At 37.1% G+C, this 72089-nt stretch overlaps 1 protein-coding gene across 1 annotated transcript; it reads right to left on the bottom strand.

The window, feature by feature from the left end:
- Positions 1–15692: 15692 nt before the first annotated feature.
- On the bottom strand, positions 15693–53927 carry CRISPLD1 (cysteine rich secretory protein LCCL domain containing 1). Its single transcript, XM_036379278.2, has 15 exons — positions 53821–53927; positions 52601–52923; positions 34231–34349; positions 33960–34092; positions 32362–32477; positions 31364–31464; positions 30082–30261; positions 29929–29989; positions 29737–29803; positions 28986–29116; positions 26077–26120; positions 25918–25990; positions 23729–23804; positions 19197–19327; positions 15693–17281 (listed from the first exon to the last, which is right to left on the bottom strand). The coding sequence occupies exons 2-15, from the start codon at positions 52856–52858 to the stop codon at positions 17230–17232; spliced, it is 1542 nt and encodes a 513-aa protein (XP_036235171.2). The 5' UTR covers positions 52859–52923; positions 53821–53927; the 3' UTR covers positions 15693–17229.
- Positions 53928–72089: the final 18162 nt, after the last annotated feature.

Raw genomic sequence — 72089 nt, 5'->3', positions numbered from 1 at the left:
AAATAAAATAAAATAAACAAATAAAATAATTGACATAAACTATCGATTCTCTCTTTTCTCCCATACAAAAACAAGAAAAAAAGTTTTGAAATGAAAACCGGTTTTAGCTTTGGGTTTTTTGTTCATACAAAGGCATACAAACAGGCATGCAAGCAATCACTAGGTAAGGATTTATGCTGAGAGGTATGAAAAGTAATAAATGCAAGTCTCACAGAGGGCACTTAAGTTTTAAAAATATATTTCTTAGGACTTTTATTTCCTATCCTAGAATCTGTTTAGTTATAGTCAAAGAAAGACATAAAACAGTGTGAAAGACTGCTTTTGTGAAATTGTCCAGTGTCAGGTATTGAATAATAATTTTTGTTATGTCTTTTAACCTTAGCCACAGCACGTGAAGAGGCAAAGTAGAGTCATGGAGGGAGATTTTTATAACAGTCCATTTATTCCTCTTATGGAATGAATAAGATTCCAGTGATGTTTTAGTATATATTTCATTAATATAAAAAAGGCAAGAGGCAAAGTCAAAGTTTCACAGTTTGATTGTCCTCTCCAATCAAAATGTTCAATAACTGCAATGAAGTGAATTCTGCTAACACTGCTTACCTTTGTTCATGGGACAATGAAAGGACCACAGATGATTGTATTGCTTATTAAGAGCAGTATTGCAAGCAATGCAGTCTTTACGCTTGGTGTCTAAACAGGGTTGAATTCCACCTGCGGGCAACCTTGCCCTTTTGTACTAGCAATTACATTATTATAAAATATGAGCTTTATAGATGAACTAAATCCCATCTAGAATCTTCACCCAGAAAAACCAGCACTGCTGCGCCTTGTTCAGAATTTTTGTATCCAAAGCTGGCATCCAGGTGTGTACTTGAAAAATATCTTTGATTTTACATCTACAATAAGCATAACACAATTTAAAAGCATAGATGCCACAGAGCTTGATTTAGAAACTGCTGCTTTTATTAAATTTAGCTACTTTTCCCCTGCAGCTTTACATCAATATTGACTTCAAAGTGATAGTAGCTTTCATTAAATTGAATTACTTTCTCCTGTAATTTGAAAAGTAATGAGGCAGTTACTAAATGAAGCTGTTGACAAGAACAGAGGCTATTAAAATTACATGGCAAAGTATGAGTCATAAACAGTGATGGTTAGTGTTCAGGGGTGGTTTCTGGATAAAATTGCACAAAATCCACAAAATAAGGAATTTTTCAAAGTCATCTCCTCTGTGCAGCTAAGAAATGTGAATTCTACCTGATTAATTATGTTTCTGTTCTGTTTCAAACAGGTTCTAAAATGATGCCCTGCTCATTGTACCTTCCAGTTGAGCATTAACTGATACAATTAGTATCTGCTGTCAGAAATTTCTGGTTTGTGTCATTTGTTCTTTTATTAAGGGTTGGACTTGATGATCTTGGATGTCTTTTCCGACTTGAATGATTCTACAGTTCTGTGATTCTCCTTAGAGAGAGAAGTAGAGTTTGCTAGAGAAGTATTTTGTGTTTTGGTGTGCTTTCTAAGTGCCTTTCGCTTTCCAAGGGAAAGTTTCTCAGTTTACAGACAAACATGTAAATATGGTGTTCTATAAAACTGATTAAAAACACAACGAACAGTAAAGGAAGAGGATGAGTACAATGCACCTTCGGTATTCTTCAATGATTTACGCATAGCAGCATTCACAACAACGGGAGTTTTCCAAATCCTAAAGCCTTTATACCTGGAGTTCATTTTCCTGGATTCTGTATTACTTTTCAGAGCAACAGTAATGGGAAACTGTCCTGTTTTACAGGATGACAAAGAATTGGCTGTTCAAAAAGAAATAATCTGAGCATGTTCTCCTTTGATCTTGAATCTTGAGCATACTCTGCTCTGGTCTTCCTTCTGCCTTGCTTGTTGATTGGTAATTTAATGCTGAAATTGACTTTAACTTTGCAAGTGGTCACTTGATTTAGTATATCAGTCCAATATGATGGAACTTTGTACCAGTAGCTCATGATCAATTGAACAAAATGGAGATGTTCACCACTGGTACTCTTTGGATGTTTCCCTTTGCAAATGGTGCAGACAACAGTGATCTGTGGTCTGTGATCTGTGAACTGTGATCTGTTATAGTTTCAAATCAAATGTCTGTATCACATTTTTGCCTGTAGGGAAGTTTCTGCCAGTTCCCAATTCTATTTCTTACCATATATTAATAACGAGAAAATTGATGAAAAACTTTATGTACACATTGGAAACAGGGCATTCTAGATAGGTGGATGGTTTCAAGCTTGTTTCCATCAAAATGCGCATCTTCAGAGCTACAGTAACACACTTCAGAGTATACAGAAACACTCCAAGTGGAGCTATAGGGAAAATTCACACCAGAAATAACCCTTCTCTGCACTCTGTCACTAATATTATGGATTCAAATGCATAATTTTCAACATTTCTTTTAGAAAATGTGAGTTTCTGTATCTTACTTTAGAGTTTAAAGTGAAGTCAATGTCTTGCTCAAAAGCAAGGATCAGCTGGTGCTTTTCCATTTACTAGTGCTAACTAAAATCTAAGAGAGGCAACGCACCACAACTGCCCCCACCCCAAGTATTCACATTACTGTTTAAAAGCCCAATTTAGTAATGTGTCTGCCACCTCAGACCACTCAAAAATATTTGAGCTAAAGGCAGTAAATGTTGCACTATGAACTAACTCTGAACACCTTGTCTGTTAAACAAGAAATGTGCTCATGACTTCTAAATAAACTTATATCACAAATAGGCCTTACTAGAAGTGTTGCATGATTGGCATTTGTCTCTGAAAGATCTCTGAAACAGGCACTGAGCACAGTAGTCAGTAAGTATCCTTACTTGCTGGGCTGCAAGGAGACTTATGAAAAATGGTTCTTAATTACATGTTTCATGGGTGATAGCCAATTCTACTACGACTAAATGAATGTACATGGCAATATTATTGACTCTTCTTTCCCAAAGTCCATGTTAAATGCTTAGTGTACAGCCCCATATCTGTAAAGATCTATGGATCTGACAGGAATTTCAATGATTTTTCAGTAGCTGGCTTGTTCAGAAGTGCAGAGCAATAGAGCTGAACACAACTGAATGCCTGCTCAATGCACACTCTCCAACCTTATGGGTTAAAGTAACAAAGAGGGGAAAAGAAAAACTAGTAGTAGTGTCAAATCTGTCTCCCAGTTACTTCATCACTTCAGTGCAATTTGATGGTTTGCTTTATTTATTTACTGAAGTTCCATCAGTATTAGAGGGGTTTTAAGGACCAGAACATAATTTTTTTTGAGAAAATTTACATTCAGTGAGAACTCAACAAGCATTTTAAAAACTCCACCTCTTCTGCTAGCTGAACATGGCATTGAAAGTAACTGGTTCTCTTGAAGAAGGACCTGGTTGAATACTTAACATTTTTACATTCCAATAAGTAACTAATCAAAATGCATTCTGCAAAACCTGACTCTATGTCATATATATCCTCCCTTTTCTTTAATGTTTAAGTCACAGGAGGCTAGAGTGTAGATAGAATGAAGTAGAGAGAAAGGAAGGAAGTGTATTTATATATGGAACAAGTTTCCTAACTTGCATGAAGTACAAGAAGACAGTAGAAGGTAAATATTAATAACAGACTTGGTTCAGTTTCAGAATTAAAGCACTTTTCAAGGGATTCTCTTGGAAAATGATATCCTGTAGAAATTGTAGCAGTTAGAATGGAAAAATTCCAACACCAAAAGCTAAGCACTTTTACTGAGTTATCTTTACTAGGAAATTCCTTATGGCAGGAAAAAAAATATTTCAGTTTTAGAACTGATGCATTTTGAAACTTCTGCAGCTACCCATGAGCTTGTTGCCTTTTTGTGGGCCTCCGTCTTGTCACAGTCTCTAGCTGAGATCCTTTCATAGACAGCTTAAAGATCACTACACCTGTGGTCTGAGCATAGGGGATGAAATCCAGCATAGTGCAAGAAACTTTGCAGCCCCACTGTCACCATGCCCAGCCTGATAATGCCCTGATCCTGGATGGGTTTCCAGACCCTGCCCTGCCCCTCCAGGGAGCCCCTGCTGCCCTCAGCCCCCTGGATCAAGGGATCTTCTGGCTCACAGGTGGCCAACAGTCTGAGAGTCCAGAAGTGGATGATGTCCAGGTGGTTGGATCAAAGGGAATGGTGAACACCAGTGTCAGTCTTTTGACCCACCACCAGTGTGTGGTACCTTTTCTAACTGGAAGAGTTATGCTCATATAAGAGAAGGTGTGTCTTCAAATGACATACCTGATGGACATATTATCCCTGCCCAAGCTTCTTTAAAGGTATTGTTTCTGAAGTTATTGGAGGTAATTTTAATTATGCCAAATTCAGGAATCTCATTCTCAGATAAGGATGGGAGAAATACACTAAGATACTAGTAATTCAAATATATCAAGACAAATATTTTGTTGTAGCCCATAAAACTTTGCCCAGCCAAGTTCCAGTCAAATGTCAGTTTTAATTTCAGTAACCCTTCTTCTTCAATAACAAGTAGTAGTTTATGTGGGAACTGTAGATTTTTCTTCTGTATAAAATATAAGGGCTTTAAAAAGATTATTATAAAGGCTAGCACACTTTTTGCCCCTCAGACATTGTTAGTCTTATCTTACCCCATTGACAAATGATTTTGTCTTCATTCAAATTTGCCTGTTCACCTTTACCTCTCATATTAATACATCTCGTATTGCTGTGCATACACTTTGTAGCTCTGATTTTATTTTTACTGACCATGCAACAACAAAATCAAAATTATATTAGATTGCTTATACATTCAAATAGAAAGGAAACCCTGCCTGTGGGGATAGAAATAATCATCTGCAATTTAAACTTCCCCTTCAGGGCCCTCCAAATATAGAGGATGTTAAACAATAATATGTGGACAAAAGACTGTGTGAGTGATGACATTTTAGAAAAAGCAAATGTTGGCATGGGAGTATAGTCAGTAATGGAAAACGAAATAAGAAAATTTTATTTCAAAACTGATTATGAACTCCTACTTATTTCTCAAGCAGGACAATTTTTGGGTTTGCCCCTTGAAAGTGGTGGTGTGCAGCATACATTGTTTTCCATCGTATGTCTGCCTTATATGATGGAGCAGTGGCACAGGTTGCCCTCAGAGGCTGTGGAGCCTCCATCCTTGGAAATATTCAAAAGCTGTCATGGTCCTGGGCAACAGGTTCTAGATGGCCCTGCTTGAGCAGGGGACCAGAACCTGCAGAGATTCCTTCTCAGGTCAGCCTTCTGTGATTCTGTGAAATGTGACATTAATTGTGCTTATACAAATTATAGTATTCCATGTAAAAAGTTATTACTGAAATTTGACAACCATCTTGGCAGATGATAGTATAATATTTTTCCAGAGTTCAAATTGTTTGATTTCAAACAAGTAAATGCCAAGCCAATTGTTAGCACATTTTACTTACTATCTGGTTAGAAAATGGCTCTGCTTATCCATTCCAACAGAATGCAAATATTGTCACACCGATTTAACATAGAAATAATTCTCCCAATCTATAAAAGAGATATTTCCTTTTTTTTCTTTTCTCTTATTCTCTTCCTTTCCCTACTCCTTAATATTTTCTGCATATTTACATATATATATATATATACACACATACACTAGTTTTCTAAAAGGCTGATGGAAACAAACAAGAACAAATATTAATATCACATTGTTTCATAATGCAGTATAAATATGTTCATGATTTAGTAGCTATTTTTCCCCAAAATCATGTACTAAAATGCTTAGGTTTTCAAAATACCTCTGATCTTATCTACAAGTGCCTTCTACAGAGATAGATTTTTCAAAGGACTAGGTGAATTTCGTACTGTTTTACTCTGATTTTATGTACCTATTGTAGTTTCTAACCCTGTACTCCAGAAATCAGATTTTTTAGAAAATTTCTCCATAAATGTACAGGTTGTGTACCACTAAGCATATATGAGTACCCATATATGTACATATTAAATAAAAACCCACCATTGTTACTTCATTCAGGTTCAATTAGGACTGTTTGTATCATTAGATTTTTGCCCTGATTAATAGAAAACCAGAGGTGTGTGTATTTTTCCCTCTGAGTGTTCCTGAAGCAATGCCAAGGAACAGAGGTTTGGGTTCTGCAATACCATACATATTCACAGGATGTAATCTATATTCCACCAAATAACAGCAAAGACTAAATCCACAAAATTAATTTAGAGAGCTTCTTGTTTCCCCTAAATATTCACTAGATGTAGAGGAAAAAATCAGAGCACTCCCCTGGGATTTGGCACATTTTGGGGTCTGGCAAAATATCATCTAGAACTGGCTCACCAGGACACACCTATAAAAACAAATACCTTTTAGTTTGTATGAGACTGCTCCAAACACCTGGCTTTTTACATTACCCATTATTTTCACTGTGCTTAGCTTAAACTCTGGCTCTGAGTTCAGCTTGAAAAAATAGGTTGTGTGCTGGGGGCTCTGCAGGGGTTGCCAAAAGAGCCTCTCTCTCAGTCAAAGAAAATTAATGACAGTAAAATTACTTCATGGTGCAAGCTAGAGTTTCTGTCCCATCCATGCAACAAATCCAATTCTCTCCTGCTTTATTTCCTGAAACCTTCATGCTGAAAGAGATATACTCCACTGTATAACCATTTATTTATAAAACATTTATTTCAAAAGCAGTAATTTTTTAAGAACACCATCAATTTAAAGTGAGTTTTGTTTGTTTCCCTGCATTACCATTTTGTGTTGTTGACCAGGAAATGAGCCTGGGAACAGGAAATCGTGCATGCTCTGTTGTATACATTAATGGAGGTGACAGACTATGAAACCAATTTAGATGTCCTTTTAAAAAGCTTTGCCAACGTGTATTTTCTGTGAGTTTTTGAAGACTGTAGCTTTAGAATTCTAAACTATACCATCAGCTCATGTAAATTAGCAAATTTTCCTTGAAGTCAAGATCGCTGGCCTGATTGACACCAGCTGAAAATTTGGCTTGAGCTTTTAACAATCACTGTGAAAAAATGTTGGTGTTGTTTTTCTTGACTAAGATTGTTTGCCAAAGTGGAAAATGAAGCAAAAGCTTCAGGGCTAGAAGAGTTTCAGCTATGCAGCTCAAAGACAGCTGGGACAATGGGCCATTGCAGGCAGTTGCTTCTTCCACATGACAGTAAAGTTAGATGAATTTTTTTTTACTAAATCTGTGTCCTTTAAACCAATAAATCCTGTTCATTATGCCAGGGCATTTATGCCCTAGCAGAAAGAGATCAAGGGAGCTGTCAGCCGTGTCCAGCACAGAGATTGTCTGAAAGCCAAAAGAACTGTAACTTCATCTCCAAACTTGGCATACCAAGTTTGAGACCAGCCCACATAAGAGAAGAGAGGGAAAGTTCAACTCTTATCTGGGGCAGAAAGGCCTCTAGCAATGAGACCATTCCTGTTTCATTTCTTTGGTCAAAGTAAATTGTACCTTGCTTGGAAGAATATCTTCCTGTGTCTCTGTGCACTATTCTTGTTCACAGTAGCAGAGGGCAACAAGATTAGTCAGCTTGCAGTGCAAAAAAGCTGGCATACAGAGAGATCCACCCAACTGGATCATAGCACAGCACCCCAAAGAGACAGGCAAGGATAAGACTGCTGAAGAAATGTGCGTAGTGGAGAGAAAGGAGTGAGATCTAAGATTAAGCCTCCGCCTGGAATAATAAACACTTCAACTCAGGCTGCCTGAAGTAAAATCAGAGTCAGTCATTCTTATGTGATACAGAAGCAAAGCATTTCAAATAACTTGTACACTTCTTTGTTAGCATTTTTCTCCCTCTGAAATAATTTCCTACTGTTTTGAATGTTCTATAATTCATGCTATTTCCTCAAACATTTCTAAACCAAAGTGCTTCACTTCTTCTGTTCCCCATAGAGCTGTTCTGGTGAAATCAGACAAATAAAACATTTTTTAAATCAGTTCATTCATTACAATCAAATCTCTCTGCTTTGTTTATGGACATAATGTAGAAAAAAAACATTTACTTTTTACAGAGTTTTGTCATATCTCATGGTATTGCAACACTTGCCACTTTTACATTGTCTTCTGAATTGTGCCTATAGCTGATGCAGACACACATGAACAGACTGACACAATGCTTTAAGTTTGAATATGTCTGTCAGTGATTACAAGACTGGGTAAAAGCCACCTGAAACAGCAAAACTGGTCATCACTTTCAGCCTACTGCTCCATTTTGTAAAAGGCATGTTCTGAGGTGGGTATTTCAGGCTCCTGACAGTGGAAATTTGGGGCACTGTTTAGAACTCAATGAAGGCCACAGATGTACATCCAGCTTGAAGAGTCATATGATGAGACAGAAAAGAGTTTTTTTGGAAAATAATATGAAAATATGATTGCATATATATATATATATATATATATATAAAATTAAGAATAGTGTTTGCCAATGTCTGTAGACTGCCCCCACCTAAAGAATGAAAAGCATCAACTAATCCCTACTAATCCCTGCATTAAACTTCCTGATCCTGCAGCCACTGGTTGAGCAGATTAATCGCAGACTAGAAAAAAGCACAAGAGCCAAGGCATAAAGAGGATACTTCCTGTCAATAGATCAACACCACTGTTTCCCTTAAGACTCTTGCAGAGATGATTAATGAATTATGGCCTTGATGAGCAGAGAGTGAGGTAGATTAAAACCTGGATGAACAGCGGCACCCAGAGAGTCATGATCAGTGGCACAAAGTCTCATTGGAGGCCAGTGCTCTCCAAGAACCTGCACTGGGTCCAAGCCTGCTCAACATCTTTATTAACAGTCTAGATGAAAGGGGACAGCATGTTCACAGCCAGTTTGCTGATGACACAAACTGGGAGGAGTGGCTGAAGTGCCAGGTCATATGTCACAGTCTTACAACTGAAGTGGAACAACTCTGTGCACCAGTATATACATACTGGGGGACACCCAGTTGGAAAGCAGAACTGAAGAAGAGAACCTGGGGGCTCTGGAGGACACCAAGTGGGACACGAGCCAGCAGTGTGCCCTGCCAGCAAAGAAGGCCAATGGTGTTCTCCTAGGCTGCATTAGGAGGAGTGTTGGCAGCAGATGGAGGGAGATGATCCTGACCCTCCACTCAGCCATTGAGAAACCCCACCTGGAGCGATGGGTCCAGTTCTGGGCCACTCATCATAGGAGAGAGACACAGACACACTAAACAGAGTCCAACAAGAAGCCACACAGATGATTAAGGCACTGGAGCTTCTCTCCAATGAGGAAGGGCTGAGAGAACTGGGACTGTGCAGCCTGGAGAACAGAAGGCTCAGAAGGATCTTGTTGATGTCCATAAATACCTGAAGGGAGGATGAAAAGAGGACAGAGCCAGGCTATTTTCAGTGGTGCTTGTGACAGGATCAGAGTTAATGGGCACACACTGAAACACAAGAGGTTTCCTCTGAATACCAGTAAACAAATTTTTACTGTGAGGATGACTGAGAACTGGCACAGGGTGCCCAGGGAGGCTGTGGTGCCCTTAGGGACACTCAAAAACTGTCTGGACATTGTTGTGGGCAATCAGTTCTAGGTGCCCTGCTAGAGCAGGGGGGCTGAACTGGATGATCTCGAGGTACCTTCCCACCTCAGCCATTCTGTGATTCTGTAATCATGCTCCACTTGAATGTCCCAGTGAAGTGGATTAGCTACCTTTATAAAGGTCTCTTCATATTAAAGCACCTAGTACCAACATAAGACATCATTCAGAACAGGCAATGTTGACCCTTCTTCCACTAAAAACATTTGAAACACCAATATAAAAATCATGACATCATCATAAACTTTTGGCTAACAGCTAAAGTATTATTCTTATTAGGGAAAGAAAAGCTACCCTTATTCAGTTTTTGAGGATTCTCACAGATATTGGTGTGATTATTCTGTCAAATTACTTATACCAGTTTAACTAAGAAGAAAATCCAACCTCTCATTTATCAAATTTATACCATTTTATTGAGCAATAAAGAGCTTGATTGCTTCATAATGCTTTTTGCTAAATTTTCTAGTGCTCAAAAACTGTCTGTTGTCATTATTATTACAATGCTGAAGATGCCTTTGTTATCATGCTTCCTTGTACATGCTCCTGCTATGGCAGGACTCCTTCCCTCCCTCCCTCTCTCTCTTCCTCTCTCTGTGATTTCACATGAGCATTTCCAGTGACAGAGCCCTTCAAGGAGTCTGCCATCCCTCTAGCCCTGCTGTGCAGAGTGATAGCACCACAGACATCCTCTCAAGATTTTCTCTTCTTTTGAAACTCACACCTTTGACTAGGAAGGAAAAGAGGCATTTATGCTCTTGCTGAGACACAAAGCAGCTGGGTTAGGTGGGAGGAGAGACACTGCCTCTATTTCACAGTCACTTCTGTCACCAGGCATGAGTTATGAGAGTTGGGTAGCAACTTCAACTGTGCAGATACTTTTTGTAACTCCGGGGTCAACCCCAGAAGTTTTACTGAATAGCAAGTCCTTCACTAACACATATCAGTTAAGTAGTACGTTGAAAGATGCTATTTCCTTTACACTGGCTTTTGGGGGAAAAAAACTGCATTCCACACAAGCAGATTACTTTCCTAGCACTGTGAGGATAATCCACATATTATTACAACTTTTACAACCCTTTACCAATGCATATTCTCTGGATTTTCACTCCTAACCCACTGCTGCCTAAAAATATATGTATCAGGAGAGTATTACTGGCCAAACTGGCAGAGGTACATGGTGAACTAAAGATTGGAAACAACAAGCAGAGAGAAGAGTCTTGAGTTGAACAGACTACAGGAATATGAATTCAGTTTTAAGTTCTTGTAAATTATTTAAAATAAAATTACAGGTTGGTCCCTCTGTATCTACAAATTTAATTAAATATCCTACTCTAAAAATTAGGACATTGTTCAGTTTAGAAGACAGGAAGATGTACTTGCAAACTAATCTAAGCAATTTGAGAAACCTATTATGGCAAAATTATAAAACAAACAACTCCCCCACCCCATCTTCCACATCCATCACCTCCTGACTCTTAGAATATTTCTTAAAGATGGAAGATCCACAATAGTCTTTATTTCATCAGAGAACACTGAGAGCTGTAGCTCTGAATTATAAGCAGTTTCAAAGCATAAAGAAGTATTTCTGAAATACAATAAGAGATATTTCTTATCTCATCTTACAGCTATCACTAAATAACTTCAGACCCACATTTGTTAAAACTAATTGCAAATCAATTTCTTCTGCCAGTCCTACAAAACACAGGAATGTAACTCAAATAGATACCCATTTAAGTCTTTTGTTGGCAGAAAGAATAAAGCTCACAGGAAAACTGTTTTCTGAGAGTTTGAGTACTTGTGAGTGAACTAGAAAATTTGAAAATTTGCATAAGATTTTTGTGCATCAGTATACCTCCCCAAGTTCTTATCCCCCTACCAGTCAAACTCCAGAAAAATTCTCATTCTCAGCCTCCCTGATTTCAGTATTTGCCTAATTTTACCAACCAAAAAAAAAAAAAAACCCAAACAAACCCAAACCAAAAAAACCTAATGAGCTTTCAGATGTTGCTTAAAGGTTATTTGGTTTGGGATAGTAAACAGACAGTTTTAAAGTATTGAGATCACTCTTTATTAATATTTACTCTGCTTTATAATAGTATCTACCAGTTCTACTCATGGATCATGTGATACAAGCACATAGGTTCATCTCCTAATACATCAAAGCGCCCTGCTTTCCTTAAGAGGCATTTCTCATTTTCTCTGATATCTCAGCTATGCTAGCTTTTACTGCAAATTTGTCTCACATTTCCTGTTAAACATTTTTCCATGCCTTTGACTTATGTTAAATCAGAAGCTGGGTTGGAAACTCAGCCTTCTCAGTGGTCACAGACTGACATTTTTATAGGAGCGGTTCTGAGTTACTGTTTGGGTGATGTACTGATGTGAGAGAAATAAGAGCTTTATGTCTTCTGAGAGACTCTGGTAGAGATGATGATTGTCCTCAAGTATATTTAGGTGTTCTGATTGGACTGTATCCAGGACTTGTAATGAAAACTACAAATTGAATTGAAGCATTAGCAGAAAAGAAAGAATAATATTTTTATTGTTTAGTAGAAGCAACAGTGCATCTCAGTCAAGGTGTGACTTCCTTATTTCTAGGACAAATCTTTGCACATTACAAAACAGTAACAAATTAGAAACTAATTGCCTTATAACTTTAGAAAACAGCTTTAAAATGCTTTAAAAGCTACCAGAGAAGTATCCAAATTTAAATCCTTTTAATATTAGTGTCAAGTAAAAAAATCACAGCATCTGCACCATCTGCACATCACTGAATGTGTTTGCTATAACATGCATAAACCCTCAATCACTGGCAGAAGGGCATGTCTTTATTAATAAGCCACCTAACCCATCTGTCTAGCTATTCCTGTTATTTAAAAATGCAAACCGATCTACTTTACCCTGCAGCTCTTATTGGATAAGAGAGAAGGGCTCAGAGTATTTCATAAAATTATTCCTTGGCTCAGTTTTGTGGCTGTGCTGGAATAGGACTATCACCTCCTGTACAGCAAGCACTAAATCAACTCATACAATGCACTTCTTTGTGTACTGAACTGAGCTAAATCCAAAATCTGAGACTAAGTCCTTTTGCATAAAATGATTGCTCTGTTTCTGTGTTCAGTGCAGTCTACAGCCTCAAAGGTCTTGGAGTTGTTCTGACACAATGAAAGAAATACTTATTCAGAGGACATGATCTTCAGTAGGCAAACAACCACCAACAAGAAACAGATGGATTTCAACAGATAAATATGGAATAAAGATTGAACTGACTACAGGGAGATTTATTTAGCAACTGTTTCCAATTTATCTTTGAGATGTACAGTAGCAGCAATTTATAAGAAGTCAGAGCCAGCTTGCTATTTACATTGCATATAAACAAGCCTAAGTGAATAATTAGACCACTGAAGTACTTGTTTTTCAAACTGTGTAGGTTGTTTGGACACCCTACTACCTCATAGCACTTCTAATTTCTTGAGGATCCTAAAAATAATTAGTATTACTACAAAGTCTAATGAGTTTCTCAGCTTGCAGACACATAAGCAAATCTAAAGGCAAGTTCTTCTATTTATTTTAAGATCATACTCTTAATATGGATATTGTCATAGAACATCATTCATTCAGAAATAACTGCAAATGCATCAAATAAAGTTTTTCAACTGCATAACCAGACTTCATATTACATTTCAATATTATTGTTAATATTGTCATAAATGCTTATGCTTTAAATTAAATTTGGAGATTTAAAAGCCCAAGAGTTACTGATATTGGCAACTGAAGTCTTTTTTGTGCCTACTAAGACAAAGCGTTGAGGGTTGTTTGGCCAGTATATCTCAGTTTTTAACCAACAGCTTTGCTGCCAACCCTCAGAGACTAACCCCATTGTTAGCAAAGACAAAACCAATATTGGATAGAGCACTGGGGGCAGATATTGAATTGAATAACTGGGCTGATTACTGCAGGAATTGATGCAGATAGTAACACACAAGAGCTTCATGGCCATTTTGGTTGCATGTTCTTGATTTTCCTCCTGCCCTTCTATTTTCCAGTGCCTTACCATACCAAGCTGGTCTGACTGAGGGGCTTTGCTGGCTTCTGAATATTTAACACCCATTATTAGCACTTTTTAAAAAATGCTATGATGGTTTAATGATGTAGGAATCTGTCTCCCAGCAAACAAGACAGCACAGATCATGGATCAGCCGATGGCAAATTTCAGGTGTCACATTAACATCCTATGCTAACATGGAGCAGGAATCACATTTTATTGTATTTTCACTTGTCATGTCAAGGACTTCTGCTTTACTAAGAATAATATCAATAATATAAATAGCGACCATATATAAAATACTATCTCCATCATTTATTTCTGACAGCAAAGACAGGCTAAAGCTAGGACTGCCAGCATGGATTCTTTTCCTATATTCACAATGCATGTTTTTATAAAATCATATGCAATTTTCTGAGTGTTAAAGTATCCTGTCATTTGTATATCCAAAGCTCTCTAAGATACATAATATACACTGAATGAAACAAAAATCTTCAGGCTTTTCACTCCTTGTATTCACCCCTAGAGTTCCACAGATTCTATAAAAACCCTTAAGCCATAGAAGTGTGACTGTACAGTATTTCATACAGTATTTATATACATTTCTGAAAAGAATATTGCACTGTATGAATAATCTTTGTAACTTCCAAATATTTATGTTTCTAAATCTTGCCCTTTGTATGACTGCAGAAATTGCAGGAAATAAACCCTCCCTTGTGTATTCACTGGAATCTGGGTTATCTGGCTTTTAAACCAAATTCAAAACATACTTCAAAAGCAATTGCCACACAGAAGACACTCTTAATGTGAGTAGCTATATCTCTGCTATATGAAGTAAAGGGTCATGCATTGTCCTGAACATAACTATCAATACACGTAACAAAAGCTGATGTTATTTTCCTCTTTCAAATCCACTGAGAATCCATAGACAGCTGATACTCTTGACATTTACATACAACTTGAATCAATTTCTTCATTTTAAAAGCTGTAAATTTACACAAAGGTTCTCCCAACCTGTGTTTCAGGTTTGGTTTCAAAATCATTTTATGCAAAATTTTTAGATCAGATAGTCCTCCATGCAGAAATCAAGACACAACAAAGTCTGTGAACCCTTTAATAAAAATTCCTCAGTATCCACATTTTAGGAAATGCTTATTAAGTTTCCTTAGTTTATGTCCAGCTAGTACTATAAGTACATGTCCCAAGTTCACTAAAGCAAAAAATTGGCTTTTCTGTATTTTTTTTCATCAGCCAAGTTTTCTAATACTGTTAGTTATTCTTTTAGGCTTTGTGTGAATTAGTTGTGAGCATCTGGCCTACAGTTGCTTCTGCTGCATCAAGAAATACCAAAGTGTAGCTCCCACTCTACAACTTTCTGGAAATGTCTGCTCATTGACTTATTACTTACAGTAAATACAGAAGAAAGTTTCTCAAAAAGGTGGTGTTAGTTGGAATATTTAGATAAGAACAGGATAGTCATTGCATGGGGGAAAGCAATAGAACTCCAAAAATTTGGGCAATGGAATATGTGATGAGAAAGGGGTGTGAGTAACTTTCTTCTTGTTGCTCTGTTGATTAGTAGAGCTGCTCACAGCAAATATTCACCCATGGAATGTTGGAGCTATCTCCCTACTCCCACCAAGCACTAATTTTATTGTTACGGCCCCAAGGGTCCACCCCTGCCCTATTGCACTGGAACTTGCACTTTGGTTTCAATCCTGAAAAATGCTTAATGCCAGTGTTGCAAAATCTATATAAAAGCTTCTTTCAATGGCCACCACTTGCAGAAAAAAATAGGGTTGTACATAAAAGACTCTTAGTCTCCCTCATCAATTTGACCCTGGTCAAAACTTGAGAAAATGAGGTTTATCCATAAGACTTCTGATGCAATTAATGAAAGTTTTGGGTCTAGACTGCCTTTACAGTTTTAGAACCTCAGATTATGGCTGCTTGCAATGTTTAGGTCAGAAAAAAAAAACCAAAGACATATATTCAGGGTGGCTATTACATTCTTTCTCTTGAATCAGGACAAAAAAATCAGTGAAAGGTATTCTTACAATGTAAATTAATTTTATTCAAAACAGATTAAAAAAACCAACAAAGCTTGCCTAACTACATGAGGTAGTACATGTAGCAAAAGAGAAGGCAGAATATGGTATTCTGAAATATGAAGAATATGAATAAGTTTACAAGTTGAAGTGAAATAAATTCAACAGCAGAAACAAAATATACCAAAAATAAAGTTTAACAGCTTTTCAGTCTTAAAGCACCAATACACTTTTCATAGAAAGAAACATAGTATCACCGCTACATGTTCTTCATATACCATAATATGGTAAAATTAATGTATCAAGCTGTTCACCATAAATGAATTCTTTAAAATTGTGAAGCAACAAATGACATAATTGTCACTGGGCTTCGTACCACTATACTTCCTGGCCTGCAGGAGTATTTGCCAGGTCACAAGGAGCAAGGTGAGCCTTTGTTACCATTTTCTTTGGTTTTTTTGAACATTTACTCCTATATTATTGTTAAGCATATTGATAACATGTACAGCTCAAGGCTGTAAACTTGCAAATTTTTTTGAATGTGTACAATTCTACATTTTCTCTGAACCCAAATTTAGGTAAATTGAAGGAATCACATGGCAAAACTAAAGCATGTGTTTGTGCAGAACTTCAGGCTTATTCCTTAATTCAGGTTACTGCACTTCTAAATACAAAAATTTTATTAGATCCTTCAAGGTTATATATGTCTGTTTCACACACCCATCCCAAGACAGTGGAATATCTGTGAAGGATTGGGCCATAATGAGTTATGGATATTTGAAGGAAAGAGCTTAGCAGCATCTAATAAATATTTTATTAATCTATTTTTAAAATAATAGACATGAATGGCCCAGTCTCTTAAGAATATTTTTTAAAGGAAAGCATGTTAGCATGACCTAGGGCTTCTTCCTATATTTTATAGGAATTTATCCCAATTTATTTCAAAATAGGTATTTGTACTTGTTATGATTAGTGTGAAATTGAGAACAATCTAGCTCTTCATTGATGCTTTCATGGCTAATGCTACTTTAAATCATTAAAACATTATATATGTATTTATTTTACTTTAAGGCATGATTTATTTTATCAAAATATTGGGATGACTTCTTTTATGTACATTGAAAATAAAAACTCAGGCCTCCCTCTGGTATAGTTTTAAGGTTACTGTTAGTGGCATATATAAAGCACCATATAATAATATATTCAGATGAAGAAAACAAAGAACATTTATGAGCTTTGAATTACTGTATAGGAGTAACTGCTAAGAAAATATAGCAATATTTAACACAGGATTCAAAGTAATGTTATATATCATTATAGATTTTCAAATGAATTTTTCTCCCATGTTTGTTTTTACAGATTTTTTTCATTAAGATTTATATGCAACTTAATTTTTTTTGGTGGAAAGCAGTATACATCTTCTGTACAATAATGTTACAGCTTTATACAAATTTCAGGAATCACACGAAATGGCCTGTATTAAACTTTTCCAAGTGCTCTGGTTTCACTTGCCTGTTACATGTTTTACTTGCTAGATTCAAACAACAGCAAATACTCTGAAAGCCTTGCTTCCTGGTGGATTCTGTAAACTGAAACATAAAACCAGTTTTTATGTTATTTTTAAGACCATAACACTCCAATAACAACTTTTTAAAAAATTTCAATTGTTAATTCTAATATCCTGCAGCACTTCTTGTGACAACTCCTCAATTTATCTATCTAGGATTTTTTTAAAACTGCTACAAATAAAAACTACATAAATTTCAGATTTTTTTTCCAAAACAGCTTAATAGGAACAAAATACAACATAGAAAAATTCAAGTAATCCTTTGTGACAAGGGAGAGTGGTTTAAAGAATTCAAGCAAAATGCTATAAGTGTTTTGGAAATAGAGAAAACATACATCTTATGCTTACTCTTCTAGCAACTGTATTTGGAGAGAACTTGCAGACCTAGGAGATCAATCATTTGTTAATTGCTTATACAATGAATAATAGATTTCAACAAAGACCTAATGTCTAACAAAACTAAAGGGAATGCCTTCTGAATGAATAAGTATCTGCTTCAAAAGAAAAGAAACAAAAAAGCCCAATTCCAATGAAATGTTAATAGAATAAGTGTCTTTGCCTAAAAAGTTGGACCATGGACCAGCACGTCTTATTTAATGGTCCATTTTTTTTTTCTTCAGCCAACTCGGCCTGAAGATTATCTGGGAAGGAAAGGGAAATGGAGGTGGAAGCAAGGAAAGGCACAATGGAAGAGGTTGGCTTCAACAGCATTAGAATTCATCATGTTCTGCTTCACAGAAAACTTGTGACTCTCTTCCGAACTTCTGACCTCCCAAACTTTACCAAGATTATTAATATGTAAATATATGTGTATTTATATGTATTTTAAATATATATTTATTTATAGTATCTAATACATATATTAAAGTATAAGTAATCATCAAATTTGCAACATTCTTCCTGTCTGCCTATATTCAAGAAAATTTATATGGACAGCAAAAGTGTCAGTAAGGAAGAACTCTAAGGGAATTGGATGATCACAAAGTAAAAAAATATGTAAAATAAGTCATCCATCGAGCAAAGAAAATCTGTATTTTGCAAGCTTCCAGAATTGTTGAGAGGTCTGAGAAAAAGGGAGAAGACATTCTCCTACCCACCATTAAAAACAGGACAAAAATACTCATTATTTTCCTACTTCTGAGTTTTCTGCAGAACATTTTTTGAAGTTTTTTCCCACTTAAATTTCTCAGAAAGACTATAGTCTAGTTAGGTAGCCATAATTTTTAGTCTAAGAAACATTCTTAGCTTTACTGGACGAAAAGAGTGGTACAATATTTTAAAAATAATTTCTCTTTCTTCCTTTGGAACTTGGAGAACCCTTTCAGGGATTAAATTAAATCTACAACACACAGCCATGTGTTATCATCACACAATGTACAAATACACCCAATACAAGTAGTGAACTTTCACAGCATCTCCATGTCTTTCCCAAAAACACTGTTAAAAACAAATTATTTTAAAAAAGAACATCAAAAATATGTTTAAATTATTGTGAATTTTAATGTTTGTGAGTATTAAGAATGATTCAGGATCACTGGTTTGATACCATGTAAATCACTAATGAACAGTTCATCAGGAACCAATGAACCTGCATCATTAATGTCAATTTTTTAAAAATCCTTAAAGGAGTAACTGTAATTTTCTTATCAAATATTGTGTTAGCTGCAACAGAACCAGCAAAGCAAACAAGAGGTTTACTTTATTTCATAAGCAGCTTTTCAGGGTAATGTTGTATGAGCTTAGAGGAGGCAGGCAGCTCCACTAGCTCAGCTTCTCCAAAGTCACTGCAGCTGCTGTTACACAAGCTCTGTAAATCACCCCTGGTGGCCTGTTGGTTTGGCTTCTAGCACTGCCCCAGCTACAAGCAGACACAATGCCAGGCTGTGGACCTTATCGAGCCAAGAGTGAAGTGTAACCTTTGCAAATGGGCTCTGTACCTTTCTGAATATATCCCATTCTGGAAGGAAGCCACATAGACCTTTCTTTTGTCCACTGGCATCACATCAACGTAGCCACCCTGGTTGCGGACCACACCCGCGTGCACTGCTGCCCGGCAGATGCTGGAGATCTGAGGAGGGAAGACACAGATTAGCTTTGCATTCCTCCTTTTACTTCACCATTTTTAGGAAAAAAGACAAATACAGGTATTTAAACCAAGTCTAGGAAACATAAAATAATTATATTTATTGCATGACTAATTTTATTAGTCTTACGATATTTAAATCAGCTTGATTAGGAATTAGGCCATTTTATAGGAACTCAGAAAGAGCTTTCAGATCGCTTTCACCATGATGCAAAAATAATTTATTTCAGGCTATTTCACTTCAAGGATCAGGAAGATGTTTGAATACTTCAGCCTTTCAAAATGAAAGGATCTATCAGTGAAAGCTTCAAATATTAGTGAAATGATCCATTATTGATGGATCCATTCGTGAAATGATCCTCAAATATTAGTGAAATGATCCAATTAAAGGGAGCATTGCAGTTTTCTATCCAGGCATGGGTAAATATTAAAAGCTAATTAGATGAAGGGTATAATGAGAGCATCAGACAGAAGATAGAGGTCTAAAATGAAAGTTCTCTGTTAACAGCACTTACAGCTGCTTGAAACATATATTTTCTGGTCAGAAATTCCCCTTGTGAACCCATATGTGAATAAATATCCACAGAAGGACTTCTCAGTGACATTCTTGATAACTTTAATTTAAATAATTGATTTAAACTTGCACTACTCTACTACTCTTTCAGCATTTTAATAATTGTCAGAAGAATTAAACTTAGATATTCCAGAAGGTCGGTCCCAATCTTTAAAACATAGCATAGCAAACTGAAGTTCCAGCTTCAGTGTATCTCCACTTAAAAACGAGGTTTTTTAGTGGGAAAAGTTTTCAATGCAATAGGTTTCTCCACAAACAACCTTTAAAAATTTAGCCAATATAAATAACTGGTGAAACAGGCCACAAAAAACTGCATTTCTTCCAGTTATAACTGGAATAATTTATATATGTTATCACAGCCATTTTCAATCTCAATGCTATATAAAATCAGGAATTTAGCAATGATTTTCCTACTTTTATTCTAAGCACAGGACTTCCCAGGTTCACTCATATATAGTTTGTCTTTTAATGTTACAATATTTAAAGCAGTAAAGATCTGAAATAATTTATGCAAATAATCTTTTGCAAAGATGCTTTAGAGTCTTTCTTTCCACACTGCTGGGTGCAGTTTTTGAACATGCCAGAAAGAATGCCATTTATACCCCTCTGTACTTTTCCTCCGCCCAAGGTTGCAAAACGTTTTTTATACCCTGAACACCAATAGATGCCTTATTGTTACGATTATACCACACCTTATTTATCCATACTGTGGAGTAACTAAAGAGCAGACTGATCATGTGCAATTTCAAATACCCAGGGGGAATAATGGCCTCTGCAATAGAGGATTACAGTCAGAAGAAATAAAAGATGATATTTACAAGCAATTAACTACACTGAAGAACTAGAAGAAACTATTCATTCTATTCATTCCTAGCACAATAACACAGCAGTAGCTTTGTTTTCAGTTTCCACTGGAGATATAAAAAAAGGCTGGAGGTACAACTGGGGAAAAGAAAGATCAGCTTCTTCACCTCTATAACAGTAACCAAAATGTACCCTCACCCTTTACACCATGACATAGAGGTATACTTTCATAATTACATTTGAGGATGGCTAGGACGTGGTGGCTGTTCCAATACTATTTGGAAGTTTCTAGTCAAGTAAAAAGGAAAGGAAAAGTCAAGGGATGGAGATTTTGACAGAGCAGGCTGACTGCTTGTTGGAAACAATGTCCAGCAAAGGATGTGGCCATTGTTAGGGCTGGCACCACAACTGGACCAATCAACTGTGGCTGGGCTAATGCACAACATTTCAAAGGTGAAGGCACGACACTTGAATGGAAAATGTGAAAAAGGAGATGTCGGAAGACTGGGGTTCATGAAGCCAGCTCAAAGGCTATTTTCAGATGAATAACAACTGAAATTCTGATGCTACATTCCAGATGAGACTGGAGAACAAATTCACATAGTTTTTGAATAAATGAACAATTACATGAGTATAAATTCAAAATTATGAACTAGTTTGTAGGAATAGCTCCAAATAGATGCATATAATAAATGCATAGTTTGTAGGAATAGCTACAAATAGACAGCATATAAGAGTTTTATAAACATAGAGAGAATATATTTTTTTTACAAAATATTATCTGTCTTTATCTCTCAAGAACTTCTCATTGTCTTGGAATGAGACGATTAGACATTTAAATGGAATCAGATTCCAGTAGTGATGTCACAGGATTTCCTGTGCTCAATATTATGTCATGCAGATCACACTTCCTTGAACCACTATGGCAAGCCTCCTGTTGATTTATGCAAAACAGGATTTCATTAGGTCTATCACAAATTTCAGCATATTATTTGTGGTTTACATCAGCATCCCTGATTTCCACTTTCTGGAAAACTTCAAAGATTTGGGTTTGTTTCTTTAATTTTGATGAAGAAATTCTAAATGATGCATAAGACAGTATTTTAAAGTTAGTATGAACACTTTATACAGCATTATATGGCCGTGCTTTATTACTGTGTTGCGAACACTCCTAAGCTTGTTACTATTTTTAACAGGTCATGGGATCTGAATACCAAGTTAATTATTTTCCTTCTTCAGATATTCAACAAATACCAGTATCTACCACAGTATAGCATTACTTTACAAAGGCATTTAAACCACAAGTGTCTTTAACATACCATCATAGGAATAGGAACTATTTAATAGCTTTCTACATCATATTCTCTATATTTTACCATAGCAGAGAATTATGAATACTTTTGCAAAAGTTTCAGGGAATATTTCTATATATGGCTACTGAAACAAAAATTTATATGACCAAAGCCTTCAAATGGTGTAAAATTTTACAACTCCATCAAACTCTTTAGATAAAAGATATTTCCTGTTCTCTAGCCCCTGGAAGAAGTAAGGTAGACAAACTGAAAAATTCAAATGAATTCTGCTCTGCAGACACCTACTTATCTCCTTTACCACTGTACTAAAAACTACTGAAAACATAATCTAGAACAGCACCTTCACTGTAAATGTCTACCCTGACAGCACCTGAAGTTGATAAGAAGACTCCCATCTCTGGCTTTCCACCTGTATTTATATCCATTTTTTCCTAAAAGCAGTATGGCTGCACACATCTCTATATAATGATGATGAATAATGAGACAGTACACCTAAAATAATTTTAAAGTATACCTATATAAGACTAATTAAAGTCACCCTGGACTTCTCCAGCCAAAGAAAATACATATTATGAGACTTCCCCTCTCAAGATTAAACAGAAGCATGTCTTCTTTCTCCTACGATAGTCTCTTCTAACTCACTGGGAAACTTTGTCTGTAGCCCTTAATCACAATCGCAGAGTTGAAATAAAATCATCTTCCACAAACTGGACTGGCATTGAATCTATTTTCACTGCCCCTTTTATGCACGTTAAGGATCCAGTTCACAAATCAATTATCTTTCTGAACTGGAAATACCATTCACACCCATTACACCACTTATGGACAAGAGCGTTTTCAGGACAAGACACTCAGGTAATCCAATGGACATCAGTTAGTTTCATAATGCTGAGGAGTAAATATTTCACACATTTCAAAGAACTGGAAAGTAGTGAAAATCATCATCTGACCCAGCTGGTTGCCATACTACTCTTTATGACATCCATAGGACAGTCAAATTAGAGTTTACTGCCAAAAATACAAACTGCTTTCTCTGCCACTACATCCTGGCTTCTTCATGGAAACATGACAAAGGAGGAGCATAAATTAGAAATCTCTTTTCAGACTTCCTACCCACCTCAGAACTAAACATGCTGTAGAAAAGACAGGGAAAAAATTTACTAGCAAACAGAATGATAAAAAAAAGTCTGTTAAAATAATATGACAGTGTGAGATACTTTACACAAATATATCAAAACTGTCGCAAATACTTAGCTATTCACACAGATAAGAAATATTCAAAATAATGAGACTCTAGACATTTATTTTAAGAGCGATATTTTTTGTATAGTCTGACAGAAGTTATGGTTGCATCAGGATTTAAAGTGCAAGGGTTTAAATGAGTATACCCTGGTAATGTTGGACAAATGTTGAGCAATGGGAATTTTGATAAAAAAATCTGAAGTATGGGTTCAGAGCCTAGTGAAGACTACAATGAGTTTCCAAATAACCTTCCATATCATCAGCATCTGACTACTGCTACCTTAAATGGGAGCCTCTGAAAAAGATTTTTTGAAAAGAAAGGGTTTTTTTTTGTAAAAAATCATCATATGGAAGAAAACTATATATCAATATTCTATCTTATAGTTACATTATAATTTTTTTCATAGAATTTTATGTCTCATTTTATAACACAATGTAAATCCCTGTACTTACATCAGAATAAATCCGTGTACCAACTACACGAGCGTAGTGTGGATTTGCATGCATGCAGTTGTGAGGACAATACACCCTGAAAGACCAAAAACAAAATCAGAAAGAGTTAGGAAGAGTATCAGAGGATTAATATATCATGTTCAATGACATATTTAAGTATAAATAAGCATAATTAAGTATAAATCAAGTTGATTGTCTATACACATGGGTCAATAATCCTATTTTACATCTGTCAGTTTTCGAGGTTTTGACCATACAACTGAAAGCATTGCTGATGTGTTGAAGTTCATATGAAGTGCTTAAAATCATACTTTAACAAGTCTGGTCTTCTTTCCTTTGGATAAGTAGATGATGTTCTTGTTCAACATATGTGAGGCAAGTAGAAAAGTCAGTGAGGAGACAGCCTGTTCATTATTCTATAATTTATCTAAGTGCCCTATACAAAATGTACAGTCTCAGAAGAGGCAGATCTGACTGAAGACCTGCTTTGATGCTGATGACCTGGTGACACAAGCCAATTTAGCAACTTATAATGAAGCTGAGCATTGGCATATGTGGCTAGAATGAAAAACCTTGGAAAGTGGTGAGACTCCTAGCTGATTCTGGGAGGTCAGAAACCTACTAAAACAAACACTGTCCCTATTAACTCCATTTTGTTAACATTTGAGGAAAATTTTCTCTGTGATTCATGTCTTCTATACCTTCAAAATGAACAGGAAAAACACGTGGGAACCTATGTATAGTACAAAAGGTGTCAGCATTTTATTTGCTAACTGTGATATGCTACAAGCAAGAACCATCAGCTGACTTTAGGTCTACTCTGAGCTATTTCATTTGAAAAATTGAGCCACCCTACATGGGGCAGCTCTGGACAAGTGTTCTTCTCTAAAATGTTATCCAGGCTCCAATCAATATTTGGGAAGTCAAATCACTTGGGCATGCTAGAGTCTTGCCAGATGGGTAGCTAAAACCTGCTGATAAGATTCAGGAAAGATATTTTGTTAGAAGGAAGCAAGAAGTTGAAGAAGCCTGTTGAATTGCCTACTGATTTATGAGCTGGGAGTAAGAGGGAAAAATGAGGTTGTGTAATCAATGCCATGGCTGACTACTGCTTGTAATTCCCAAGACTACACTTCCAGAATTAAGAGCATGCACGGAATCTTGAATGAATCATTGCCATTGTGAAGTTCCTTAAGTTGGCACATCAGCATTACGTAATTTTAAACTTTGTACTTATTCTTTAATTTTCCTAAAACCAAAACCTGTTTTTCTGTCAATGAAGCTGGCTTTAGTTTTTAATAATGAAAAGAAAAAGAAAAAGATAGTAGAATGTACCCATCCATTCCTGTGTTCTAGTCCTTAGCTTACTTCTCCACATCTTCCAGCTCGAAGCCGGGAGTCATAGCCAAACACCAAGTAAGTCCATGGACCCAAGTGCTACATGAAGGGATGTTTTCCTAGCAGTTATGGCTTTGTACTTGTTTCCTGTGTTGGCTGTAGGATTGCTATGAAAGTAATCCTGTGGATATCTCCAGCTTAATTTGTGGTAAATCATGCTGCAGTGTATTTACTTTGACTCATCTATGGTTTTAAGAATTGTTACCAAACTCCTTTGTCAAAATATTGCAGTATAAGTGTCTTTTGAAGAGTTAAAACACAGGCTTCAGAGAAATCGCACAGATATTTAAAGCCAACCTGCAGACCAGGCCTTACCTTAACCAGATATATTTAAATTTTTTTTTAAATCCAGTTTCTCCAGAAGTCCCAAGCAAATTAGTAACTTCTATGATAATTATCTGAATTTTATCCTTCTATTGTATCTGTTTTACAGGTAAATAAATTGAAATAAAGTGTACTTTGCCCAAGGTGCATATATATAATAATGGAAAATGAAATATAAAAATGTACTTTTATTCACAGTCTTTAGTGTAAGGATTTCACTAAGATTAGCAACAGGATCTTACTGAGTGAAAGAAAAAGAGATTTTCCTAATGAAAAATCCTGCAAATCATCTTTACCTACCTTGCCTTCTACTGAGACCAAAGACTAAAACATGACTTGAGCATTTTTGACTTCATTTTTACAGCTATTGTTGTCACCTTTCTCAACAACTTAAGATGACCTAAATAATTGGTAAATGGCAGAAAATAGAGCAGCACTTAAAATTAATAACATTTTATGAACTTTACCTTGGACAGTGTGAGGCTGGTTTTTGAAATGGGCACAGTTGCTCCACTGTGGTTTCACAGGTGATAGCCTGAACTGAAGAAAATAAAACACAAACAAGTAAATGTTTACTATTTAGAAAAAACAGAGTAGTACTGAGTTTGTAAGAAATAAATACTAACCTGTTACTTTAGAGACAGTGAAGGAGTTGGCAGATTGGTATTTTCTGAAGAAATATTAGAAATTATCAGTAAATAACATATTTCAGTGATTTCTTTTAGCTAGAATAATTTTTATTAGAAAATATGGAACTAAAGCCAAGAGAATGTCCCCAGACAGTTTTTACTCACTGCACCCTCTTCTCCCCAGTTGGAAACATATTTATTGCAATGACATATCTACTTTGTACTCCCAGTGAATGTGTTTCAAAAACAGGAACGCATGTTAAACTTTCAGGAGTTTCATTTGCAAAGAGAACTTGCGATAGGAACCAATTAAGCAATATATTGGTCCCTCATAATGTAGCATGTGGTTGCTCAGAAGCTTTCATCTACCAAAAGAGCTCATTCACCTTTTGCTAAAGGTTCATTCCTATCAACAACTCCAACACCGAGAAGAGTTTCTCCTCACAGCCTTCCTGAAATGTTTAATTAAATTTTACTCAAGGATCTTGCATCTCCTGTTATCATAAGCATCATTAAAAACCTAGTATAACATGCAAGAGTTCTTTTTTTCCCAGTAATTATATGGCACTCAGATGTACCTGCTTCCTCTTGCTATAAAAAGTCAGGTACATAGATTATGTTGTTTCATTACAAGTTGATGAATGTTTCTATTTTATTCCCCCCATCTTCTATTTTCCTTCTCTTTTGACTCCTGGGATATGTCTCTGATTGTGGTATTTTTCATCTGTAACAAAGAAGCTGAGGATGCCTTTGGCACCCATAAAGTTACTTATTAAAAAAGAAAAAAAAAAACCAACAAAATAACCCCAAAAAAAACAACAAACCTAGGAAATTATTCCCTATTCACCTTTAGAGCAAATTGCTCCTGTGGACCTCACTGTTTTGTTTGCCTGCATCAGTTTGTTTACTTGTATGACCCATCAATTGCACATTGGTCATTTATTGGATTAGCATTCATTGATGTAGCTCATACTTCTGTTGCCCTAGCACTGTCAAACACTGATGTAGGAATATGATTCTATTATTTAATAGCTTGTTGAGATATTCAGAACAGGTCTCTATCCCAAGAAAATCCAGCAGCTGAAAAAACATTGGTATTAGCTATCCTGATAAGAAATCAAAGGAGCTGAAGACTAGGACACTTGCTGTATGCTGCCCTGACACTGACTTTTCTGTATTCTCTATTCTGTTTTGCAATACACAGTAAAGGAGAGATCCACTTTATTTCATCTATTCTGGAATATAATAAATAGCAGTTTATGTAAGGCTCCATCTACAGACACTGGTGAGAGTCAGGTAGCTGCAAGGCATCCCCTGCCTTATTGATGGGCCTTTTGAAGGTTTGAAACTTTGACAAATAATCTTTATTTATCCCACAGCCAAAATAACTTCCCCTGAGTTCCAATTCTCAGAGGATAGGTGCTAAATACACTCTGTAGCCTGGACAATCATACAGTTTTTTCTCATATAGCATAGAAACTCAGAGATTTCAACTGATGGGAAATCAATTGGTTCCAGTTTAAAGAGTTTTTTACAGCTTATCTACTCCTACATTTGTAAGCAAGCTGGCTCCTTATATGTTAGTATTGATATAATCTAGATCTATTTCTCTCTTTGTATAAAGCAAGTAAAAAAAGAGAAATGTTTGTCGTATCTTCATTTTTAGGCAGGTAAATCAAGAGTCCAGTCATCAGATGACCCAGAGAAACTGATTGATATCAATTCCTTAAGTGCTACCCAGGTAGTCCAAATTATAGGCCATTGAATTTGGTCTACCATGTCAATGCTCCTCTCTGTGCTGGCTTAGACATATCTGTTGAAAAGGGAAATGATGACAGGTGTCACAGCCTGTATCATTTGTTTGCACAGCACAGAGTGAGAGCACTGCCACTGATTATTACCTATCTCCCTGACTCTTGGGTTTGCATGTGAGCCAAACATATCACTCAGAAAAATTCTGTTTTCTTTCAGCTCAATATTACCCCTTTGAGCTACACATGTACCACTATTACACATATACTAAATATAGACAGAAATAAGGACATCAATGTAAGGCTCTGAAGAATACATTATGATATAGTGGAGTATAATTTGCAAACACCAGTAACACCTTGGATTCAAATATATTAATACTGATGTTTTTCTATCATTGGCTAATTATATGTGAAACAGCCAAGCATTCTCTATTTCTATGTGTTGCTTTTCTGGGTTTTTCTTTAGCATGTCTACAAGTATTTGGAGCTGTTTTCCCATACCAGTCTTAGGGAAGGCACCTCAGCAGTGCAGCACACTTCCAAACTAAGTTTCCACAGTATGGAATATTATTCCATCACTGGCCAATGTAGAAATCGTACAAAATATTGGTGAAAAATATCATATGTAAACTGTGGAACTGTGATGAAATTACCAAAGCATCCAGGAAGAGATATATTTTCTTCTTTTTCCATAAGCACACTACAAGAGGGTTATTTACAAACATGAATGTGTAATATTATTGCTTTGTTAACTGGCATAGATTGCTCTGTCCATGTCCAAAACACATAAAATAATCTGTCAGTATGTGCTAGTTTTTGACAATAAATATGTATATATTACCAATTAATTACCTGAATACTCTCAACATTATTTAATTACAAACACTAACTTACTGCCCAAGTCATTCCGTAAATTATTTAATCTTCTTTCACATTATTATTGTGCCAACTCTCTGTCCACCATTAAACACTGGCTAAAGTTTCAGAATGGATGCAATATCTCTATATCCACATGCCTTTTTATAACATTTTCATATTCTTTATGACAAACAGCCTATCAAAACATTATTTAAAATGTGATGTATTTCATATGAAACAAAAATAAACAGATAAAAACCTTTTCATACATTATAATTTTAAGAAAAAGCTTACCCAATTGACTGAACACCATTTCTGTAAGACTTGATAAAGTAATTTTTCCTCCCTTGCCTAGTCACATCAACCCAACCACCTTCATTGTCCAGGATGCCATAATGTATGGCAGCTTTACAAATACTGGATTGCTGAAAAACAGAGCAGGAAGAGCAGATCCACGTCAGACAAAAAGCAGGTTTTAATTACAATGTGTCATTAAAAACTTGGTAAAGAGTCTTTTATGTTTGACTTAGTCTGTGTAGGTGTTATTTCAAGCAAATAAACCATCATTTTGCCTAACTCAAAGACAAACTATTCCCATTTACAGTACACCTGTTCACAGTACATGTCATTTTTTTGTGTAAAACTGTTTTCCTGTTCTACAGAATAAACTATATATTCTCTTCTAGTATTCAGGTTACACACAAGCAGGTCCATCTTACTGAAACAATTTATACAAGTATACCCACAAATTGCTGTACTCCTCCTTTAGGACCACCTTCACATATTTATATGTAAATATGTGGACACAAAAATTCTACTTCTGTGTATGTACAAGTATGAAGTTCATTTGCACAGTACACACAGAATAGCAGATACAAATTTATGTCATCTGATGCTTTCTTAAACATTTGTTGTAAGCTTTTAGCTTTGGTGAATGCTGACATACTAAAAATCCATTCTTAATACAATTTTAACTAGTATGCCAACAGAAAAGACATTTCATCAAACACTCTACTGGTACAAAATCTAATTTAAAAGTATTTACCATTTCATAATGTACACTCCCAATAACTTTGGCTTTGCTATCCAAACAGCCAGCAGGACATTCATACCTAAGAGAATTAAATACAACTTGGTTTTAAATCCTGGGATTACAAAAAGGGGAAATATTCCAGCTCATGTACAAATATAGCCTTTCAGAAAAATCTCAAAATGACAACTGTAAAATTTACCATACCTATTGCAAGTGGTTCCTTTGCACTGATCTCTTAGCCTTACTTCACATGAAACAATCTGAGCTAAAACAAGCAAAAAGCAAATTCACTGTAATGAATTTGATACTAGAAAATTCAATTTTTTTGACCACTTGCAAATCAGGTAAATTCCTTACACATTTGCTGTGTGCTTATCACTTCATTTTTCTCACTGTCGTCTGTGCCTGTGGAGGCTGAAGGTTGATGTGTTCTTGGCCAGCTTTGCACAGTTGCATCCTGGGCTTTGGATCGCTGGCGTTCAATCTCATTGGTTTCCTCTTCTGGTTCATGGGGGGAATAAGGTCTTTCTGAATCCTCTGTTTCAGAAAACAGGCAAAAAAGAAAAAAATCTCTCAGAAGAAAAATAAAATCAGTGTGGAATGTAAATCCCTTACCATGTTTTGGTAAAACAGCTTTGTTCTCATAAAACGGTGGACAAAAGGAAGAAAGCAAGGAAAAGTCTCCACTGCTTCATAAGATGGAGAACTCAAAATTAGTAGAACATCTCAAGTATGTTTGTGATTGATAGTGAGAAAATATATATACTTTTTTTTTCCCCAGCATGTGCAGCACAATTGAAGTATGAAACTGCTCTTAACACTCCTGTTTTCATATCTTCATGCCATCAGAAAACCAACTGGACAAGGACAATCTCTGTTACACATGGGCAAAATTTTACCAAGTTCATAGACAGCATGCAATTAAAGCTTATTTCATAGTAACATTCGCCTGAAAACCAGGCTCTTCTATTCATACATAGTGAAAATAATTCTGAAACACTCATAACTATATCTACATTTCTTACTTAGAACCATAAGAAAGCTATTTGGGCACACACATGCAGCTTTCATATGGTCCATATGAAATCTCAGAAATTATTAACAAAATTGCTAAATGAGCTGTTCACAGAGTAGAACAAAAAGAAGTAGCAGCTTCTTTTTGCTGTGTTTCAGTGCTATAAACACTATTCCAAAAATTGTAAGTTAATAGTCATCCTAGCTGACATTTTCTTTAATTACTAATGTCTTCTAGGTTTGTTCTTGGTTTTTCACATGCACCACATGTCTATGTTACTGAGATATTTTTTCCCTATAAACAAATTACTGCATAGACTTCCAGTGTAATTATAGAAAGGCATATAAAGAGCGCACAATGAGTCTCCATCTTTGTGTACATAAACCCCTGAATCAGCACTTATCAGCAGGAGTTCAGTGCACTCCATTCCCTCTGGTGAAACTCAGCCTCATGTATCACAAGTACATATTCCCGTCCAGCATATTAAAGTAGGGCCTAACTGGTCTTTGGGCACATATGCAATACATTTTATCCCACTATGTTAAAGCACAGTGAGGAAAGAAATCAAAAGGAAAGATACATTTCTATTCCTGTTTATAGTTGTAACAGTGAAATAGTACATACCTCTATAACAAAGGTTTTCTCTACAACCTCCTCCAAAACTAGGGGGACATGCAGAACAGGGGCGGCCAGGCTTATAAGGAGCATGACCCCACCAGTTACCCCTTTACAGGAAAAAATAGCAAAAAATGCCTTAAACAATGAGCACATTAACATGTTAATATTCAACAGCATCTAATATATCAAGAAATAAATAATGAAAATCAGCAGGCACATAGATGATAACATTCTTCTGATACTCCCAAGTTACAAGCAATAGGATGAGAGGAAATGGCCAAAAGTTGCACTAGGGGAGGTTTAGATTGGATATTAGGAAGCATTTTTCACTGAAGGGGTTGCCAAGCACTGGAACAGGCTGCCCAGGGAAGTGGTAGAGTCACCATCCCTGGAGGTATTTCAAAGGAGTGTAGATGTGGCATTCAATGACAGGGTTTAGTGGCAGACTTGCCAGCATTAGGTTACTGGCTGGAGTCAACGGTCTTAATGGTCTTTCACAATCCAAATGATTCTATGATTCTACACCATATACACGGGATCTAGTTGAAAAGTCCATGAAGAAAAAAAAATTAAGAACTGACATAAATCACTGTAGGATCTTTTCAGACTGGCATAGCACCATAAGACTACATTTCTCCACTTCATGAGAATGGGCTTCACTCTCTCCGAGATGGAATATCCTACAAAATTTGATCTTAACCATGGGCTTTTTTTTACACATTCCTTTAAGTCACAGTGGGGAGATACGTTTATTTTTCAGAAAAATATCACACTATAATAAATGTCTCTGATGCTGTATATGTACTAAAACACAGGCCAGAAAACTGAAGCACCAGAAAACTCACAAGAGTGTTTGTGCAGCCAAAGGCTGTTTGGGAACAATGCTCTATATTGTAACGGTACAAAAGCCAGAAAATCCAGACTGATTTCCTTGCATATTATTTCCTGGACTATTATAAAGTATCTTGCCCCTTCAAGATATTTTTGGGTGTCAATCTACTTACTTAGGAGAATAATTGCATACAAGATAAACTGCTTTTGGCCAAATCTGCCCCCAGATGTTCATGTTATGACACAAATTAATTGCACAACCGATTCTGCTACTTGTAGCCCAAACAACCTATGGGAAAGAAAAGAGGAAAACCAAAGATGATCAACTTAAAATCAAAACTATCTCCAATATACAAAACTCAAATTACCAAAGTGATGTATTCCCCTCTGTTATAAATGGCTTGAAGTGGCCTAATTACAGGTGTCAAAGGCCATTCAGTTATATCCTTATCAGAGAGAAAATTTTACCTTGCTGGTAAAGATATGCCTCTAATTTTATACAAATGCTCTAAGCATATATTTGAAAGTGTAGCAAAACATTTGCAAAACATGATCTGAAGATCTGATTCTTGGAATCACAATTAATTGATAATTGTGAGCTGGAAGTTATGGTCCTGTGTGCTGGAGTTCCCAGTACAACCTAAAGACCCAGAGGGGTTTGGATAGGTTGGACTGACACAACAGATATTTTTCAGCAGTAAAAGGAGGTAAGAAAGGATAAAAACAATAACAAAAATACTCATACACTGAATAGACCCAAGTAATGGGTTTTAAACAAATATGCTTCTATGCCATTGCAACCTAAGGTGGCTGTGCCCCTCTATTCATCTTTCATTGTAGATCTCAAAAATAATCAAAATTACAAAGTCTGGAATTTTCAAATAAATAAAATATGACAGGTGTTGAAAATCTATTTATTCAAGGTAAGCCAAATCTGTAGATCCAGCAGGATTTAAGAATTGAAAGAGAGAACTATTGTGAAGAACTAATACCACAGAAAAGCTGTATTTATGTATTGATCTTGCATGTAATAGTAAATGTAATTACAGGTTATAGATACGGTAAATAGGAATATAAAGGTGATTTTATTTTAAAATTAGATACAATTGTAAATTATGCTAGTAAACAGAAAATAAGTGCTTAAAAATTAATAATTTTTAAGTTTTCCAATTTATATATTAAGTTTTCAAGATATATCAAAAATTAAATGTGGAGCATAATATGATCTGAAGATCATGTATTTCCTGCTCATTGAAAGCATGACTGGTACCCCTCAACAAAAATTCAGGCTAGATACACAGATTTCAGAAAAAGGAAGTAAATTATCACTAATTTTAAAATCTTCCTGAAGTTAAAACAAAAAGTTAAAACTTTACGACTACTGTTTGATCTGAGGAATTCACCTAAGAAAACTTTTTTTTTTAATGATCTGTTTCTTCAACATATTATAGGAAGGGCTATCCAAATTATGCAAAATGCACTGAGCCGTAATACTCAGTTTAACACAGGGGATTGTGTTAAACTGAGTATTACTGCTAAGTTTTCCTCAATCCTGCTGATATTTATGAGGATGAAATCTAAAGATTTGTATGACAATCTTACTTTGTCATTGATACCCAGGGCTCATAACTTGGAGTCTAAACAAACCCTTCTTGGGCATTTGTGCTGTGGAATGTACTGCAGGCTTAGTGTGCTCTGTCACACAGCAACCCAGCTGGAAGTCTCTGCCACTCTTTTCCATAGGTGATTAAAATCAAGCACTCCTACATACCTGTGTGTAATGTGTACAAACAGGACCAGAGCATCTATATGGACAATATGGATTGCATTCATGAGGATGGGGATATGTGAAATCTCTCACTTCATCATACCATGCTTGGACATGAAATGTTGGAGGTCTGTACCTAGGAAAGCCAGTAGCAGTGTATTAGATCATTCAGAAGTTGTAGCTTCTGCCATTTTTTTCTTTTATTAACAAGCAAATTTTGTTAGATTTTTAAGAATCTCATATATTGCACAAAACTAGTATTGCATTAAACTACCTTCCCCAGTGTGCCCCCAGATTTTGTCCAATTGATGGAAGAAGGCTTGCTGGTCCATGCTCCCACAGACAGGTTTCAGCCCATGACTCTGCAGATCTCTCCAGTTCTGTGTCCCATGTCTGAAATATAAAGGAAAACAAAGGGAAATTTTCTTAAAAATATTTGGTGTGTATCTTATTCTTTAAAAAAAAAAGAAAAATTGTTATTTTTTTTTAAATTTTTGAAGTTTTTTTTAGTGAGGCAGAAGACTGAAAAGTAAGCATTGAAAAATGTACGCTGCGTTTGCATTTCACAAGAAAGAAAAATGCTTTCACTAAGAGAAAAAAAAGTTTTAAGCCCTTCTCAGCATTCACTTTAGAAACCACGTGCAGCCATGCTGCAGTGAATAAAGCACAAATATGAAACTGAAAGGCTTAGCTCAACTTTCCAAGCTAAATTACATGCATTTTTTGTCCTGTGAGATTGTTTTTCAGTAATGGGCATTTTTCTTAAATGAATGGGTATTATCCAACCTGCTTTCAAACAAGACTTTATTTCCTCTAAACTAATAGTTTATGTGAAATGAATGAGATTTCCTCTTCCTTTTCTATAACCACCTTTTGTTGAAATAATACACAATTCCAATGCAAATTATGAAAACTAGAGTAAGGCTGTTATCCATTGATTTTATGGATAGGTTAGCAAAAAAAGAGACATTCATGATAGTAAAGAGGCATGCTTAGAAGAAGTAAAAAAAAGATTATGAATTGTTGTTAATCCTTAATTTTTATTCTTTAAGGGAGATGGAAGAATAAGCGTGTAGCTGAAAGGCAAATCCAAGTTTCTTTCTTTCAAAAGCATACTATGACATACTTTCCTTGAAAAAAGTCATACCATATTGTGAATATAGTGCAGAATAGTTTTTACTGCACTAAGCTGGGGTTTGCTCAAAGTGGTCCATCGCTCTAGTGCAAAGTATCCATAATTTTGCTTGACTTTTGGGATTTCCTGATAGCTGCAGAAATAGTTTTCAGATACCTGACTAATACCAACATTCAGTTTAGGAAACTAGAATGCCTCCAGGAAAGAAAAACATGTTGATAGAACCTGAAGTATTTCATCATATGTTCAAATTTCATTAAGTGAGACTATGCTATCAAAATAACATTAATTCAGTATTTCCAGATCCAAATTCCCATGCAGACACTGGAGCTTGTATCTACTAATTTTTGGCATAGATAAAAGGCAGAAAACTCATTAACACAGCCAAAGATTGCACAAATATAACAGACAAATTCCGCATGCTAAAATTTATTTTTCTATGGATTTTGATATGCAGTTTTCGAATTATTAATCAGATAACTCATCAAAAACAAGTATGTCCTTGGTTATGTAAGACCATTATTATGTAAAGACTTTATTCACTCAATTTAATCCTAGAATATCTGTTCTTGCTTCTCTTCTTCAGAAATCTGTAATGTATTGGATTGGATTTTGTGTGGTATTATTAATATTATCAGCAAGTAAACAATTTGCAGGGTATATTTTGACTCCCAAAATGCAACATTTATTTTGACAGAAATACTCAAATAGTATAGTAATGACAGAATAAATCTTTTAACCTACCTATGGATACAAAGACCACTGACTTTAGAAAACTGTACGAATTTTCCACTCACTCTCCTAGGCCATTATTTCTGTGTCATAAACCACAACATTTAATCTCCAGAAATAAATATTCTAATCTTAAATCATGAAGTGACAGTTTGTATAATTTTTTTCCCCTTCCCTTTAGTTGTCACACCACCACAAAATGTTGTTCTCCCCATTGTACCCATTGTAAAAACACATGATGATTAACACACTTGCTCCACATAAATACTTTGTTCTTATAGGTTGTAGTAGAGTTGCTTCATCTTCTACCACAAAATCACAAGACCATAATATTTTAAAATAAAAGCCACTACAATTTGTCTTTGTTGCATATATTGTATTGTCACCTCAAAATCTTATAATATGTAGATTTAGTTCTTAGGATGAACGAGTCATAAAGTTAATATATTTCCCAAATAATTGCTATTAAGAATGGTTTTGCCAACTGAACTCTGAAATACAAATTTAGAATAAATTAGACTTACGATAGAACAAAAATTTCAGCACTTGCTCAGTTTTAGACCTTCCTACCTCCAAGGCTAGCTACAATTTCTTATAGCTCTTACCACCTCCAGAAAGACAGAAGATATTCTCTTGTAAAGCATCCCTCCACATTTTCCACTTTTAAAACATCAGTCACGGTTAAAGGAATTGTACTATTGCTCTATTTTTCTCACCACACAAATTTAAAAATATTTTATGCAGCTATTTTAACTGAAATAATTATACTTTTTTTTAAGTTTAGAGCTAGGCAATCAATAGTAGTTGCCTGAATCAGCTCTTCAAGCCTGTGAAGTAATTACCTTTAACAAAATTTTCTTTAAAGAGTGATGAAAGCTATGCATGACAGAGCCATCCAGAACTCTGAAAGTACAGCTTTTCGATGAAAAACTGAAATTCATCGTTAATCCTCCTGACAGATGAACATCCACACTCCAAGTACTGTTGAAATTGGATATGGTCTTGAAAAAAAATTCCATCTTCTTTAACCATTTCTCTGCCTTCATCCACAGTATAAGATATTGTCTTTACTCCCTTTACCTTACCTAGCCAGAGATAAGCACACTTCCCACTTTCTAGGCCTCATCATAATGCACTTTACTTGAAGCAGCTTCATTTATGAGTACCAAGATATAACTTAGTTTCCTTCTCATTTAATCACTTAAGTATATTTTCAGATGTGATGGAGTAAATATCATAAGTGTTACATATTCAGATATAAAAAAATCAGTCAAGTGTAAATTCCACTACAGGGGGAAAGAACTCGTTAAGTGCAATGTTCATTGTTCTATGGGCTCATTTTCTCATCAAAGCTTCCACTTCCTGAAATGGAATAGAAGTTAAAATAGAAGTTTCAATAGAAGTTAAAGTAAAAAAAAAAAACAAACAAAAACCCACCTCTCTACTAAGGAATATAAATTTTATAAAACATTCTGGAAGAATGTCCAAATATCTCTGTTCCAAAGAGTTTCCTAGAGATTAGTCACTTTCTTGATTACCAGAGACTTCAAAGAAAAAACATGAATAAAGCATTGTTAATCTCCTACACCCAGTAGACAAAAAAGAGATACAAGTGCTAGAAGTCATAATTACTTGTGCCTCCAAAACCTACCATGACAGAAACCATAAAACACAAATCCAAACCAATGTAGAAATGAAAAGGTTTCCCAATCTCTAGGATCACTATAATGATCTTTAATAAAAAGAGGGAAAGATATTCAAGGACCGTTTTCTCCAGACTCAAGGATGAGGCATACTGATGAGCAAGAAATCAGGCAAAGAGAGCAAGAGCCCTGTGTGGGTGAATAAAGAGCTCCTGTCATTACTCAACCATAGCCAGGAAATACACAGGAGATGGAAGCAGGGTCAGGCCAGGGTTGTCAGAGTAAATAAAAATGAAAGAAGGAAGGCCAAGGCCCTTCAAGAATCTGGTCAAGGACAAGGACAGAACAAAGGACTTGTCAAATACATCAGTAACAAAGGAAAACTAAGCATACTGTGGGCCTGTTACTAAATGGAGGGGGGCCGTGGTAGCAGGACACAGAGAAGGCAGTTACTGAACACCTTCTTTGCGTTGGGTCTCACTGACAAGACCAGCGCTCAGGGATCTCTGATCTAGGAGACCAGAGTAATGGAATGATAGCAGGAAGACTTTCCCTCTGTCAAGTAGGATTGGGTCAGAGAACATCTACCCAAACTTGAGATCACCAAGTTTATGGGCCCTAACAGGATGCATCCAAAAGTGCTGAGAGACCTGGCAGACACAATAGTGAGGCTGCTCCCAATCATGTCTGAAAGCTTGTGGAGATCAGAGTGGTGCCTGAGGACTGAAAAAATGCAAATGTCACTCCAGTCTTCAAAAAAGCACAAGAATGAGGACCCCGGAAATTGCCACAGAGGCAGCCCCACCTCAATCTCTTGAAAGGAATGGAGAGCCCCATTTTGGTGGCCATCTCTACCAATGTGAAGGACAAGGTGATCAGGAGTAGTAAGCACAGATTCACAAAAGTTAAATCATGCTTGACCAACTCGATTTCCCTCTACCTGGCTGAATGAGGGGAGAGCAGTGGATATCATCTACCATGACTTCAGCAAGGCTCTTTACACTGTCTCACACAACATCTTCATGGTCAAACTCAGGAACTGCGGACTTGAGTGAACAGTGAGGCGAGTTGAGACCTGGCTGAGCAGCAGATCTCAGGGTTGTAATCAGTGCCACAGGGTCTATTTGGAGGCCTGTCTCTAGTGATGTACCCCAGGGTTTAATAATGGACCAAATATTGTTTAACTTTTTTATGAATTACTTGGATGAAGGGGCAGATGTCTCCTCAGGAGTTTCATTGATGACACAAAGCTGGGAGCAGCAAGCAAAAGCCCAGAGAGCTGTGCAGCCCTTCAGAAGGATCCTGATAGAGTGAAGAGACAAGCAGAAAAGAACCATCTGAAATTCTGCAAGGCAAATGCAGGGTCCTGCACCTGGGGAGGAAAAACCCCAGGTATGAGGGTGCAAAGAGATCGGAGCCAGGCTCTTCTTGGTAGTGCTAGGGAATAGGACAAGAGGCAATGGGCAGAAACTGATGCATAGGAAGCTCCCCCAACCTGAGGAAGAACTTTACTGTATGGGTGACTGAGCACTGGAACAGGTTGACCAGAGATGTTGCTCAGTCCCCCTCACCGGAGATATTCAAGAATCATCTGGATGCTGTCCTTTGCCATGTGATCTAGAATAACCCTGCTTGAGTAGGGAGGTTGGACCGGGTGACCCACAGTGGTCCCTTCCAACCTTACCAATTCTGTGATTCTATAAACGGTATCCTAATCCCTGATGCAACCACTTGGTAAACTGTCTTTAATTTATATCTGACTACTCCAGTAATGCAAAAATTATACTCTGGTGCTAGTAACATGAATTCGTATGAAATTTCTGAAACAAATTAAAAACTTGTACAAGAAATCTGTAGGACTGCAATACCACATCACAGCTTACAGGTATTTTTGAAGGCCAATTCTACTGTTACATGTAGGTGGAATTTGAAGAATTCTGAAGATTTTCCACTGAATTATCAACATGTTTCAGACATGGGATCAAGAACAGAAAGGAGCCAACCACTTTACATTTTTGATACTACCTTGAATTTTGTTCTTCTCTTTCAGTAATTAAAATAAGAGATCCAAATTTCTTTCCTCAACTAATTGTTCTAATTGAAGTTATATGAAGAAAAGCTGTGCATCTTAATTAATTCTAAGGATAAAAGACTGTTTATTTTAAAGTATTTTCATACTAATCCTGTCAGATTAGTTCCAAATATAATGCATTTCATGCACAAAGTAGGCTAAATGAAACAAACAGGTAAAATAATCTCCCCAAGTATTTAAAATATACCTCTTTAATGGAATACCAATTTTATTCTTGTGCTTTTAATAGCATTCCCTTATTTCACTTACATGATGGCAAGCTTTGAGTTTCAAACAATGAAAGCATCTCCATATACAAACAAAGATAAACACCTAAGTTTTATTGTTCATTCAGATCAAATAACACAATTAATGAGTTCAAATACAAAACTAATTAGTGATCTTTAAAATGCCAGGGTGTTTGGGATTTTAAAAGAAGCCAGAATAAAAATGGAAGAATATGAAGAGTCACCGCAATCTATTTATTTTACATCCTACCAGAAGTAAGCATTTCTCAAATTTTAACCACAATGTCATTAGTGATATTAAAATCTGGCTACTGAAATAAATATAGAGCTGACCTGAATTAAGCTTTAAGCTTAATTCAAGAAGTTCTTCCACAATACTCAGAAACAGTCAGTATTTTACAGATTTAAACTAAGGACATTTTAAAACAACTTAACTCTTTGAAAGAAATTGTAAAGTTGAAAAGAAATCTCTGCATAGCTATAGACAAGACATCCTTTGTTTGCCAAAGGATGAATTAAGTCTTCAAATGCTGTTACTTAAAAATATAGGAAATTTCTTTCAATAAAAAGGGAGACTATAATTTTTTGAAAAACAGGTGTGCACAGCACCTGATTTCTCATCCAGCAGTTCCCTCATCCATGCTCTGATGTCACCAGGTTTCAATGACTGCTCTATGAGAATTCCTTGGTAAATGCAGGGTACTGAAGGGAGCACAAGAAGATGGAAGTTCATCAAGGTAAACTGATTCCCAGCACTTTGACTGGGAATCATTTGATACTACATGCAAGGTAATTCAACTTGTTTATCAAGAAAAAATATTGCTCACTTTGTCAGAAAACTACCACGAGATTTATCTTTTGGACAAGGTACCATCATCAGGGTTGGCTTTCTACATTGAGATAGGCACACACTGAAAATTTCACAAATTTCTTGGCAGTATGAACCTCCTTGAAACTATTCCTTTTGTTTTGCATAACACTGCTAGAGTGCACTTTGAAGTTGTTCATGGGTATTCATTCCACACAGAGAGACAGAGCAGAAAAAAACAAACCCTGAAATGCAATTAGCATGAATGTCAGGTTCTCAGCATCAATTCTTTTGCTCTACAAATCTGCTTGAATGGCACCACAACAGTTGTCAGCACAGGCATTTCTTTCATCAGTATCCTGTTGAAACTAGTTCACCATCAAAGAAACACAGATATGGCACTATCAGTGTTTCACAAATGTTCTCAAACACTACTCTGTCTGAAGCCAAAACCCAGCTGGGCAGGTTAAACTAAATTGTAGCAGCAGTTACTGCCTCCAGCTGCTGAGTCTTTTTCCACCCCAGAAGATTGCACCACATTTTGCAGCAAGGATGTTGCAGAAAATATGGATCTTATGACTGCTTCTGGTTTGCACCATATCACATTTACATAAACCACAACTAAAGCCAGTTTAGCTTTACATACTGGACTACAAATTTTGGAATTTAACCTCTGTCAACACAGGATTTAGGTACAGTGTGGACTGAAACCAATGTCCTGCTTATTGGAGGAGCTGCTGTTTCAGTGAGACTACCACATCTTAAATTAAAATTCATCAACAGCCAAACAAATTACATGAGGTGGGATTAATGTACCCTGAATTTAAACAGCCTCAAAGCAGATACCTACATCTGAGCTAATTATCTAAATAACTTTTGCAGTTACATAGACAAATAAGCATCTACAGAAGGAGATAATTTTAACCACCCACTTTTAACTGAGATAAACTGTGTGTTGGAGGTTCTCATTTTTCTCTACTAATTAAAGGGGACTGGCCCAAATGCAGACATCTACACCACAGACATCAAAAGCATTGTGAGATGAATCCCACCATTTGTGTTGCATGAGTGTTAAATCAAAAATGTACATTCTCATCCAAGGCGCACCAGCAGGAGTCCACCTATTACACCAAAAAGTATTGCAACAGAACTGCAAAGGCCAGTAGCTCAAAAAACATTTTCCAGCAAAAATAATTTTTAAAAAACCCTCAACAGAGGTAACATTTTAATTGGATATATTTTCACATGTTGGAAGGCAGAAAAAATCATATGGACTGGGACTATACAGAAATTAAAGAAGAGCTAAACTTCAAGCTCAGTAAAGATGGAAAAGTAAGTACAGTGGGCACCACTGAAAGTAAACATTTACCATGGCATAGTATAAATACCTCATTGCTGTATACATTCTAAATATAGGGAAAGAGTGGTAAAGTAAATACCACGGTACAGTATGGGTATTTATTTACTTTTTAAAGGAATCCACTGTATTAAGACTAATGACACTGAGAAGGAAAAAAAAAAGTTAAGATGAAACATAGAATGAGAAATGCCATGAGCAAATATGCCAGAAATACAGTTGAAAACTAGAAATGACCTGCATGGCACCAACAGAGAAAAACAGAAAGGTACACTTAAAAATTACTTCAGAGACTGATCCTGACTGTAGTCTATCTAGCCTTTTCCACTGAGCCAAATATATGTGTATTATCCACATTTTTATAATTTAAAATAGTAGCAGTACTTTCAGAATAATATTGACTTTTTTTTCCCTCTGGATTTTTATGACTGTAAGAGTAAAGAGGATCTCCTAGGTATGCAACCTAAACCTCCTGCCCTGCAATGCTAGCTGATGATTTATTGTCACATAAAAAGAAATCTCTCTCTTTCCTGTAACTACATTTATTTATTTATTTATTTCCCTGATTAACCAAATTCAGCTGCTTCATTCCTTCAATCATCTCATAAATCACATATTCTGTCTTCATAATCAATCTTATTAATCTTTTTTATTGTCTCTAGAATGGGTAGACCAGAAATGGACATTTCCATTTCAGACAAATTCCCATCAGTTTCACACACGGATAATTCCCTTTACAGATTGGTGCCACATATTATTTTTTAAGTCAGTGCAACTCCTGCATCTTTATGTTGCAGTTTTACCTCTACATTTTATCCCTTGTACTTCAACAGTTTGATTTCTTCCTCATTCCATACCTTGCAGTTAAGTTTCAGCATGTTCATCCCCAGCCATTACTTCTACTTCTCAAGTTCTAATTTTAATCATGCTCTTTAAAACAATCCCATCCTGTGCCCAGAATATATATATATATATATATATATATATATATATATATATATATATTGTGTGTGTGTATAAGTATATGTACACACACACTGCAGTTTTCAGGTGTACTCCTTGCTCACACAAGTCATAAGTGTTCAACCAAAACAGAAGAGGCTCCAACACCTTCAATCTTCTGCCTGTTTAAAAGGAGATTCTGACAATTTTCTCTCACAAAAACATCAGGGTAGAGAGTATCAAGAACTTTCCAGAGTCAAAATATGGCACCTACTACTTCCCTAACTACTGGGTGATTAAAAGAGTAAAAATGGATTGGTTTGACATGATCTCTTTTTGATGAACAGGCATTGGCAGTTTTCATCAGCTTGTCTTTGAGTCATGCTTCAGTGAGACAATTTCATCAGTACAAAAATACTGAAGGAAGTCCACGAAAACTAATCATAATTAATTAGCACATCTGAAAATCAAATAATTTTCACTCAACTGAGATGCTTACCTCCAGTCATTTGAGTCAGAAAAAAAATGTGGTCTCCCCACAGCCTGAGGTCCTTTATGCAGCAGTGACCACAAAAACTCAGGCAAAAACACCAGGCAAAATTTCTTTGAAAATAAAAGCCCAACACTACTAACTAGTACTGATATATTCTTTTAAGCACAAAGAAAGAATAGCTAAAATTGCCAAACTTTCCTCTACCAAGAAAGTTAAGACAGGCATTTTCTGCTGGAAAACTACTACCTGGCTAGAAGCGAAATGTAAGGAACTTACATGGTACCATGTGGCAGCCTGGAGTTTATAGAGCTTTAAACTGGGCAGAGATCCCTGAATAGACCTTGAGGTTTCAGCTACTCTCTTGGAAAAGAGTAAAAAGCAGGAAAACTGTGGCTTTTGCCTGGAAACAGGAAAGTGGTATATGGCCAAAAATATTGTTCCCAAACACTGAAAAAATTGCACCAATATTTAGAAGTATCTCCTTATTACAGTTTCATGTGTTTGAGCTCCTTGTGTTGAAGAAGTAAAACCAGGAATAGGAACCAGCAGATATGACTAATCACGTTTAATTCTCTGTGTACTCTAAGCATGTTAAAAACACCATGCTGGAATATTCAGCTTTCCAAGGTGTTCTGAAACAGTGCATTTTCTTTGCTGCTTTTTAAAAGGAGGGCATTGAGACTGTCTATGAGGACATGACTAAAAATCATTCACTTCTATATTCTAACAGGAATAGAAGAGAAGCAACAGCATGAAAGCTGATCTTAATTTCTCTAGTTTGTCCATTGTCAAATTATGAATTGCACACATTCATTACAAATAGTATTCATGAATATGTATAGCTAATCACAAACTGACCAGAGCACAGGTCCTTACCTCAAATCCTAGTAGTGATTACCAGGTTAAACTCACTGTGACTGATTGCTTTCATACAGCAGTTTTAGACATGTTACAGAATTTCCTGGACTTTGAACAGGAATTAGCTGTGGTATCTCAAATATGTGTCAAACTAAATGCTTTTAAAAGATGACCACTGTGTTTTGACATAAGTGAATTGAACTTACTGCCAGAAAGCATTCATTGATCATTTGTGACCTGGCATTACTCTCAGAAATATTTTCAAATAAAATCTCAAAAAAACATTGGAAAATGTATTAAAGGAATCCCTGACCACTTGAAGATCCAACAGGGAATTCAGGACAAATCTACTGTGATATGTATCAGGCAGCCAAATTCGGGATTTAACAGCCTCATTTGAAGAAACTGTTATCTTCTTTCATAATAAAGTGAAATTTATCCATCTTTATATTACTAGAGGATAGTCTTTTGCTTGAATCACACTTTTTTAATGATAGTGACACACCAAATCTAAGGCTGATTATATTTACATAGAACAGGATAACTTCATACCTAACATTTCAATGAAATAATGTTGGGAAATATTTTTTTTTCTCAATTAAAAAGAAAAAAATTAGCTGAGGAACATCCGAGGCAAATATCATAAAAATGGCAGGCAACAGGGACTATTCAGGGAGCTACTTTCATAGATTTCATTGATCCTTTCTGTGTTCTGTTCATATGTTATACTTTAGCTTAGATTCTGCTACTACTGATTAATATTTAATGATCTTCTTTAATTTGGGGACAAAAAACTTCTCAAAAGGAAAAGATGAACAGTGTCTGTCCTGTGTTGCTAATTATTTTATTTTGGGAGAGCTCCCTTAAACTTTGAGACAGTGAGCCTTTTTGCTACTTTCCACTTTCAGTTTCTTTACTTGGAGTTGCTTAGTTGTTGTTGGCATTACATCAATAGAAGTCATACCACTTTTTTTCCTTGGCCACTTCACATTGCACAATCCTTTGCTAAAACTGCCAGGGAGAATAAGAGGATAAGTCAACGTCACTGTGTGCTTTGATGCAGAGTCAGTAGCCTTTGAGCACAGGCAAAGGAGCTGAAGCACTTCCACCAATCTTTGAAGTGAAGCAGAAAAGTGGAAAACCAGAGGGAAAGAGGGCAGGTTCACTCTGAATAGAGCTGCTCTGTTCTTGGCACCCAAAGTGCTCTTCAGCCACTTAGGCAATTCCACAAACCAAAGCCCTCTGCTCAAAAGGAACAGGAATTGTTTTTAATCAAGCATCCCTGAAGAGTTTTGGCAAGATGGGTAAGATACACTAAACAGAGACATCAAAATGTTTTGTCAGAAAGGTCTAGGAAATTTAAAAGGGCACTTCAGAACAGAAAAATTCACCAAAACATGAATATGCATGGTGAAGGTCTTCCTTTATGTTTTCTAATGCTGTTTCAGTTCTCCTAGGGATACTACAAGAATAAATAAAACCTCATCTTGGAGCTTACAGATACACATAGAGAGGAGCTGCTACTCCCTGATTAAACTGATCGTAAAACCTAAATGCATCACAAAACAGCAAGAAAATTTATTTTGATCCCTATTTTGATCCCTTATTCATGCCTATGATGCCATGAATAATCTTTTACTATTATGCAAGAGCTCTATGCACTAGTGGGTTCATATTTATCCAAAGTCCAATGGTTTCTATTTAACTATAACAGAAGATTGCCTACAGGAAAATTTAAAAAAAATCTGAATAAGCAAGATTTCCTATTTTTTTTTCTTCTGAAGTCTTCCTGAAGGTACTGAAAGGGACGCAAGTCTTCAAGCCTCCCAAAATATAAAGTCCTTCATAGAAGTCATGAATTAGTCATGGTTTTGAAAGGAATTATATGGTATTAGCACTTTCAACACATCACTACCAAGCTTTTCAAAGACCTACAGAAATATTATACCAAACATTATACTAAACTAAGAAAAAATATTTCTTTTTTCCCCTCCTCTGTGAACAAAATATGGGTTCAACACTGCTGCCAGATACACATCCAGAATTTTCCTGAAGAACCACACAGCTATATGGTACAGCTATACACAAAATATGTACAGCTATAAACAAAATATGCACAGCTATACACAAATAAATATTCTAATCTGAACTGTTTTAAAAGCACCTCTAGAACTTTGTACTTTCCTCACAAGTCTTCCAAAGTAAAACTTTATAGAAGCAAGTTATGGGCTTTGCAATGCCATCCCTGGTATTTATTGGCAGGATCTGGCCAAAAGACTAGAGATAACAAAATAAGCAAAGACTTCCTTGCCCTAGAAGACACCGGTGTCTCCAATTACAGTAATTACAAAATGCAGTGCATGGCTTGGGGCCAAGAAATACCAGGTTGAAATGCTCTGCTATCTATCAAGCTGAAACCTGAATACTCTTTAAGTACAGCAAAGGCACAAGCAAGGAATGAGGATCTCACATTAATCATTTGACTTCTTTCTTTGGGAAAATATGTATGAAATCAAGGAATGAATACTAAAAGAAGGATTCAAAATAGAGTGCATATAAATTCATTAACCAAAATTACTTTTGTGAATATTATTCTTGGTGATTTATTTTATTTTGCAAACTACAACTGTTTGGAATATAGAGGAATTAACAACTTCCACTATCCAAATAATAATGATGATTTTTATAGTCTTGACTGCAATAATCACGAAGGAAAGCAGTTTTCATTAATATATTCAGATTTAATAAGGTGCAAGGTTACCAATGAAATTATTGGGAAAAATGTTTCCCAATTTCAGTTCATGATAGACAACTAATGCTTCAAAAAACAATATATATTAGGAGTCAGGAAATTTTTTACCTTTTTATTAAGCCTTTACAAACTAGTAAGAATTTATTAATATGCAGCAAACCCTTTCTAACTGAATAAGAGAACTACTTCACATGAATCCACAACAAACCCTATATCAAAGCACAATGGTTCCCATTTTTTCCTTAAAGGATAGGTCTTTGGCAAGAGAGGCTGGGCAGGCACAGGCAGCTCCAGCACAGCAGAGGGCCAGGCAAGGACACCTGAGCACTGCAGAGCAGCAGAGCCACAGCCCCCCTGCTCTGGTCAGACTGAACAGGGCCAGCAGCCCTTGGCCATAGTTTCCAGTATGTCTCTTCCACACGGATGTACCCCAAGTGCACACATGGTGTGAAGGCCACACTGGTGGCAACAGCCCAGGTGGGACATGCTGAAAGCATGACACAATGCTCTAAGCTCTGCTCAGGTGCTTTAGAGGGGGAGCAGGGAAATCTCATTCCTCTCTCCTCTCTTTCCAGTGCTGTTAAATTCATGTGCGCAGCAAAGAGAAAATGTTCCTTACACCTTTCTTTAAAAGGAGGCAATCCAAATAAAAAATATACAGCATGCATTTGCCATGCATTTTCATAACACACAGTTCATCATAACATCAAAAAAAGATTTTTCTTTTTCTATTTAAGTCATAATGTCAACAACCCAAAAACTCTCTCAGCTTTGAAGGAGGAGGTCTAGGAAAGAATGATCTAACATGCAGTCATAAGGTCATATAAGGCCACTGCAGAAGAGTTTAATGAATTTTCGCAGTACTGTTCCCTACAGAGGAGCTTATACACATTCCCACACCAGAATTCTTCCATACAGGAAAAGAGACAGAAGGTGAGGTGGAGGATCCAAATCAGCCTTAAGAAACAAGAGCCAAAACTGAAAACACTGACAGCATCAAATTGCCAGGACCAAACAATATCCTTCAAGAACCAGGAAGAACTTGCTCATTAACCTTCTGATTACTGTGCAGTACATTATCTCTCTTGTTACCACATTAACAAAAACCAGCACATGGTTGATAATATTTTTAAAAGCTTCTAGAAGATCCTGAGAAACCACAGACTAAAAACTGACTTCCACTGGAATGATTTTATAGGGCAAGTTAAAAAAATATGAAATAAACAGATAATTACTCCCACATATATTACACCTTGAAGGTGTCAACATATAAATGCAGTGAAGTTTTCCACAGAGTTCCTAAGTTACTTAAAAATAACAAACAAAATTAAGCTATCATAAGGAAAAGGAAGAAGTGATAAATGACAGAGAAGGGACTTGAGAATACAAAATAGTTTTCAGATTCCCTGCAAGATGTGTCCATGGTCTCTGCAGCACACCTTCTCCAAAAAAGCCCAAGAAAAGAGAGTGCAATATAGTGTTCACTATTTAAGATAGGTAAAAACAGGATAGGAAAAATAAAAGATAAAGACAGGAGACTCATTAATGCTAAGTGATTGGACAACAAAATTATTTATAGCATTCAATGTGAATGAATGCAAAGTAATAAGGACATTGCTGGAGATAACAGCCAACTATATTTACACAGGGGTGTAGTAAATGACTTAGCACATTAGAAAGATCTTGAAGTCATTGTGAATAGCTGTATGAAACATGTCAGCTGTAGGACACTAAGTCAAAAAGTAAAAGAATATTAGAAATTATTAGGAAGTGAAGAAAATAGATACAAGTATAGCAATTTGCAGTATGCCATAACTATCCACAGTTTGGTTCGTCCCTTTTGCATTAAAAGGAAAACAGGACAACCATTGCAAAATGGAACAGCTTTTCACATAGAACAGTTTTCAAGTAAAGGAATTAGGATTCTTCAGCTGAAAGCCTTGTGATCACTGCGGAAATTACTATTTCTCACAATAAAGAAAAATAAGGCATCAAATAGAAGAAGTTTAAAGGAAAAAAAAAATCTACTTTTTCACCCACTACATAATTAAATTTATAGAGCTTTGCAAATTGATGCCATGGATTCAAAAAACACAAGTGGACTCAGAAGCTTTCAGATTGATAAAGAAAATTTAATGTGAGAGTATTCCATCTGATGCAAAGAGTACAAGAGCAGATTGAGGAAGTCCCTTAGCTGCTGTTTGCTGGAAGCTGGGGTGCTTCATTGCAGAAGTTCACATGCTTTATTCTTATCCTCTTATCTTAGGAATCCATTACTGCTCACCACCAGAGCCACAGTACTTGGGAAGATGACCTATTCATACAGTAAGTTCAGCCAGACAACCATGAGAACACTTTGTTCATTAGACCTAGCTGCTGCGAATCTGCCTGTACTGCAACTTTAGGTCTCTGAACTATGACAGCCAGTAATGCTTGCTTTTTCAAAGCTAATGGAAAGAGTGTACAGCTCAGTAATGCATGCAACTTTTTCATTTTCCTTGGGTTTTTTGGGGGGGGTTTTTTGGCTTTCTTTGGTTGGGGTTTTTTGTTTTGGGTTTTTTTTTTTTTTGGTTGGTTGGTTGGTTTTTTGGGTTTTTTTGGTTTGGTTTGTTTTGTTTTTAATAGAACCAAGGTCTTATGCTGCAGGCCTTATCTCAAAGGTAAAGCTGGACTTTGTAAGTGAGTAATAAAACCAATACCTCCTACCCAATGTGGTTCTCAATCCCACCCATTCCTCAGTTATGCATTCCAATGTTCTTTTATCAGCACTGGTACTCATCTGATTCTGCTGCACAGGGAGATAGTGTCATGACTCAGAATGAAAAAAAAAACAACCTAAAATACATTTTGTAAAATTAAAACTGATTCTTCAAGTACTTGGATCAGTCTCATCATCAACTCAGGTGCATTCCTTCAGCAGGAGTAGGACAGAAGCACTTCAGCCAGAGCTGCCTTTTAGTCTGGAATATCTCAGGTAACCTAACAGTGCAGTGAGAGCATGCAGCCCCCACATACTTCTCCCAGCACTCTTGGATATCTTAAATTTCTCAACTCTACCACACATTTATAGAGATACAAGTTTATCAGGGAGGCACCTGGACCTTGATCATCTCCATTCAGGTTTGGTGAGACATAAAACTTCACTCCCTCAAGCAGAACTAGCTCTATTCACAAGGAGAGGGTTTACTAATACAAAGGGCAGTTTACAGGGACATGAGTGTGCCAAGAGCAGGAGACCTGTTTGCCAGCATGTCTATATTAATAAACGACACCAAAAGTAGACAAAAAGTATTTCAGCTGCATTCATTTATCTTGCTAAACATCAGGCATTTAGATGGATGGTTTCCCTCTTCTGGAGCACTAATAATTATCTTTGTTAAGACATTGAAAGGAAAATCTCTAAGAGTACCATAAAAATATATGTGTAAACAATCAGCAGTCCTGTCCTTTCCTCATTCTGCTCAAGCAGCATGTGGTTCCCACTGTCTTCTGAGCCCTCCTGTCCCCATTCCCAGTATCAACTCTCACCTCCTTCCTCCAGATACCATCTTCCTCCCCACTTACTAACAGGTTTAAACTTTTCAAATAGCCTCTCTTAGCAAATGTCTGTGCTCTTAACCTCCTTCCATATACTTCTGATCCAAATCACAGTCACAGGTCTTAGAGCATTTGAGGAATGGATATGGTTAATCTTTCTCTCCATCACAATGATTTCTCAACACCTGCTTGATCACCCAGGCTCTCTCCACACCCTTCTCATACCCTCCACAGGTACCTATCCCTCTGACCACACACTTTACACAGACCCTTTCACAGGTCTCAAACCCCTGCCTATCCTAATCCCTCATTCCCTAGGATATTATGCCAAAATTGAATCCCACTCTCTTGAAAGCTGCTACCCTGTTCTGAGTAACATCCTTGATGTTAAAACTGGGTAATTGTTTTTCCATGCTACTTGTACTCTCTGGCTCAGACATCCTTGGAGAGCACAGAAAAAACAACAAAACCAAAAAAACTTGTTCCAGATGTAGACCCAACACAGAGTTTAAGCCCAAGTGTGTGCAGTGCTGGAGGAATCTTTGAATAAAACTGTCAAAAACCTTACTTCTGTGAGTATATCCATATTCTCCTTTCCAAGATATATAAGACAGGCAAATGTAGTATGGCATTAGGAATGGAAAAAGCCACATAATTACAAATACCTATGCTTTCAGAGAATCTCAAGAAAAAGGCTTGCAGTATTTTAACAAGGGAAAGCAACAGTCTTCCCAATTCTTCTTTTACAAAAAACCTTAATAGCTTGTTTTTGAGCTTTCCAGAAAAAAGCTGGCCTGAGTGACTGGGAACAAAATGTTAACCTCTATTACAGCAAGGTCTGAAAAAGTTGCAACAGAAAACAAAGTTTATGAATATGTGCAGACAATTGTAACTGAATGGGTTAAAGGGGTTTCGGGTATTATCATCCCTTTGTTTGGAGATGATATGTGGCAATATATCCTGTGATTTCATTCCTGACGACTCACATACAATAACACTCACATAGGTAAACTTAAGTTAAACTGTCTTTAATGGGGGATGGACTAAAGAACATTTAAAGGTCTCCTCCGACCCAAACCATCCTGTGATTGTACTGATGGTTTAAGCAAGCAAGGCTTCTCCAGGACCCATATATACTCAGTTCAAACAGATCTCCAACCTGAAAGACACCACTCCAGTCTAGGAAAGATATTTTTATCTGGAAATGTGTTAATATGAACCTCTGTCATGGAAAGTGACAAGAAATCTGTAAAATATTTGATATAAACAACTCAACCTATACCAATACTCTTTCTCTGGTGCATGAACAGATAAGTCAAAAATATACCATGTGGACACAGGAAAAAGGTGCAGAAAAAAGAAAAGTTGCCCATTTTTGTTAAAGCTCTAGACTTCTTAAAAGCTCGAATTACCTGATTTCATCTACTTAGCAAGGAGAGATAGAATTAGCCTTGAACTATGGCATAAAAACAAAGTTCAGAAACATGGAACTTACTGCCACTAATAATAGGCCAAATATAGAGGCTTCTTAAGGAAAAAAAAAAAAAAAGCAACAGAAATTATATTATTAACTTGAACACAGAAATATACAGCCCTCCAGTAACATGTGCCAACTTAAATAGAAGACGTTCTTGTTGTAAGATTCTCATTTTGTTCAGAAATGCCATCCAACCTAGAAGCATGGGAAAGAATACATGCATGCTATCTTGAAATTTCATTGCTCAGTACTCTTCTCAGATGCTAACCTTTTAGGCCACAATTACAATCAACTCAATAGAGTACTGCAATTTTGGAAATTGGCCCCTAACACTGAGGAACTGACACTTAAATTTAGCAGAGCTATGAGAGATTAAACACATTAATGTAAGTAGAGCATGACACTTAATCCACAAACAGGCATTTTTATCTCACAGTTCATACCTGTACAAAAAAAAAAAAGACAAACAAGTGACAAGTACTTTAAAAGAGAAAACAAGCAAGCTAAGACTGAAAGTATGCTGTTTTATAAAGTGATAGCAACTATTCTAAGAACATTTTTTTCTGCATGTCACTATCCATTTTTCCTTACCATATATTCCATATTGGAAGCTGGTGGATACACCTGACCCCGTAATTTATTATGAAGATCCAAGATACTTTGCATATCACTGTCTGTGATAGCCCTTTTCCCTCTCTGCTTGGCGATCCACCACTCACCATCTTCATCCATGTACTTTTCCAAAAGTTCCTCTAAGAGCGTGGCATTGGGAAGAACCATTGGAGAAACTGCTTGAGCTATGAATAGCAAGGTAGTTACTCTGAGCCATTCCTGTACTACATACTTCATGATGAATGATCTCAAAATGCTCAGGAGTTAGCTCCAAGACAAAGTCTTTCTTCCAGGTTTGCTGGCTGTAAATGCATAAGAGAGAGTAATGTAATTTGTAGACTGAAGGACTGGCCTGTATGGACTCATTAAGCAACAAAATCTTTAGTTCATACAGATTTTGTAACTGTTGTTCAAGGGGGAGAAAGCAGGATGCTGCATTTTTTACTCTAAAAGTGCACACTGTTGATTTGGGAAGATAGCTTATCTTCAGCCTTATGAACTTCTGTTTGTTCAAGTGGTTTTATATATTACATTGACATGCACATTTCAGTGCCTGCATGCAAAAAGCATGCTTTTCATATCTGCTTAAAAGGAGCCAGACATCAATGAAGATTAGACTGTTGATAAGGTCTTCCAGTATTGGAACTTAACAAAAGAAGGTTAAAGGCTTGCACTCATTGCCAAAGTGTAAACTGAAATCCACAATTAACTTGATACAAAGAATCCCCTCTTAGCGCATTTCAAAAGATGACCTTGATTAAAGCTTTTGTTTTACGATTTCCAAAACCCTAATTAAACTAAAGATATTCAACTCGGACACGAAAACGGGGGAGACGGCGTTTTTCTACTCATCAAGCAAAGGAAAGCACTGAAAACTCGCAGAAAAAGTAGCGCCACATGCAAGAATGCGATACTCTAACAACGCCTACTACAAGACTGAGTGCTTTAGGCAGCAAAGCCGAGGTCGCTCCTTCTCCCTGGGCGAGGACGCGCGAATCCGGCCACACCGGACCCGGCGGCCGGGATGGAATCACAAAGAGGCGCTCGGGCAGAGCCGAGCGCTCCCCAGCGCGCCGCCCGCGCCCGGCCCCGCTCTCGGCGGGGCAGCCGACCCGGCCGGAGCGCCCCCGGCCGCCGGGCCTGCCGCCGCCGCGGGAGGATGCTGCGGGGAGGATGCTGCCCCCGGCCAGTGCCCTTACCGCTCCGGCGGCGGCTGCCTGCTCTCCCCGCAGCCAGCTTCGCTCCGCCGCCGCCTCCTCGCCACGCCCGCCTCGGGCCGGGGGCGCGGGCACGGCCTCGCCCCGCCGGCTGCGGCGGAGCGGCGCTGGGAGCGGCGCGGCGGGCGCGGACGTGTCCAGCAGCGGAGCCGCGGCGCGGCGCTGCCGCCGAGCTCAGCCGCCGCCGCAGCCTCCCCCGCCCGCCTCCGGGTCGCCACCACCGCCCCGAGTCGCTCCACGCTTCTCCCCACGGCTCCCGCCCCGCCGGGCATTTATCGCAGGCGGCGGTGACGTGCGGCGGACACCCCTCCCCGGCATCCCGCGGGGCGGGACGGCCGCGCTCCGGGCACCGCGCCCGCCCCCGGCCCCGGCCCCAGCACCCGCGCCCCGGCACCGACATCGGCACCCGGGGGCGGCGGAACCCGCAATAGCTCCCGGGGCGATTCCTGGAGTCCGGCGGGCAGCAAGGGCTGGCTGGCACCGCAGCCTCAAGCAGAAGCTGGCCGCGGTCCTGCAAAAGCGATCGCCCAGAAAAGTCGAGGGGGGCCCCGTCCCCAGCCGCCTCCATCCTTGGCAGCAGGCAAGAGGATGCTAAGCCGGCCTGCTCCTGCTGAGACTCAGGAAACAGTAAAGCCTATGAGCTCCGCAAAAGTCCAGGACATGTGAATATGGCTGGAGGTATCAGGACGGGAATTTTATTGTGGATTCAAACCAGCTACATGAGACTTCTCTTTGCAAAGTAGAATTCAAAAGTTTGTAAGCACTCATTGCTGTGCCAAGCAAGAATAGGCATCAGATACATACTTTTTGTTGTATCAAAGTCTTCTAGACTGAAATTTTTTGCGAGCAGATGGGGTTGACATTTCATTTACTTAGTATAATTTGTTACACTGAGCTAACGGCTGGATTGACCAACTTCCAGTCTTCACAGGACTGCTGTATCAGCTTCCAAAAGTTTTCTGTATTTTCATTTTCAGAAACTGAGAGGCTGAGGTTAAAATTCATCAGAATCCAGCTGGCTTCAGACCAGCTCTATAAATGCTTCCAAATTTCATGGGCCCAAGAGAAACAATGCCATGCAAGTAACACACTGCTGCTTCTTGTGCTCTCTCTTTCTCAGTTTTAGTTATAATTTCCCTAAGGGCTTTGGAACTAAGTGCAGGATGCTATACATAGTCTTTTACCTACACACTTTTACTTGCACACTTACATACACGTTCAAAAGTTCTTATGCTCCATATTGGTTTTTTTCTTGCAATCCTGGAATTGGATTTCTGTGCTCAAGTATTGGGCACTAAACTTTTTTAATAGCAAAACTGTGTGAGGTAAAACGCCACTCTGCAGCTGCATACACAAGCTAGATGCAAGATTTTTCAGTGTTTATGTACCAGGATTACTTATCACTTGTCATTTTGGGTACAGAAGAATGAGCCATACTTACAGAATGAGCCATGTTCTTACTTACATACTTACTTCTGGCCATGCAGAAGAGTTTAAAGAAACAGGAAGGAAACAAAATATTAGAAGCTTTTGCTGGAGTCTATATGTCACATCTGGATTATTTTTTTTTAAATATTCACATCACTTTTGTATTGCTATATCTTGTTTCCATCACCTTTAGGCCTCTGGAGGCCAAAATGCAGATTCTGTTCTGTGTAGGGTCACAAGTGTTATTTCAATATAAAGCAGCAGAATAGCTGTATTATTAGACCCAGTAATGCTTGCACACAAGAAACTGAAAAATTTTAAGAGAGTGAGGATATTTGTGGGGTTCACATCAACTGGAAGTTGCATTAGTCGCCCCTTTCCATCAGCAGTGGATACTTGCTGGGCTTCAAACAGAATATAGATCAAATATCACTTACTGTCTTTGATTTTGAGTATTCATCATACTTTTCCTTAAAGCACTTGATCATATTTGGTCTTTGTCAAATTGAAGACATTGTTTTATGATGCAAGTTTCAGATTCATTAAAATAAATCCTAATGCAAAAAGAGGCCTCATTGAAATAGTTTTTTTTTTTTCTTTTGTTGGTTATCAATTAATTTTTCAGCAAATGAATAAACCCTTTTCACTCCATGACTGGGCCCTTTGAGTTTGATTTATGGCTGTATGGTTTGTGGTCACATAAAAGTGTTATGATTTTGACAAACAATATTTTGACACATCCACTAATTTTTGTATATTAGTATAATTAAACATTGCTGGATCTCTTAATCAGAATTGGAGTGGCCCTTTTCTCTTTTTTTTTTTTTTTTTTTTTGTATTGTTTGCTTTTTTGGATTAGTTTAAACCTCTGCCATTGGATACATAACTGCCGCCCACAATTTAAAATTATTATAATAAACAGTTAAGCACCATTACATCTCTTGAAACTAAAAATAAGCAACCTCCCTTACCAAAGGCACATGCAGACAGTGCATGTGCAAACAGATGGACTGACTGTTTTCTGAATAATTGTCACAGCAACAACAAAAGTTGCAACCAAAAACCCACTTGAAAGAAATTAATAAGAGGTCACCAGGTACATGCTGGACAAACACAGACAATTTGGCAGAAGATTCTGGAAAGGAAGATTTTAGCCTCAACTTTGGCTAAAAGAGATTTAAAGTGTGAGAGGAAAAAAGTATCTTCTGCTGACGGAATCTTCCTGAATTTGATGAGAACAAGTTCCAGCAGTCATTGTAAATAAACAAGGGTATGAATAAAGGATACTTCACTTCACCATCAATTTGCTTTCCTAATAGAAAGAAAACATGGAGTATGCAAATATGGGTAATTGGGCTAAGAAAGAGTGACACTGCCAATTAAGGAAGACAAGGAAAGACTGTGATACATATAAAGAATATTTAACAAGTAGGCTGAATTATAAGAGCTGGAATTTCATTTAGAACAGAAGGAAGAATCCAAATCAAGGCCATTTTCCTGTTGATTTTAAGTGTTTTTAGTTAATCCAACTTGTGATATTCTGCTTGATATTAGAACATCACAGCACTGTATTGACTAACCACTAAAAAGTCTGATCCATTGCAGCGATTTGGGAACATCTTGTATTTTACCCAAAAATTAGACTCACACAAACAGTGTTTAATTGTTACCTAGTCTTGACAGTGACTAAAAAGGCAACTAATAATCATGGGAACATTTTTTTGTCAGAAAGACCTGCTGTACACCTGAAGTTTAACCCCTGGAGGTGTACATTACTGAGTTTATCACAAACCTGCTGTCAGACACACAAACTCCAGTGACTCCCAAATCAGGACCCCCATCTGCCTGTCTGTACTAACACTGTGGCCAATTGTTTCAGACTCACACAAAAATGGCCAAGCAGGAGACATTTCAAGAGAGACGTCTGAAGAGTGAGAGACCAATTTTCAGATTTAGTCTCTTCCTAATGTGGAGCAGGTTATTGAATGCTCCTTTGCTGAGATCTAATATGCCTACCTTTGCTGAGATCTAATATGTTGCTGAATGGTCTGAATTGATTTTGCTTTTGGTGACTCTTGTTTAATCTGTTCTTTTTTAAATTTTTTTTCATAATTTTTTGCATAGAGAAGGTAAATATACCCATGAGAAAGTCGCTGATTAAAATGGACGAACTCTGCTCAAAGCCTTGCTTTAAGCTTTTGCACAAACTGTCCAAAACTGTTTTGTTTTGTTGTTTTTGTGGGGTTTTTGTTTGGTTGGTTGGTTTTTTTTTTTTTGTTTTGTTGGGTTTTTTTTTTTTTTGTTTTGTTTCTTTTTTTTATTTTCTGCTCAGATTTAAAAAAAACAAAAAGACTTCTGGGGAGGACAACAAATGAAGAGATGATGGATGTCAGTATTCCTGCTGTTCTGGGTGTGGTTACAATACTGTGCAAGATTATTCCAGTGCTGCAAAATCTTTTGATAGATGGATCATTTCAGCCACAAATATCTTGGACACATCCATGTTGAAGACTTTGTGAACTGACTTCTCCTTGAGAAGCACAGTTTTATTGGTAGTTCAGAGACAGAACTCAGGCGGAAAAAGCCTCACATACACACACATACACACGCACAAACACACACAGAGGGGGAAAAAAACCCAAAAAACAAACAACAACAACAAAAAAAACAGAACAAAACAATTGTGGAAATGAGGAATAGCTTTCCTTTGGCTAGATTTACAAGAAAAAAAAAGATTCATTAAGATCCTGTACCACTTATCAGCAGTTGTACAAGTGCCTGGACAAATTGCATTTACCAGGGAGCATTTCCATGCATTTTCCTTTACCTTCCATACTTTTTCCTTTTGGCATTACTGTACATTCGATGGTAAAGTTTGTGCTACATAATGCTCATTCAAGTGTTGGTCATCTTTAGATATTGGAGCATCATAGAGAAAATTTTGTGCCCATAGCTTTTGCTGGTATGCCAGCAGAGCTCCCAAGGATCGTATTAACCATCCATCTCTCAGAAAAATATTTAAAAGACTAGTATCTAACAGATACTTGTAGCACATCACAGTTCCTGGCCTTCAGGAAAAGTAGCCATGTCGGGTATCATGTACTATCCATTGCTAAGATAAAGAGCAAGATTGGCAGAAATGTTTTTCTGCACCACCCTCACCAGCTATTTCACAAAAGCAGATGGAAAAGTAATCATATAAATCTGTAAAAGTGAATAGTCAAATATAAATTGCTATATAAAGATATATAAAACTATGAAATGAAGTCATGCAATGATTCCTAGAACAATTAGTTGAACATAAGGTTTTATACTTGTTAGGAATAGATGGAATTAAGCTTTTACTTTTTTGTTACTAGTTTAAAAAAATTAATTTTAAAATTTTAATACAGTGATTGCATGAGGACAGAACTATTATTTTATATCATTGTATTACTTTGAAAAAGGCATTCTTGTGTATTTACAGGGATTGGAAGCAATTATTTCTACTAAGGGGAGCTTCTACTCTGCTTCTAATTGAGACTAAGAACTGTTTATTTTTTTAGTTGGATTTTGTCTAAGATCAACAATGAACAAAAGTTATCATCAATTAACATTCTTCAACTGGTATGAAATCCAATAAAGATTTTAACCAATGGGGAAATGTCAGAGCTGCAGGCCACTGGGGAGCTGGTGTAAATGGAAGGCAGGATATCATTAAAAAGAAAAATGTCATGATTTAAATTACTCTGAAGATACATTTTAAAAGAAAGATACAGGATATTGTTCTGATTTCTGAACTGTATTTTATTATGTAACTGGTTAATTTACTCCACTTGCCTCTTAAGTGCATCGAGATCAAAAAGTATCTTGTTTACCAAACAAAAAGCTCTTGAAATAAAGAACAATTGGACTCCTTCAAAATAGTCTCTGACATTAGATTTTAGTACACAGAATCATTATTTCAATATGGCTGTTCATAAAATAAAACAAAAGACACATACTGCCTTTTCCTTTGCACTGTATCACAAGAGATGATCAGCCAGCATCTTAAGGTATAGGTTTCCATTTCCACCCTTCTCTAAAAGAATTTGAGCCTGATTGCCCATGATTAATTTCCCCAACCTGTACATTAGAGTGAGTCAGAACAACATTCTCTCTGTCACTTCTATTTCACAAAATAATCAAGTATACTTTGAGCCAGGAGGATGTGTAGTAACACTTCTGTAACCCAGTGACAAGGGCACTTCTGGTAAAATGAAGTCACACAGAAAACCAATATTTACATTTAATCTATGTGAAATAAAGAACTAATTGTGGCAGGTTTATGGTACCTTATATATTCTTATTGATGTAGTCTCACATTTATGCTCACTCTCAAGCTCACCACCATATGCTTTTTTTTGTTTTGGGGGAATAGGGTACTTTTGAGCATGTTGTTTTTTCTGCCTAGACAGATATACCCAGACAGCTCCAATAAATTCAAGCCTTAAGCACAGAAACACTTAGTTTTAAATCCCTTTGCCACTGATTGATTTGGAATACAACTGAGAACTTTGTTGGAGGTTATTGTCTCCAGCTATTGGCGCTGGTAAAATTAACTCAATTAAGTGTTGCTCTTGTGCACAGTGTTGCTGCAGAAACAAGACTTGAGCATTTTGCCCAAAACTAACTTGTATTTCAAGGGAGAAGTTTTGTCCAGATAAGTTTGGAACAAAACCTACTATCAGATTTCATTGGTTTTTTCTTATATTTTATATTAAATGTGAAGGGAGCTGTCGCTCAACCCAGCGAACAGTTCTGCAAGAGCAACTTGCCAGGAAGAGATGTGGCCTCTTTGGGGAGACTTCCAGCACAACCTGTACAGCTCAAACTGTGCACAGCTGTGGCACACACAGACTGCAAGCATCAGCCTCACACATGTTACCCATGGTGATGGAACACTTCACTGGTGTTACACCTCATCTCTACTCTGTGTTGAAAATGGTTGGGAGTATTGGAGGAGAAATAACTGGTGATCTTTACTGTGTGGAAAAAATTATACAGGCATCTATGCTGAGCTGCTTTGACCACTGAACAAACCAGAGGTTCCCACTGACAGTGAGGAAGTTGCTGTGGGTATCTAGAAGCCACCATCTTAAGATTCCAAATATTATATTGCCAGCAAATTCCAGGCTGACCTTTACTGTGCAACTGCATGTGAATTATGCATTTTGCTCTCTGGAAGGAAGGTGAAGATGCATTGTCAGACTTGACGTCCTATTATTTTTTGTGTGCTTTGTCCTTCACGGTAACAGTAAGGCAGATGATTACAAATTATAACTTCATGTGAATTTGTCAGATTTCAGCAGCACTATCACCCTGTCTCTGGCAAAAGCAGCAGTTACACAGCGCTGGAATGACCAGCACTGTGAGGTAGCTTGAACTGATATCAGTGCTCCAAACCCTGCAGGTTCAGAGCTCTTGTAAGTAAGTAAGCTGGGAGAGACGCATGGGTGAGGTGATGAGAAGTGTAGGAAATAGCACTGCCCAGCCCCAGAGCTAGAAACAGTGCAAGGCATAAATGTTTCCTGCTGATAGAAATGCTTGGGTCTGTCTTGTCCCTGTTATATACATACTTATAGAATCAAGGAATCATTGCTTGGGGAAGATCCTTAAGATCATCAAGCCAACTGTTAACATTGGACTGCCAAGTCCACCACTAGAACATGTCCCTAAGTGTCATTTGTTTGGTTTTTAAATCAAACACCTATGGAAAAGGACCTGGGGAACTGCTTCTACATGGTCTGCTCTTCTTTACTTACAGTTTCCTGCAGCATAATCAGAGGATTTCAGATGTCTTGACTAGTCAGGAGTAATCTTTCTCTAAAGAACACATTTTCACCCAGGGAGAGACTCTGCCATGTCTGTGCCCGTATCTTGGATTCATCTTCATCATCCTGGTTCTTAAAATCTGCGTGCCATGGTGAGGATAGGAAGTGGAGAAGAGCCAGCCTACTTGCTTAGGTCAAACTTCACACCACTGAAAGAGAACAACAAACTAGGCTGACAGTGACACCAGCAGAGGCTCTTCATGTGAGAAACTTGTTCAGGTGCCAATACAGAATCATCTGCGTTAGCACTAGTAACATCTCACAGCATCCAGGCCACCCTAGTAAGTGTCTGTTTGGCAGCAGCCTTCTAGAGATGTCATACATCCAGCACATCTCTGTAGGTGCAGATATTCATTGTCAGATCAGGCAGTAAAAACCAGTATGATTTGCAAGTCTCAAGCCTTGCTTGGTCTTAGCCACGTCTTTTCAATCTGCGCAAAAACAGTAAGAATATTTAATTCTGATTTTATGTTGGCATGAATAGGCATGCTAATTCTACTGTTACGGGTTGTTAGTAATCCTTTTTTTCATATACATATAAAGCACTCATACCCTGCTGTGCAAAACAAGGTCTTTATAAATTATACCAGTATGGGCAGTTATGGTCAACCTATTAAGAATTAATTTATGTCGTCCTACATATCACCTCAGTTTTCAATACCAACTCATTCTAAATGACAAAATATCAACACAATGTTTAAAACAAAGATTTCAATATTATTAATCTTTGTTATTATTGTATTCCTTGTAAATTTCCAGATAAGTATAATTAAATATAAGTTTCCAAAAGCTCATGAAAGGAAAGAATGGTTTAAAAATTGATTCATAAAGGAAGTTTTAATTAGAATTATGAAGGACAATGAAAGCAATGAACTTTGTCAGTAGGAATATGGCTCTTTCATAAAGGAATATGGCTCTTTCAAAGCAGATCTTTGAAGAAGGTGGTCATTAGCATATTTCTATATTTTGCCTGGGAGCACTTCAGCCAGACTTATTCAAGTTTCATTAATATTTTAAAATTTGTGGCAAAAAATGTGACTTTAATTATGGGGTTGGATTATTTGAAAATTAAAATACTGCCTTCAGCTGTACTAAAAGAGCACTCAAAAGAGACCTTGTGAGAATCTTATTTCTCCTTAAATCCCACAAGATGGAATCAATTTCTATTTTAATTAATAGCTTATTTGCCAGTCATTTACAATTCAGTGCGTAGCCTTGACTGTTAGCACCTCTAAATACTCATTCTCATGCTGGGTAAATTATTTTCCAGCATCAGGAAAAAGTGTCTGCTGCAGTGTCTTTTTTGAGGCAATGATGGCTTTGGGAATTGATCCACGTGGCACATTTGGTTGTCTCAAGGAGATACAGATATGAACATGGAAGACTAAAACCATTGCAAGGATGCCATGATGTGGATGGGCTGCCACCCTTGGCAGCAACAGCAGCTTTCAGCTCTCTGCCTCCAGTGCAGGTGGTGCAGGAAGAACCATTCTTCCCTCATTTCTCCTTTAAACTAAACAGTGTCAAATGTTAAAAAAAGGAAATCAGCCAATCCTCCACTCTACTTCCTTCTGTCCCAGTCCCACACTTCCCCCTCCCTCCACATGTGTGCTGTGTCTTCCACCTAAAAGCAGCCAGATTCTGTACTCTCACAGCAAGACTCAGTCCCTTATTTTATGCCTCTTCAACTTTGTTGCTGCATTTACTTACCTGCCTCATATTGGGAAATCTGACTACTCCTCAGGAGCAATGTCTTTACAATTCCTTAACTTCCTACCTCACCACTCAGAATAACTGTGCACATTTCTAAATAGGTATGTCATTTCTTTACCACCTTTTTTGCCTGAATAGCAAGTCTGTGCATTAAAATCCTACATTCTGAAACAGTATGGGCCTGGGTATACAGGTGGCTGAAAAATATAGAGGGATGTTTATTAGAGACCTGCTTTTCCCTAGGATTCTCCCATTTCATCAGTCTTCCATATTCTGATGTTCTGTACCCCATAATCCAAACTTCCTCTTTCCTCAAACCCACTGTTAAAACAGAGCACCACAGCCAAGGGTTGGGGAAAGTGCTGCATCCACAGCTGCTGCAGTGGAAGGCAAATTCACACAGCTACTGCTACAGCTACAGCAACAAGAGGGTATGTAAGGATTTGCGTTGCTGCTTTGAAGGAATAGAACCTTTAAAGGAGTGCAGGATATACACATCAAAATACTGACCTGTTTATGTTATAAAACATAATTAGTTGCTTACAGAATGTGGGGCCCCAGCAGAGGAAGTTCAAGCAAGCAGTGTAGCACAAGCTTTGCAAAGAAGCTTTCAGGTTTGCAAAGTAGATCGGCGCTTTCCAAAACGGCGTCGCCAACGTCAGCCCGGTAGGTGCCACTGCAAACACCACCAGGGTAAATACTGAAAGGTCAGCTCCCCTTTTGTGCCAGTTGTGTGTGCCTGTTCTTCAGCCTTTTTGCTCTAAACAGACCGATATCTGTATGTGTGCAAGTATTAAAACGTACATTCTTACACTGGTGCCAGTGTCTGTTTTTCTTAAAGAAGCAGTATTCATATGTGCAAACAAGACTGTTACAGAGGGTATGGACTGCAATATTTACACACCACAGATCCTTCTTGCCTTGAAAAAGGGGAAAAGGGACAGGTCTTTCCTGATGAGGAGAGTTTTGGGATCTTGGCATCTTTGCAGTAGTACCTGACCAATCTGAGGAAAAACTTTGTGAGCCATGTGGTCTTTTGCAAATGATCCTCCAAAGGATGATAGAAAATTCAGTGCAGCCAAGTGGAAGCAACCTAACAACATTTACTCGACGCCTGTTTCCTTTGGGGAAGAAATTTGATGTGGTTTTATTTTAATTAGTTTGTACTCTTTGAGAGAGGACGGTGTGAAATGTTCAACTGCAGTATGACTCATGGTCTGGGTCTTGCAGGTATTTGAAAGGCTTTTTCACATCATCCTTTTGGCACACATCAAAGAGGATGCTGAAGTGTCTGTGGCTGTCACAGTATGATTGTGCTATGGAGATGTGTACCAGAAAATGTCATGGAGTGGGACATTTGGGCTGCTTGGGAAAGATATCACTGTCTGTTGCTCTTATCACCAGATGTGCAACTTCCCCACATGAGAGTGAATGGCTAAAGGGGGAAAGTTTGATTTCTTCATTTCCTCTGTGCAAATCATATTGACTCAGTAATGGAGGGGAAAAAAGAGCTATCCCTCACATATTGTTGATAGTCTGTATGTCCTTTGCAGTTAGAAAATCAAAATACTGCTGTGTTTGTGTCCTTTGGTATTGCCTGTCAGTCTCATAATAGAATAGCACAAAATTTCTGGTCTCTGGTCTGTTATTATGAAAGTGACATTTTAATACTTGGGGGTTTGTACTATATTCTGCAAGAGGTGTACAGCAGTTTGGTTTGGGCTTGTGCTTTTTTAAAGTCTCATCATAACCCTTTGAAAAATAGTAGAAATGGTAAAATGCTGCCACTTATGTGCAAAGTTGTCAGGGTGCAAATTAAGAAGGTTTTCTTAAAAAATGCTTATGCCTGGGGTAAATACTACTCAGAAAATTCTCAGAAGTTGAAAGTTTTTTTGGAAGATTGTGAAAACTGATCCTTGTGGTTTTGGTGAAAACTTGTGGATGACATTTTTTATGTACTGTGGCCTTTTTCTCCTAAATATTTCATATCACTTGAATTTTCAATGGAATTACTATGTATGAATGATAGTGTATCATGTACTCAAAATATTACTGTCATAATAAAAAGTCACACAGCATTAATGCGGTGACCCTCTGGGCAGATTTTAACTCTACATGTTTTCTCACCTCAGCCACTTTTCCCTCCACAATCACTTCCTGACACTGGGACCACCCACTCACTGACATATGATAAGGTTTTGAAAAATGACCTGTCAGCAAGACTCAACATTTATACTTAACTAATCATGATAAAAATAACTGAAATTTCTAAGGTTCCCAAAATACACTTTAGAAAAAATGTTCTGAGGGAGCTATATAATGCATTATTTCCAGATGTATAACAAATATCATGCTTTGTTAAAAAATGCTAAGAAAGCAGTTTCTTCCAACATTTAAGACAATTTAAGATACAAAGGCACGTAAAGTAAACAGCGTTAAGTGCAGAAAGATATTTTGGAATGGTAATGTCTATAAGGATTTTTGTAAGGAAACTAAAGCCCAAAGTCCTCCTAATTATAAAGCTCATAATAAGTAGCTTTAATTATAATGTATATATTTTCATGTGTAGAAAAGTTATTTAAAATATCATAGTGAAAATATTTCTATTATATTTCACATTTCCCAGAACCAACTCCTTATTCAAATTTTATACCTTTCCAGGCTGCTGCTCTCAGTACAGTGCCTTTGTCAGTTCATAGAGGTACCTCCATGGCTGCACCCAGCCTTTTCTTCTGCGTGAGATGCTACTCCCAAATCTCTTTTGGAAACCTTGATTCCTCCCACTCTTTGCTCACCACAATATTGTTCCAGCCAGTTCTTGCCCACTAGAATCAATTTTCTGTCTCTTTCATTCCACAGTTTGTTTTACAAGCCTGAACTCTTCCCTGTCGCCTTTCTTATGTTCTCTGTCTTTTTCTTTTCATTCTTAAAACAGAGTAGACATCTGTTTCTTTGTCTCTATTCCTTCAACTCCTCAAAAGTTGTTTTCCCTTTCTTGACTTCATTTTTTCATCTTCTCTCCATCTGTCTTTTCCTCATACTCCACCAGCCTGATTTGGTAGGTCAGGCTACACCATTGGATGAGACCCAGGAAAATCTGTCTTCTCTTGCTATAAGTGCCAAATACAGCAATGATAGAAGACAGCTGGGTCCTGTTGGATCTGTTGCACAGATCAGATTTTCACAAAAAAAACCCTGATTATTAAATGGCAAGTGCCTGTATTTTCTCTTTTTTTGATGTCTGCTTTTATCTTTACCCTTCAAGTAGCAATACAGTACAATATCAATTTAACATCACTGCTACAAAATAGTTAATAGAGCAGAAGTAGAAGCTGCATAGCATGTAGGGAAGGTATGGAGCTGAATCAGCAGCTGGGGTGAAATGGCTCTCCTTGAATGAACTAGGTTCATTATAATCTAATTGTTAACTAACACACATCTCAAATGATCTGTCTTGGAGGTACAACTACATTTCACTGAGCATGTGCTCTATATTTTATTGATTATCATTTTAAGAATGAAGCGAGAGGATTTTACACCCATCATTAAAAAAGGTGTGCATGACTAGAGCCACTCAACCTCCAACTAAACATAAAAACATAGTACAGGAGTAAGTTAAGGATGGGAGAAGTTATGGAAGACTCCATTGTAACTTCTGGGATCAGTTGATGGGCTGAACCGGTCTTCTCCCTCACTGGGATGCCTATTGAGTAAGAACCATATTTTATGCTTGCTAAATTATTACCTTGAGCTAACTTTTATCGGTGATTAGAGCATGTCTTTGAATACATTTTTGCAGACAGATACTATCATCTTTTCAAACCTATTCAAACCTTTTCAGATTTTCAGATTTTAAAATTTTCAAACCTTAACCTGTCACACTTTCCTGTTAACAGTGTGTATATAAATAAAGTGTGTTATTCCACGCACTGAGTGTTCGTGGCACTCGCTGGCCGTGGGTGACATACTCAACAAAGAGTGAGGACCATGGGGGGGTGCCTCTTATGCTGTGACTCTGAACATATTAGTCAAACCACCCTCTGATCCAGCAGCAGTGTGCCCTTAGTGGGACACAGACAGACTGGTCAGCCACAAGGGACTCAACCTTCCTGGGATGCTCACAGACCAAACAAAAAAAAGAATTTTAGGAAAGCACCACCCCCCCTCCCCCCGCCCTTTCATGTGACAGTCCCATCTCTTCAGTCTCTCACTTGGCTACAGAATATGATATGCATCCTAATTTCAATGTCCTTGACTGATTGACTGATTTATTGATGAATTGATTAATTTATGGTTATTAAACATACTATGGAATATCAGTGAGTCAAGAACTACAGCAAACATTTAACTTCTCTGTAGGAAGCTGAAAAATGTAGTCTACCTTAGTCTTTCACATTTTCTCTTCATTGTCTGAAAGTATCTTCAGTGATCATACACAGAAAAGTAACAAACTAATATGCTTGTTATAATATTTCTACGGTTTTGATTTCCAGGTATGCCATTTAATTGCAACCATTTCAAATCTGATTTGTCTTTGAAGGAAATCCCTAGATGTCTTACCAAGCTCTGAAAACATGATTGATAAAAAAAAGAAATTCTTTGATAAGCATTTCAATCCACTAAAAGAAACACTGATGTGGCACAGGTAAATTGATGATCTGATGAAAAAGAAGTTGATGAAAACAACCCATGAACCCAATAAAATGACATTATTTTTAAGCCAAGATCTCCTCATGAGGAAAGTGATTTTAATGAACCTCATTGCCTTTCCCCATTAAAAGAAAATCTGTAATAATATTTGTTAGCGAAATAATCCTCCTTACTTAAAGACTATCCTAGATCTCTGCAGATCTAGTTTCAGACAGATACTTGATTTTTGGGAATTAATTGGATGTATCAGAAAACTATTCATAGAATCTGGACTTACAGTTTGCTAATTTTTAACTGATTTAATGGAGAACCCTGATTTGCATCATCATCTTTTCATACCTACAACAAAAAATATTTTACTCCATATCAGGGCTGTACTATAGTTGGTAATTCTTTGTAGTTCAAAATAAGTGAAACACTCTTGTCTCTCTCTGTTTCTTTTCCTTCCTGGACTGCTGAATACAACACCTCATTTGTATTTATTAGTTAGTGCTACTTCTCTGTCCTTTTATTCTGGCTTCTTTTATAAGCCTTTTTAATTAAATCTTATTCTGTCCTTTCATTACTTATTAATGTTTTCACTGGCAAGCATCATTTTCACTCTCCTCACACAGCAGAGTCAATTTATTTCAATAACCTTATTTAGACCTAGTTATCAGCAATAACACAAATAATCCATTTGTTAATTATGTGAGTTGAAGTGACAATTTCAGAACACATATTCCTAACACAAGGTCAAATGGTCATACCTGGAATGTGGCTTCTGCTTCATTAGCAAATGTGCTGACTAATAATGTGACAGCATCTGATAGAAATTATTTACAACTTCTTGCTAGGAACACTTGAGGTCGGTAGCTTAGTAAAGATGGTTTTCCTACATGTCCCTTGTGAAGGAATATTTGAACATAAAGTTAACCTTCTTATTCTGGCCAGTCCTCTAAAGCAGCCTACACTGACTCTACAGGAGCTCAGACTGCTAGTCTAGGTGCCTGAAGTCAGGCAGTGCAAATAACCTCTTCTCAATGTCTCTGCAAATCTCCAAATCTCATTTAACAAAGTATTGACAAAGACACTTTAACTATATCTCTTCTTTTAGCCGTGTTCTCATGGAGTAGTTTTCTGGTGATACTTCCAAAGTTCTGTTATGTGTAAACTTCAATCCACACTTTGTACTGACTGCTACATTTCTTGTAAATTTGCCTTCATGAGTAATGGTTTGAAGAAAAGGCTCTCATTTTTTGTTCTTTGTCTTGGTTTCTTATCTTCTTTACCTGGCCAGTGGACTAATTCCTAGCACTTTCACTAGGAAAGTGCCTTATAAATAGCAGCAGGTTTTATTATCTACAATTTCCTTTAGAAAACATTTAGCAAATAAAATGTGAAAGCACCTCTATTTTGTATACTTCCTTTGGTTTTCTGATAGCTGCTGTATGCAGTGAGCAATTTAAGCAACACCATTCCTTCTTTTTGATATTGGCAAAGACATAGCCTACTTCTAGTTCTTCATTATGCCATGATAAAGAAGAGTAAAAGTAAAAGATTACTTGGCTTCAGTCACGTGGCCTAGTTAAGGTTACAGGAAATCTTGGAGGCTATCATCTGTCACATGGCTACTGATAAGCTGTGATTCCAATGGCTGCCAGGATCACCGTGGTTTGCTGGGTAACATCAGTCTGAAAGGAAGGAGAGCACACAAGATAGTTTACACGTAAGAATCTCTTGCTTTCAGAGAGGCTGCAACACAAGCCTGAAGGGCTCTGTGTGGAAGGCATAGAGACACTTCTGCCAAACAAACACGGAGCTCAGGTACCATCAGCAGCTTTACGGTTGTAATCCAAACCAAAAGAGTCTGTAGAGCAAAGTGTAAAAGTAGCTCACACCAGTGAAAAATTGCTGAGTAGTAAGTGGATGGGTATACAAAAGGAAATGATTTGGAAAACAAACTATTTCAGTGCTTGCATGAAGGGAAGGGTGAACTTTTCCAGAGAGGTTATTGGAGCTTTTAACTATCCTTTCTATCTGACTCAATGCTCTGTTTCAAGTTTCTCTTCTTCTGTAGCTTACTGGCTCTGGACTAATTATAGGTTAATACGTTCAGGAGCAGTTACACAGAATTGCCTTCTGTGTACTGGCTGTCACACACCAGCCTTTGGCTGCTATCCCCACCACAACATCAGGCTGTCTGTGTAAGTGGTAAAATAGACACACAGGACACTGAGGACAAACAGGCATCACCACAGCAGCCACAGCCCCACAGTGGCACAACCACAAAACTAGCATTCATAAAATAAGGAACTATATACAAAAAGCTGCCTACGCTGGAAAAAAAGACTTTTCAGATGGAGTTGTTAAATATAAGTGAGGGCAAATTTTCACCCTGGTTCCACCGGAGTTAGCAGTGATATCTCTGCAGCTAAAATACTGTGATGACATGACATTTTATGGCCTACAGTGTCAGAGGACAGCCCCATTGACATCCACTCAAAGACAGATGTAGAAAATGGAATATTGAGAAGACAAGTGGTATTTAATTGCCGTGTCTGAGAAAAACAAAGTTTCCCAGAGAAGCAGCTGCACTTTACTTATTGATTCTGTAGTGTTCTCACTTTCCCAGAGGTTCCTATGCATAAGACTGAGAACACTGGGTCGTGTATCAGTTACAATGACAGGAACACAGGGTCCTCCAAGTCCCTTGGCTGTGGATAATGTCAGGCATGCTTTAACATCACATTGTCTTTTATCCTGAGGCACTGTCTCTGGGGCAGGATTACAGCTAGGTGACTGACCCATCCAAGCACCTCTGCACAGGGATATGTGCTATTGGGGATGAGAGAAGAATTGGACATACAGTATCCAGTGTAAAATAAATGTCATCATAGAAGATAAACATGAGAAGAAAATTAGACAGGTGTTTCTCACACCAAAAATCAGAGGTTTTCATTATTTTGTCCATTATCACAGCATCATCTGCTTTTCAAGAAGGCAATATAAGACATATTTTTAAACATAGCCATTAATTTTTCAGTGTAACTTTTTCTCACGCCCAAAACGTGTTGTATAGTCATCATGTAAGCAAATAAGATTTAAGATTTCTTACTGCCTTTTTCTCTCTCTAATATATATATATATATATCCATGCAGAGAATTTCTGACAAAGGAATAGAGCAATAAGCCTTTGGGGAAAAGCCTACTAAATTGATATAGGTTTTGAGCCTTATTTCTAGTATTCTGTTTTAATTTGTGGTTACAAAAATTATTTCTTGCTAAGAACATTTTCCCGTTTTATTTTGGTGTTTTGGTTACTTAGTCTGTAAATATACAAGGCATTTAACCTGAGCTTTAAGAGTCGTTGCGTGGGTGTGATGGGAATATGGAGGGCAGTGAAGTAAAAATACATATACAGAGGTTACATTTTACTTCTGTACATCAGCATCTGTAACCAAGAAAACTCAAAGTATAGTGTTAAACTTCTGGATTTTGCAAGGGGAAAATGTATTGCACCAAAATAGTATTTCCATTTATTAATTTCTTGATAAAACTGCAAATGCAAATACAGAATTACATCTGTTTTGAAAGGACTTTAAATGTTCCTTTAGCAGAACCATTAAACAATAGATTTACTGTTATTCTTTAACCAAATTTTCTTAGTTGCTGATACAGCTAGGACTTTTAAAGCTTAGTTCAAACTAGTTATTTTTAATATTTTCTTGCTTTGATAAAGACATACCTCTCTCTGATTTATATATTTTTTTCCTCAACCTGTTCAGCATTCACTCAAGCTGAACTTATATATACACGTAGTTTCTTTATAATCCGAAGGAAATGGCACACTCCATGCTGGACAATCATCATCATCATCATCATCATCATCAAAAAAAAAAAAAAAAACCAAGAAAAAAGTTTAACACCTCCAGACAAGTGTTGTTATGGGCTCAAAAAGAGGGTGAACAAATTTGCAGAGGAAAATACCTGGCCAAATAGATGGCCAATACCTGGGAAATTATATTGAGAAGTATATACAGGTGCCTTGCTCTTTTGTTCCTCCTGAAGCACCCATGCTGGCTGTTTACAGAGAGGCAGTAATGAAATAGATCTGTCTCTCTGTTCTTTATGTTCTGCATGGTATGCAATAAAGTTTAGATACCTAAGATTTAGGAGAAAAAAAAATAGAAAAAGTAATTGTCTCATAAAAATATAATGTAATGCTAATTTCTGAAAAGCACTCCAGGAATTGTACAACAAGGCAATGAGCCATATGGCACTCACTGTTTGAGATCAAAACCCACTCCCTGAAATGCTAAAAGCTAATCATGTAGATTATTTGCTGTTGGCTCTTGATGGTGATTTGGCATTTGACCAATGAGTAATTCACAGATCAGGAGGGAGGTTTGCTTCCTGATTAAATGGATAGCAAACATTTTAAACAGATGCTCAACATGAATGCAAACCAATAATAATGTACTTTCACTGTGAACTTTTGAAATTTATGGATAATTTCACAGATACTGCATAGCAGCCAAAATGCTTGCTGGCAATAACTGATTAGATAACATAGATAAAGAGAAACAGCCATTCTAGTGTAAGGGTAAAGATATATCCCTTTCATTG

This window comes from Molothrus ater, chromosome 1 (genome assembly GCF_012460135.2).
Source record: "Molothrus ater isolate BHLD 08-10-18 breed brown headed cowbird chromosome 1, BPBGC_Mater_1.1, whole genome shotgun sequence".
NCBI lineage: Eukaryota > Metazoa > Chordata > Aves > Passeriformes > Icteridae > Molothrus > Molothrus ater.
This window is presented reverse-complemented; position numbering and strand designations above follow the sequence as displayed.

Excerpts from the sequence above, each read along its gene's own strand:
- CRISPLD1 (XM_036379278.2), bottom strand. The coding sequence starts at position 52,858 with ATGAAGTATGTAGTACAGGAATGGCTCAGAGTAACTACCTTGCTATTC. Across the intron at positions 34,350-52,600 it reads CTTCCAATATGGAATATATG|ACATGGGACACAGAACTGGA; the intron begins GTAAGGAAAAAT and ends TTTATATTTCAG. Across the intron at positions 17,282-19,196 it reads AATGGGATATATTCAGAAAG|TTTACAGAATCCACCAGGAA; the intron begins GTACAGAGCCCA and ends TTTATGTTTCAG.